This window comes from Zea mays, chromosome 8 (assembly GCF_902167145.1).
Source record: "Zea mays cultivar B73 chromosome 8, Zm-B73-REFERENCE-NAM-5.0, whole genome shotgun sequence".
Taxonomy (NCBI): Eukaryota; Viridiplantae; Streptophyta; class Magnoliopsida; order Poales; family Poaceae; genus Zea; species Zea mays.
Window position 1 is genome coordinate 139,710,162 of NC_050103.1, and position 72,089 is coordinate 139,782,250.

General features: G+C 45.2%; 2 protein-coding genes and 1 pseudogene across 4 annotated transcripts; 1 reads left to right on the top strand and 2 right to left on the bottom strand.

The window, feature by feature from the left end:
• Positions 1-19,616: 19,616 nt before the first annotated feature.
• Positions 19,617-21,324, bottom strand: LOC103635989 (methyltransferase N6AMT1-like; annotated as a pseudogene).
• A 3,585-nt stretch (positions 21,325-24,909) lies between these two features.
• LOC100285565 (calmodulin binding protein) lies at positions 24,910-29,473 on the bottom strand. 2 transcript variants are annotated; one of them, XM_008656870.3, is made up of 7 exons: positions 29,370-29,473; positions 28,770-28,906; positions 28,410-28,694; positions 27,879-28,082; positions 26,977-27,033; positions 25,802-26,867; positions 24,910-25,312 (listed from the first exon to the last, which is right to left on the bottom strand). In XM_008656870.3, exons 2-7 carry the CDS (start codon positions 28,860-28,862, stop codon positions 25,281-25,283), a joined length of 1,737 nt encoding a protein of 578 aa, XP_008655092.1. In that variant the 5' UTR covers positions 28,863-28,906; positions 29,370-29,473; the 3' UTR covers positions 24,910-25,280.
• Positions 29,474-31,218: 1,745 nt separating this feature from the next.
• LOC542636 (histone deacetylase102) lies at positions 31,219-33,745 on the top strand. 2 transcript variants are annotated; one of them, XM_008657220.4, is made up of 9 exons: positions 31,219-31,357; positions 31,954-32,024; positions 32,093-32,307; positions 32,421-32,482; positions 32,557-32,750; positions 32,823-32,885; positions 33,018-33,114; positions 33,210-33,339; positions 33,437-33,745. In XM_008657220.4, exons 1-9 carry the CDS (start codon positions 31,345-31,347, stop codon positions 33,495-33,497), a joined length of 906 nt encoding a protein of 301 aa, XP_008655442.1. In that variant the 5' UTR covers positions 31,219-31,344; the 3' UTR covers positions 33,498-33,745.
• The last annotated feature ends 38,344 nt before the right edge of the window (positions 33,746-72,089 follow it).

The following is a 72,089-nucleotide window of genomic DNA, read 5'->3' on the forward strand; positions in this document are numbered from 1 at the left end:
GGACGGGCGAGCACCGACCTCCGCGCGGAGGCGTCGTACCGGAGCAAGGGCAGGACAACCCAAGAACACGAACGCCGCCCTAGCAGCGCGCGACGTCTTGGGCGGTCCCCCGGTGCGCGCGACGCAACAGCCGCCCGTACGGCGGGCAGATAGCCACGCTCCTCCCAGCGGTGGGAGGTGGCACCGGAAGCTGTGCCAGAGCCAGCTGAGCCAGCGAACCAGGATGCTGGAGCTGACGACGCTTGTGGCTGATCGGCCCCGCGTTGTCGAAGTCCACCGCCTCCGCTAGGCCAGTGAGCGCCCTCTCCCCTGATTGCTGAAGGAGGAGGTGGCCCGCCGGCCCGTATGGGAGGTAGAGCTCTGGCTCAGCTTGCCCTTTGCCCCAGCAAGGATGATGAAGATCCTTGAAGCTGAGGGCGGGGCAGAGGTCACAGCCCGGCTTGCTTCTCCCCACCATCGAACTGGTGGTCACCATCTTGGGTGACCGTCGGTGAGGAGATGCAGTCGGGCTGCCTGATGAAAATCCTTGAAGCCGAGCGATGGCTGAAAGGTACCAGCTTCCACGAAGTTGCGCTCCTCCAACAACAGCAAGACGAAAGCAACGCGGGCACTCCCCATCCGGGGGCTCAGAAGGTGGAAGGGCGCAATGCATGAGGGGAGTGCGAAGGCATGGCTGCCACCCAAGGGGGTCGCCCCCTTTTTAAAGGCGACTCTCCCCACTTGCGTCCTCAGGCGTCGCGGACTAAGTCTTCACCAATACGCTCCAAGGTTCTCCCCCTACAACACGGGGGCTGGGTCCCACGCGTCATGCGAGCTGGCCCGGGACAGAAGAAGCCAAACCGCCGCGCGCGGAGCGTGTAACCGCCCAGCGGTTACTGAAAGGGAAATGTGCCCTTGGGCCATTTCTAAGTGTTTTGGTGATTTAGTGTCCAACACAAGTGCCTAAGTGACTCGCCCAGAGGGAGAAGAAGAAGGCATACAAAAAGGCTAAGGGCGAGGCACACCTTGGCAAGGAGTGGGACTCGGATTGTTCGTCATCCGACTCCGACAATGAAGGACTCGCCGCCACCGCCTTCAACAAGTCATCCCTTTTCCCCAACGAGCGTCACACATGCCTCATGGCGAAGGAGAAGAAGGTATGTACTCGAAACAATGCCACTTATGATTCTTCTAGTGATGATGAGTCCAGTGATGAAGAAATAGATTACTCTAGTTTGTTCAAGGGATTGGATAGAACTAAAATAGATAAGATTAATGAATTGATTGATGCCTTGAATGAAAAGGATAGACTTTTAGAGAAACAAGAGGACCTTTTATATGAAGAGCATGACAAATTTGTAGAGGCACAAAAATCTCATGCTTTAGAAGTTAAAAGAAATGAAATGCTTTCTTGTGAACTATCTTCTTGCCATGAGACAATTTCTAGCTTAAGGAGCATAAATGATGATTTGAATGCTAAGCTAGAAATAGCTAGTAAATCTAACTCTTGTGTAGAACATGTTATGATTTGCAATATGTGTAAAGATTTTGACATTGATGCCTGTAGTGAACACCTAGTTTCAATTTCCAAATTGAATGATGAATTGGCTAGTCTTAATGCCCAACTTAAGACTAGCAAGAATGAATTTGACAAGCTAAAATTTGCAAGGGATGCCTACACGATTGGTAGACACCCCTCAATTAAGGATGGACTTGGCTTCAAGAGGGAAGCCAAGGACTTAACAAGCCATAAGGCTCCCATCTCCGCCAAGGAGAAAGGGAAGGCCCCTATGGCTAGTAGTGCCAAAAAGAACCATGCTTTTATGTACCATGATAGAAGACAGTCTTATAGGAGTTGTAATGCTTATGATGCTTTTGACTCTCATGCCATGTTTGCTTCTAGTTCTACCTATATGCATGGTAGAGATATGTCTAGGAGATATGTTGTTCATATGCCTAGGAGAAATGTTGTTAATGTTCCTAGGAAAGTTGATGAACCTTCTACAATATATCATGCTTGCAATGCTTCATTTGCCATTTGTAGAAAGAATAAGAAGGTGATTGCTAGGAAGTTAGGGGCAAGATGCAAGGGAGATAAAACTTGCATTTGGGTCCCTAAGACAATTGTGACTAACCTTGTAGGACCCAACAAGAGTTGGGTACCTAAGACCCAAGCCTAAATTTGCCTTGCAGGTTTATGCATCCGGGGGTTCAAGCTGGATTATCGACAGCGGATGCACAAAACAATATGACGGGGGAGAAGAAGATGTTCACCTCCTACGTCAAAAACAAGGATTCCCAAGATTCAATAATATTCGGTGATGGGAATCAAGGCAAGGTAAAAGGGTTAGGTAAAATTGCTATTTCATCCGAGCACTCTATATCTAATGTGTTTTTAGTTGAGTCTCTTGGATATAATTTGTTATCTGTTAGTCAATTATGCAAAATGGGATATAATTGTCTATTCACAAATGTAGATGTGTCTGTCTTTAAAAGAAGTGATGGTTCATTAGCTTTTAAGGGTGTATTAGACGACAAACTTTATTTAGTTGATTTTGCAAAAGAGGAGGCCGGTCTAGATGCATGCTTAATTGCTAAGACTAGCATGGGCTGGCTGTGGCATCGCCGCTTAGCACATGTGGGGATGAAGAACCTTCACAAGCTTCTAAAGGGAGAACACGTGATAGGTCTAACCAATGTTACTTTCGAAAAAGATAGACCTTGTGCAGCTTGTCAAGCAGGTAAACAAGTGGGAGGAGCGCATCACAGCAAGAATGTGATGACCACATCAAGACCTCTGGAGCTGCTACATATGGACCTCTTCGGACCCGTCGCCTATCTAAGCATAGGAGGAAGTAAGTATGGTCTAGTTATTGTTGATGACTTTTCCCGCTTCACTTGGGTATTCCTTTTGCAGGATAAATCTGAAACCCAAGGGACCCTCAAGCGCTTCCTAAGGAGAGCTCAAAACGAGTTTGAGCTCAAGGTGAAGAAGATAAGGAGCGACAATGGGTCCGAGTTCAAGAACCTTCAAGTGGAAGAGTACCTTGAGGAGGAAGGGATCAAGCACGAGTTCTCCGCTCCCTACACACCACAGCAAAATGGTGTGGTAGAGAGGAAGAACATGACGCTTATAGACATGACGAGGACGATGCTTGGAGAGTTCAAGACCCCCGAGCGCTTTTGGTCGGAAGCCGTGAACACGGCTTGCCACGCCATCAACAGGGTCTACCTTCATCGCCTCCTCAAGAAGACGTCATACGAGCTACTAACAGGTAACAAACCCAATGTTTCGTACTTCCGAGTTTTTGAGAGTAAATGCTACATTCTAGTGAAGAAGGGTAGGAATTCTAAATTTGCTCCCAAAGCTGTAGAAGGGTTTTTGTTAGGTTATGATTCAAATACAAAGGCGTGTAGGTGAAAGTTCCCTTTGACCCGGGAACAGGATCTGGATGTCGCCTAGAGGGGGGGGTGAATAGGCGAATAAAACTTATTACTTTAAAACTTAAATTCTTACTCTACTCGAAGACTTAGTACGCAGTGGAATGAGAAGACTCTTCGAGTAGGTCGCAGCGGAATGGAAGATCCTGTCTCAATATGTCCTGCACTTCAAATCAAGCTTATAACACAGATAAGTATTGAAGTGCAGATATAAAAACGAGTAAGGCAGAGAGTCAGGATAGAACAGAGCACACAGACGCAAGGGTTTATCCCGAGGTTCGGCCAAGCCTGAAACGCTTGCCTAGTCCTCGTTGGAGTTAGCCACACCTGGGCTTGGAGTCTATTTCAACTCCTTCCTCCGTTTGCTCAGATCTGTCAATATGACAGATGGAGCCTTTCACTATTGAGTGGGGTTACAACAGAACCGCGGCTGCTTACAAACTTCTTGGCAGCACTCCGGCAGAGTAACGACACGCTCAAGACCTTGCTCTAGCTCTAAGCAGCACTTCTCCTTTCTCTTAAGGCTTATAGCTGTGCCTTCTACACAAACTATAGAGTTACACACACGAGGGAGAGTGAGAATTGATTCGAGTGATGTCTACACTTGTTGGCTGCACTTATGTTATGCTTGAGGCGCCTAGGGGTCCCTTTTATAGGCACAAGGGGCCTAGGAGCCGTTGGAAGCAAACCAGGAAGGCAAATCTTGCCTTCTGTCGGGTGGCGCACCGGACAGTCCGGTGCACACCGGACACTGTCCGGTGCCCAATTTCTTTCCTTCTATGGCGAAGCCGACCGTTGCAGATGCGGGAGCCGTTGGCGCACCGGACATGTCCGGTGCACACCGGACAGTCCGGTGCCTCCATCTAGCCGTTGGCTCGGCCACGTGTCCCGCGCAGATTGCGCGGCCGACCGTTGGCCCGGCCGACCATTGGCTCACCGGACAGTCCGGTGTACACCGGACAGTCCGGTGAATTATAGCCGATCGTCGCCAGACTTCTCCCGAGAGCGGCCTGTTCACTGGAGTTCAGCCTGGCGCACCGGACACTGTCCGGTGCACCACCGGACACTGTCCGGTGCACCACCGGACAGTCCGGTGTGCCAGACTGAGCTGCCTTGGCTGTACATAGCCAAGCCCTTTGCACCTCTCTTCTTTTCTTCTTCTTTCTGTTTCTAACACTTAGACAAGTATATTAGTCCACAAAACCAATGTACTAAGTATAGAAACATACCTTCTCTTAAACATTAAATCTATAGCATTCCACATGCTTGAGCTTTGATGTTGGACTCATAAATCATCAAGTTGGCTTGACTTGATCTAGATTGACATTTCTTAGCTCCAACATCCTGCAAAGGTCACATAGAACATCTCCAGACATAGGAACAACCCAAACTAAAGATCAAGATGAACTTAGCTCTTTTGGGCTGCTTCCAGTTCTGGTTTTGACACTTGTTCTCCTTCTAGTGACCTTGATCTCCTTCTTAGAGCTTGATCTTGAGCCTTATGACTTACACCACATGACTGTAGCTTTTACCTCATTGGTTGTAAGTCACGTCCTTATGTAGTGATCCTCGATGTGTCGTAGCTGTTCTCAACTCGATCACCCTTGACTTTGCAAGCCTTCTTCTTCACCCTTGGCTTTGGGTTCCTCAGTCTCCTTGACCTTCTCCCGTGCACTTGGTACCTCGAAGCTCTTCTTGCCTCAGTCCTTGGCTTGATCAGTTGTCTCCGAGCTACTTACCCGAGTATCACTTTTGCAATGTCCATCTTACTTGTGATGTCCATCATGTATCCATAATCCAGTTCTTGGACCATCACATTTGTTCACTTGTGTTGAATCCTGTCAGCTTTACACTAAGCACCTGTTCAACACTTAACACACTTGTTAGTCCTTTAATTGAGTTGTCATCCAAACACCAAAACCACAAGAGAGCTTTCAATCTCCCCCTTTTTGGTGATTGATGGCAACGCAATTAAAGCTTACATTAGAATATGATTTAAAGCACAAACTTTGAAATCTAAGTTTATAGAATTGCTCCCCCTAAATATGTGCTTACTTCAAAATCATAATTTTGGCCTAATATGCCAATTTGCACATACTTAGGCAATTCGAAGCATTTCTACACCTTAGCACTTTTTGAAATGCATTGTGTCAAAGATCAAACCATGATGCTATAACACACAATGCACGTAATCAGAGTTAAACACCATTCAATTTAGTGGATATCTCACAGGAATATCAACCTACCACTATTCACCATTAAGATACCAATTTAAACTCAGATACTAATTTAAAGCAATCTTAAGCACCATAAACCACATGCATCATTATCCACATGACTGTCTATTTCAGAATGAACACAATAGATGCCAATTAATTCATAGCAACGGAAGCACTAGTCCATATGATGCAACACATATAATACTGCAAGAAGCATATGAATAACACACTAGCAAAGCTCAAACTAACACATCACCCCTTAGGATAAGCTTTCCTCTCAGGTTGAGATAAGCTTTAATGCACATATTCTCCCCCTTTGACATCAAACACCAAAACCATATTCAAGCAAGAACATAGGATGATGTCAAGGGACAGCAGGGTGTTAAGGAGGAGAGACACATTATCAAAACTCCCCCTTACTTATTGAGCATATGCACTACCAACATTTAAGTAAGATACAAATACGCAAAAAGATTACTACTTCCTTTTGTACCTTTACCATGTTGTAGTGTACTTCCCATCTTGAGAGTATTTAATCTCTCGAGAGCTTTTCCCCACTTGTGCCTGATTCTTTATCCTAACCTTTTCTTGTTGCTAAGACACCAAACTTAGAACAAGTTATAGTATTGGGCACAAGAAGAAACTTCTATTCTAGTGATTACCAAAAGATACCAATTGAAGCACACTACCAAGGCTACCAATTGAAAAATCATCACTGTCATAGCTCCATGATATTTCAAGATAAGCATCTAGAATCACCAACTATTATAGAGCACGAGCAACCTTTAAATACGTAATTACTTACAACTTTAGATACCAATTACTAGACTTGTGGAGGTACCCAAGTCCTGATCGCTCCATTTCTTGCTCATCTTCCCTTTTCCACCTTGAGACTATATAGGATCACTTAAAAAACAGTTAGTCTCAAAAGACACAAGTTATGTGTGCTCCCCCTAAAGTTGTGCATCAAGTATTTGAATGACTTGCACCTTACACGTTCTAGCATCCTCAGAAGTAAAGGGGAAACATACCTTGGTCTAGGCATAATATATCAATTATATCACAAAAAGATACCAATTGAGTAGATGAGATAATACAACTTATGACTAGTGGAAACAATGCATGCCTCATGATATATAACATTTAAAAACACCAAAGCACGCTTCACACATGATGATCATTGCAACACATATACTAATTGAAAAACGACAAGATCATACATATAAAGCACAATGTCTAAGCACACCATGATTAAGAAGTATTTTCTTAGGTACACCAAAGGAAACAACATTTTAAAGCATAAAGCACCTAAGCCAAGATACTACCAATTGAAAGGCAAGAACATAGCTATGATCACAATCAACGGAACTTCAAGATATTCAATGAAATTGCATAGTTCCATTCTCCATACCTTTGCCTTTTACCTGAATGCCATGAGATTCATTCTTTTAGGTATTGTGTAGTGAGAGCACATGTTGTCACCAATTTAGGGCTCCTTTTGCTCATGCACCTCATAGCTCGAGAGGGTGCATTAGAGACACAACATGGATTTCTTGTTTTGGTATACACAGAGTACCAAGACAGAGTAATCATGTGAACATGGACTAAACAAAACTATCATGCTTGCACATAGGTTAGTCATTGAAAAAACACATAGCATGACTTACAAAAAGATACATGTTTATCCACATACACTAAGAGAGTTAATCATGGTGGATATATCAAATGAAAAGCTACCCATTGAATGATTCAAGATATATTCCCTATAAAGCACCAGTCATGATTAAACAAACATCATTATGATTCATTTAACACAGGCCATCATAAAGCATCACTACTCCAAAGATAGGTAGCACAACAAGCCAACTTAAGAGCAATACTAAATTGCAGTTATGTACTTAGAATTCACGGGTACCGTCCTTTGGAGAGCAAGTTGCAGATTCTCATCAAGGTCCTTTGTTTGATTCACCAATAATGATTAAGGACCTATTCACCTTATTTCACTTGAGATGAACATGGGATTAGTGTTGCACAATAATTCAACCTTGGATCAATAAATAGACATTAAAATTGATAGCTTAAGCATAGAGTTCGAATTAACCGTCTTAAGCTCTCCCAAGGGTCTCCAGTTCATCTCAAGGTACCTGCATGGTCTAGTTAGCACAGTTTGGTACCCACCTCGGTATGGGTCCATAATCATCTAAATGTGCCTTTGGTACCCAAATAGCCTTTATGCTAGTTCTCGGTGATCTTGTTATAGATCTAGCACAGGTGTATGATTTGGGTCTCCTAAGCGAATGAGATTGAGACAAATTTACTTGCTTAGAGACCTCACCGTTATTACATACCTTCGATAGATGACCCTGCTCACCACACAGTAGAGGACAAGCAATGATCGTGTGGTTCTTGTCATTGCATCCAAAGCATCTCCTTATCCCTTCACCCTTGTTGGTGTATGGACACGATGCGATGAGGTGTCCTGACTTGTTGCACTTAAAACACCTCCTTTTCCCTTTTCTCTTTTTGTTCTTAGATGACATAGAGAAAAGATCAGTGCAAACAACATGATTAATTGAATCTTTACCTTTTTCCAAGCTCATGTTGATTTCTTCATTTTTAGGAACATTCTTCTTATTGAGCTTGACACTTGCTGCAGTTTTTCCTTTCTCAAGCTTCTTCACCACGCGCCCGTGGATATCTTGAGAGAGTTGAGCAATGCGTCTTCTCCTTAGTTGTCTTTGTTTCTTGTTCCCACACAATTTCTTTTGTGACCCTGCATCTTGATGCTTATTCAAACATTGGCTTTCTTTTGAACAGCAGGGGTTAGCACATGGTGATATACAATTCAAATGCGCACTCGTGCGAGAGTGAGGTTCACATGAATTTAAGTTCGCAATTATAACCTCATGAGCAACATTAAGCATGATATGGTCATCAACTAATTCATTATGAGAATGAGATAGCATATCATATTTTTCACTTAGAGCAAGTTTTTCTAAATTTATCATTTCTACTTGACCCTTAAGCATAGAATTCTCAGTTTTAAGTTGAGCAACATCAGATAATACATCATGATTATTTCTTTGCTCAAATAAAATAGATTCATACCGTTGGACCAAATTATCATGAGAGCACTTTAGCTCCTCATGTTCTTTGGTCATCTTCTCCAGGCTGTCGTTGGTTTTGATGAGAGTCTCCTCTAGCCTGAGAAGCGTCTCGCCTTGTTCCTTGTTCCTACTCAACAACTTAACCAAGAGCACTTTGTCTTCTTTGTTGAGATTGGTGTAGAACCGGCGAATCTCCTCTTCTTCCACATCACCGGTCTCATTTTCCCTGTCATTATTATTAGTGGTAGCAGTACAGGAAAATGTACCTTGTGGTGATGAAGACTCATCCTCGCTATCATCCTCATATTCTTCCTCATCATCGCTTTCGTCTCCACTATCATGGTTAGCAATAAGACATTTATAACTAGTGGAAGACAAACCTGTCGGTGAGGTGGATTCATCGTTTGGTTGCCATCGTTTTTCTTCTCCCTTTGAAAGGTTAGTACCACAAGCAACATAGGGAGTAGAAGTAGTACAATTGGCCACAAAATATTTTTCTTTAATCCTATTCCATAAATCATGAGCATCAACAATTAAATTATTACCACTACTCATGATGGCAAAATAAGCACCTCTAGAAAGAGAATCAACTAAGATGCTGCAAGCACGGTGATTGAGAGAAAAACATCTTAGTTCATCATTAGAGGGATTTTTACTAATATCAGATGGAAAAATACTTCTCCTAAAGATCTGTCTCAAATCAGGATCAACACTCATGAAAGCATTATAAATAGAGACAGACCAAGATTTGTAATTAGAGCCATTGCCTAAAAGAAGTTCTACAGTTACCTCTTGTGACGACATCGTTATCTCCGGACGGCTAAGCCCACACTGGAGAGGCCTAGCTCTGATACCAATTGAAAGTTCCCTTTGACCCGGGAACAGGATCTGGATGTCGCCTAGAGGGGGGGGTGAATAGGCGAATAAAACTTATTACTTTAAAACTTAAATTCTTACTCTACTCGAAGACTTAGTACGCAGTGGAATGAGAAGACTCTTCGAGTAGGTCGCAGCGGAATGGAAGATCCTGTCTCAATATGTCCTGCACTTCAAATCAAGCTTATAACACAGATAAGTATTGAAGTGCAGATATAAAAACGAGTAAGGCAGAGAGTCAGGATAGAACAGAGCACACAGACGCAAGGGTTTATCCCGAGGTTCGGCCAAGCCTGAAATGCTTGCCTAGTCCTCGTTGGAGTTAGCCACACCTGGGCTTGGAGTCTATTTCAACTCCTTCCTCCGTTTGCTCAGATCTGTCAATATGACAGATGGAGCCTTTCACTATTGAGTGGGGTTACAACAGAACCGCGGATGCTTACAAACTTCTTGGCAGCACTCCGGCAGAGTAACGACACGCTCAAGACCTTGCTCTAGCTCTAAGCAGCACTTCTCCTTTCTCTTAAGGCTTATAGCTGTGCCTTCTACACAAACTATAGAGTTACACACACGAGGGAGAGTGAGAATTGATTCGAGTGATGTCTACACTTGTTGGCTGCACTTATGTTATGCTTGAGGCGCCTAGGGGTCCCTTTTATAGGCACAAGGGGCCTAGGAGCCGTTGGAAGCAAACCAGGAAGGCAAATCTTGCCTTCTGTCGGGTGGCGCACCGGACAGTCCGGTGCACACCGGACACTGTCCGGTGCCCGATTTCTTTCCTTCTATGGCGAAGCCGACCGTTGCAGATGCGGGAGCCGTTGGCGCACCGGACATGTCCGGTGCACACCGGACAGTCCGGTGCCTCCATCTAGCCGTTGGCTCGGCCACGTGTCCCACGCAGATTGCGCGGCCGACCGTTGGCCCGGCCGACCATTGGCTCACCGGACAGTCCGGTGTACACCGGACAGTCCGGTGAATTATAGCCGATCGTCGCTAGACTTCTCCCGAGAGCGGCCTGTTCACTGGAGTTCAGCCTGGCGCACCGGACACTGTCCGGTGCACCACCGGACAGTCCGGTGTGCCAGACTGAGCTGCCTTGGCTGTACATAGCCAAGCCCTTTGCACCTCTCTTCTTTTCTTCTTCTTTCTGTTTCTAACACTTAGACAAGTATATTAGTCCACAAAACCAATGTACTAAGTATAGAAACATACCTTCTCTTAAACATTAAATCTATAGCATTCCACATGCTTGAGCTTTGATGTTGGACTCATAAATCATCAAGTTGGCTTGACTTGATCTAGATTGACATTTCTTAGCTCCAACATCCTGCAAAGGTCACATAGAACATCTCCAGACATAGGAACAACCCAAACTAAAGATCAAGATGAACTTAGCTCTTTTGGGCTGCTTCCAGTTCTGGTTTTGACACTTGTTCTCCTTCTAGTGACCTTGATCTCCTTCTTAGAGCTTGATCTTGAGCCTTATGACTTACACCACATGACTGTAGCTTTTACCTCATTGGTTGTAAGTCACGTCCTTATGTAGTGATCCTCGATGTGTCGTAGCTGTTCTCAACTCGATCACCCTTGACTTTGCAAGCCTTCTTCTTCACCCTTGGCTTTGGGTTCCTCAGTCTCCTTGACCTTCTCCCGTGCACTTGGTACCTCGAAGCTCTTCTTGCCTCAGTCCTTGGCTTGATCAGTTGTCTCCGAGCTACTTACCCGAGTATCACTTTTGCAATGTCCATCTTACTTGTGATGTCCATCATGTATCCATAATCCAGTTCTTGGACCATCACATTTGTTCACTTGTGTTGAATCCTGTCAGCTTTACACTAAGCACCTGTTCAACACTTAACACACTTGTTAGTCCTTTAATTGAGTTGTCATCCAAACACCAAAACCACAAGAGAGCTTTCAGTAGGGTCTTCAACAAATCATCGGGTTTGGTTGAAGTCTCTAGCGATGTTGTATTTGATGAGACTAATGGCTCTCCAAGAGAGCAAGTTGTTGATCTTGATGATGTAGATGAAGAAGATGTTCCGACGGCCGCAATACGAACCATGGCGATTGGTGATGTACGACCTCAGGAACAAAAGGAGCAAGATCAACCTTCTTCCTCAACAATGGTGCATCCCCCATCTCAAGACGGTGAACAGGTTCATCAAGAAGAGGCGTGTGATCAAGGGGGAGCACAAGATGTTCATGTGATAGAGGAAGAAGCGCAACCGGCTCCTCCAACCCAAGTTCGAGCGACGATTCAAAGGGATCATCCCGTCGACCAAATTTTGGGTGACATTAGCAAGGGAGTAACTACTCGGTCTTGATTAGTTAATTTTTGTGAGCATTACTCCTTTGTCTCTTCTATTGAGCCTTTCAGCGTAGAAGAGGCCTTGCTAGATCCGGACTGGGTGTTGGCCATGCAAGAGGAGCTCAACAACTTCAAGAGGAATGAAGTTTGGACATTGGTGCCTCGTCCCAAGCAAAATGTTGTGGGAACCAAGTGGGTGTTCCGCAACAAACAAGACGAGCACGGGGTGGTGACAAGGAACAAGGCTCGACTTGTGGCAAAAGGTTATGCCCAAGTCGCAGGTTTGGACTTTGAGGAGACTTTTGCTCCTGTGGCTAGGCTAGAGTCCATTCGTATTTTGCTAGCATATGCCGCTCACCATTCTTTCAGGTTGTTCCAAATGGATGTAAAGAGCGCTTTCCTCAACGGGCCAATCAAGGAGGAGGTGTACGTGGAGCAACCCCCTGGCTTCGAGGATGAACGGTACCCCGACCACGTGTGTAAGCTCTCTAAGGCGCTCTATGGACTTAAGCAAGCCCCAAGAGCATGGTATGAATGCCTTAGAGACTTTTTAATTGCTAATGCTTTCAAGGTTGGGAAAGCCGATCCAACTCTTTTCACTAAGACCTGCGATGGTGATCTGTTTGTGTGCCAAATTTATGTCGATGACATAATATTTGGCTCCACTAACCAAAAGTCTTGTGAAGAGTTTAGCAGGGTGATGATGCAGAAATTCGAAATGTCGATGATGGGCGAGTTGAACTACTTCCTTGGGTTCCAAGTGAAGCAACTCAAGGACGGGACCTTCATCTCCCAAACGAAGTACACGCAAGACTTGATCAAGCGGTTTGGGATGAAGGACGCCAAGCCCGCAAAGACTCCAATGGGAACCGACGGACACACCGACCTCAATAAAGGAGGTAAGTCCGTTGATCAAAAGGCATACCGGTCAATGATAGGGTCTTTACTTTATTTATGTGCTAGTAGACCGGACATTATGCTTAGTGTATGCATGTGTGTTAGATTTCAATCCGATCCAAGGGAATGTCACTTAGTGGCGGTGAAGCGAATTCTTAGATATTTAGTCGCTACGCCTTGCTTCGGGATCTGGTATCCAAAGGGGTCTACCTTTGACTTAATTGGATATTCAGACTCCGATTATGCTGGATGTAAGGTCGATAGGAAGAGTACATCGGGGACGTGCCAATTCTTAGGAAGGTCTCTGGTGTCATGGAGTTTTAAGAAATAAACTTCCGTTGCCCTATCCACCGCTGAGGCCGAGTACGTTGCCGCAGGACAGTGTTGTGCGCAACTACTTTGGATGAGGCAAACCCTCAGGGACTTTGGCTACAATTTGAGCAAAGTCCCACTCCTATGTGATAATGGGAGTGCTATCCGCATGGCGGATAATCCTGTTGAACACAGCCGCACAAAGCACATAGACATCCGGCATCACTTTTTGAGAGACCACCAACAAAAGGGGGATATCGAAGTGTTTCATGTTAGCACCGAGAACCAGCTAGCCGATATCTTTACCAAGCCTCTAGATGAGCAGACCTTTTGCAAGTTACGTAGTGAGCTAAATGTCTTAGATTCGCGGAACTTGGATTGATTTCTAGCATACATGTGTTTTATGCCTTGATCATGTTCCTTAATGCATTTTGTTGTTTATTTATGGTGCTCAAGTTGTACAAGCACTCCCCAGACTTCACAAGTCCATTTGCAAGTGATGCACATATTTAGGGGGAGATGTGCTACAACTTGACCCTTTGAGACTAACTGTGTGCTTGAGTTTGCTTAATTTAGTCTCAAAGGAGGATTGAAAGGGAAAAGGTGGACTTGGACCATGCAAAACTTCCACTGCACTCCGATGAAAGAGTAACTTATTCCAAGTTCATCTTTGTACTCTTAGTGCCTTTTTACTCTTAGTTGAAGATTTTGGTGAGGCAATGGGGTTAGAGGGCCAAAGTTGATCCCGTTTTGGTGCTTGATGCCAAAGGGGGAGAAAATAAGGCCAAAGCAAGAAATTGATCAGCTACCACTTGTGAATTTGAAAGTAGTAGAGTTAGAGTTTTTGTTTGTCAAAATACTCTTGTTTGCCTCTTATTATCAAAAGTTGGTCTCTTGTGGGGAGAAGGATTAATTATGGGAAAAAGGGGAGTTTTTGAAATCTTTGATCAATTTCTCTTGGAACAACTCTTGTTATGTCTCAACAAGTGTTTTTGACCTAGAGATAGGAATTTGAGGTTGATTTGCAAAAACAAACCAAGTGGTAGCAAAGAATGATCCATATATGCCAAATTTGAGTTCTTATTGTACTTGTTCTACTTGCTTTATGTTGTGTTGGCATAAATCACCAAAAAGGGGGAGATTGAAAGGGAAATGTGCCCTTGGGCCATTTCTAAGTGTTTTGGTGATTTAGTGTCCAACACAAGTGCCTAAGTGATAAATGGTGGACAAAGTACAAATCAAGTATAAAGGTATGTTTCTCAGACTTAGTACATAGTTTTAGAGACTAATGTATTGTGTCTAAGTGCTGGAAACAGGAAAAATCAAAGTTGGAATTAAAGATGGCTTTGTTCAGCCAAAGTCAGCTCTGTCTGGGTGCACCGGACTGTCCGGTGGTGCACCAGACAGTGTCCGGTGCGCCAGGCAGACTCAGGTGAACTTGCTGCTCTCGGGAAGTAATTAACGGCGTACGGCTAAAATTCACCGGACTGTCCGGTGTGCACCGGACTGTCCGGTGAGCCAACGGTCGGCCGGGCCAACGGTCGGCCGCGCGGGACACGTGGCCGAGCCAACGGCTAGTAGGGGGCACCGGACTGTCTGGTGTGCACCGGACAGTGTCTGGTGCGCCAACGGCTCCAAGGCTGCCAACGGTCGGCTTCACAAAATAAGGAAGGAAATCCGCACCGGACTGTCCGGTGCGCCAGGCGACAGAAGGCAAGAATTGCCTTCCCAGATTGCTCTCAACGGCTCCTAGCTGCCTTGGGGCTATAAAAGGGACCCCTAGGCGCATGGAGGAGAGACACCAAGCATTCCTAAGCACTAAGACATCGATTCCGCGCTTTTGATTCCTTGCGATAACAACTAGAGCTCTAGTTGAGTTGTGAACTCATTGAGTCGTGTTGTGAGCTCTTGTTGCGACTTGTGTGCGTGGTGTTGCTGTGATTTCTTGTCTTGAGTGTGTTGCTCATCCCTCCCTTACTCCGTGCTTCTTTGTGAATTTCAAGTGTAAGGGCGAGAGGCTCCAAAGTGTGGAGATTCCTCGCAAACGGGATATAATAAAGCAAGCAAAACACCGTGGTATTCAAGTGGGTCTTTGGACCGCTTGAGAGGGGTTGATTGCAACCCTCGTCCGTTGGGACGCCACAACGTGGAGTAGGCAAGCGTTGGTCTTGGCCGAACCACGGGATAAACCATTGTGCCATCTCTGTGATTGATCTCTTATGGCTATTGTGTTTTGTTGAGACTCCTCTCTAGCCACTTGGCATTATTGTGCTAACGCCTAATCAAGTTTTTGTGGATTAAGTTTCAAGTTTCACAGGATCACCTATTCACCCCCCTCTAGGTGCTCTCAGTTACAAGCACTCCTCCGTCTTCGCCCAAACCAGCGGGTGAAAGGGCGGACCGCCATGCAGGCGGCATGCAACTGCGCCAAGGGGGCGCACCCTTTCGACTTCGACGCGTCCAGCATGGAGGCCCAGGCCCACACGTCATGTAACCGGCACGCCGGTTACTACGTGAGAAAAACTGCACCGCCACTTGCGCCAGTACCGCGCCTTCTTGACTGCGGAACCGGTGCCGCGACTCGAGGCAACCCGGCGCATGGCCCAACAGTGCAACCCGAGCACATCGGTCACGAGTCAGTCAGCCGCGGGAGAAGGCACGACGGACGATATGGCCAAAAGTGGGCCGGCAATAATGGCGGCGGCAGGCGGGCGGAAGCAGCAGTCAAATCGTCTGCAGGCTCACATCCCCTCCTGGGACAGCGAGAGAACCCTCTCCCACGGCGTGAAGACAACGCGCCCGTGTTCCGTTCCTCGAACGGCTCGCGCATGCACAACGGCTGCCCCGCGAACCACTCGTCCCGTCGCATTAACTCCGCGGCAGGGCATGCGACACCTTTGGCAGGCGAAGCGGGCGACGCTTCACCTCCGCCATAATGACCGCGTCAAAAAAGGTGCGCCACGTCGTTCAATTTCGTATCCTTTTCCTCTTCCCCTTTCTCTCTCTTGCTACAGGGACTGGGAAAGGGGATACTCCGAAAGGGATCCTTCTCCACGAAGGAAGCGGGCCTCGAGCCCTCCTACTGATCAGAGGTTCGAAGGCTGGCCCCTCGGAAGGGTTCGACAGCCGCCTCAGAGCACTCAGGCTCCACGCCCACTACTGGTCAGAGGTTCAAAGGCTGGCCCCTCGGAAGGGTTCGACAGCCGCCTCAGGCCACTCGGGCTCCGCGCCCACTACTGATCAGGGGTTCGAAGGCTGGCCCCTCGAAGGGTTCGACAGCCGCCTCAGAACACGCAGAGCGAGGGATGACTCTGGGTACGTCCGATACATGGTCGAGGCTCGGGCTACGCTCCCGAGTTACCCTAGGACATTTCCGAGACCAGCAGGAGCGATTCTGTAACGGAATCCCATCAGAGGGAGGCATCGAGCCCTCGGACCCTATCAAACGGGACCGGGTCCGGCAAATCACCTGCAGGTACTTTTGGAGCGCGCCTCTAGGCCACTAGCCGACCCTTATCGAACGGGGCACGGGCGTCCACTCGGATCACCCGTTAGCAACTCACTGGAGACACCACGTTCGGCGCCCCCCGAGGGCAACGTGGCGCTTTCCCCCCTCCTCCTTGCGGAAAGGCAACAAAGGGGCGTATGATAAAAGCCGAGTCAGTCCTTGACTGTCCTCTCGCTCTGTGCGGAGGCTCGGGGGCTGCTCTCGCAAACCCGGCTTCGGCCAAACCGTTGACAGCGTCAACATACCAGCCCGAGAACTCGGAACCTGACTATGCACCCGGTCTACGACCAGTTCGCATGAGGGAACTGCAAGACCGACCGAGGCATCACGAAAGGCATTAAGACCTCGAAGGAGTCAAACCACTCCTACGAGGCCTCGGGGGCTACACCCGGCGGGTGCGCTCACACACACCCACCGGAACGAAATGCAACCGAGAAAGGCCGGTCCCCTTGCAAAAAAGTGCGACAAAGCCTCCAAGCGAGTACCAACACTCTCTTTGAGGCTCGGGGGCTACTGTCGGGGACCATAATTAGGAGTACCCCCAAGACTCCTAAAACTCGGCTCGTAACCACCATCAGCACAAAGCCGCAAAGGCCTGATGGGCACAACACAGGTCAAAGCTCCTCCACTCAAGGGACACGATCTCGCCTCGCCCGAGCCCAGCCTCGGGCAAGAACAGCAGACCCAGGTGGATTCATGTCTCGCCCGAGGGTCTCCTCAAGCAACGGGCGCACCTTCGACTCGCCCGAGGCCCAGCTCGGGCAGGCTTCGCGGAGAAGCAACCTTGGCCAGATCGCCTCGCCAACCGACCGTATCGCAGGAGCATTCAATGCAAGGATCGTCTGACACCTTATCCTGATGCACGTTCCTCAGTCGATAGGGCCGAAGTGACCGCAGTCACTTCACCCCTCCACTGACCGACCTGCGCCGCCTGCACCGCTCCGACTGTTGTGCCACCCGCCAGGGTGAGGCTGACAGCAGCCAAGTCCAGCCTCGGGCGCCATAGGAAGCTCCGCCTCGCCCGACCCCAGGGCTCGGACTCAGCCTCGACCTCGGACGATGGACTCCACCTCGCCCGACCCCAGGGCTCGGACTCAGCCTCGACCTCGGAAGATGGTCTCCGCCTCGCCCGACCCCAGGGCTCAGACTCAGCCTCGACCTCGGAGGAATCACCGCCTCGCCCGACCTCGGGCTCGGACCGACCACGCCGTAGGGGGGTACATCATTACCCTACCCCTAGCTAGCTCAGGCTACGGGGAACATGACCGGCGTCCCATCTGGCTCGCCCCGGTAAACAATTAATGATGGCACCCCGCGTGCTCCATGACGACGGCGGTTCTCAGCCCCCTACGGAAGCAAGGAGACGTCAGCAAGGACCCGACAGTAGAGATGGCAATGGGTACCCGCTACGCGAAACCCGGTGGGTTTTTGCTCTATTAGGGTATGAGTTTGGGTCAATTTCTCTACTCATGGGTTTGTTAATGGGTTCAAATAGAAACCCAACGGGTACGTGGGCATGGGTTTATTCTTCCACTACCCATACCCGCAAACCCATGGGTTTTTAAAACCCGCCTTAAAATCAACATTTCTTATAAATATGTCTCATAATATTATTAATTGAATATGTTCTAATTGAAATAAACTTCATGTAACAAATTTTAGTCTAAAATTAGTTGTCACTTGTTCCTTTTATGCTAGCTTATTAATGTATTGATTGTCATTTATATGATGAATTATTTTTTATGTTGATGTTAGTGGGTATGGAAAACCCGTTGGGTACCCAAAACCCGCATGGGTATGGGTTTGGGCAAAATTTTATACCCGTCATGGGTATGGGTTTTTTAGCGGGCGTATTTTTTTCTTCGCGGGTACGGGTTTGGGCAAGTAATACCCAGCGGGTTTTTACCCATTGCCATCTCTACCCGACAGCTCCGACAGCTGTGCTCCTACAGGGTTTAAGCGCTCCTCCGACGGCCACGACATCACATGAACAGGGCGCCAAAACCTCTCCGACAGCCACATCGGCATGTACATAGGGCTCTGGCTCCCCTCTGCTAGACACTTTAGCACATTGCTACACCCCCATTGTACACCTGGGCCCTCTCCTTACATCTATAAAAGGAAGGTCCAGGGCCCTCGTACAGAAAGGTGGCCGCGCGGGAGGACGAGCCGACGGATCGGCTCTCGCTCTCTCTCTCTCTCCCTCGTGAACGCTTGTAACCCCCTACTGCAAGCGCATCCGCCCTGGGCACAGGACAACACGAGCCGCGGTTCCCTCTTTTGTTCCCCCTTGTGTTCCGTCTCGCGCCGACCCATCTAGGCTGGGACACGCAGCGACAATTTACTCGTCGGTCTAGGGACCCCCCAGGGTCGAAACACCGACAATAATGTAAGCATAATAAAGTAAAAAGAAAGCAATTTTCTCATATTATATGAGCAGAAAATAAAAACTACTGATCTAGTATACATATGAATAGCGAAAAGGATCAAGACTGGATTACGAGCTCAGACAACCAAGCTGATCTCGTTTAGCAGCTGAGGTAGTCCAACCAAGTTGATCCTATCACAATATCATGTGTGCCGTAGGAACTATTAGCATTCTGATCCTTCAAAATGGATAACATAGAAACACAAACGTGACAACGGCCGGTGAGAATCTCACTCTCGAAAGCTGATTTTAAAAGCAACAATGGAGCATACCTTGGATTTATTGAAGTGAGTTGTGCCTTTCTTGCGCACCCTTTTCTGGATCTATGAATTGTGTAGTACACAAGACATGGCATGAGTACTGTTTACCAGGGTAAGCAAATTCTCCCAGTAAAACAACGAAATAGAAAGAACAAAAGAATTGAACTCAACAACAGCACTTACCCGTGTCACGAGCTGCGGTAAACCAATCAAGCTAGGCTGATTCTTGATTCTTTCACTGTGCCTGAGATGGTCAGAAACCAACAATAACCATTTTATCCAAACACATCTAAACATACTGTCATCTCAGATTTACAGAAGATCTCTTGCTATGTTTTGGAGCTGATGAAGACGCCAAACTGGTGAGGACATGAACTGCTACGAGCCCTTGTGCCAAAGGGATTTGAAATGCAACTGAGAAAACCATGACTCAGAGCCTGAAGATTTCGGCGACGCACTTGTAACAGCGTGTGGATCTCGCCAGAACTTGAGAACATAAATGCTCTCCTCCTCAGTACACCTCTTCAAGATAACGCGGGATGCATACCCCATCTCGCTCATCAGATGACATATGTCTGAAGGATCATTATCTTCAAGGGCCACCATGTGCAGCCACCTTCTTTCTGATAGCATCTCACGCACAGCAGGAAGGATCCTGTCTATCACTTGGCGGCCATTCAAACCGCCTGCCCAAGACGCAGCAATGCCTCTACACATCTGACTTCTTCCATAGGAGTTGGCACATAAGGAGGGTTAACAATTGCCACATCAACCATACCAGCAAGGCGTTTATCAACACCACATGATGTCAGTAACAATCACATATGCATGCACCCCATGAGCTTCAAGGGTCACTTGAGTTGTCTCGGTAGCATGTTGGTTGATGTCAATTGCTAGGTACTGGGCTCCAGAGCCTAACTGCCTGAGCATGATTACAAGCGAGGTGATGACATAACCACTACCAGACCCTACCTCCATACATAACCTTGGTTGTAGTGTCAAGAGTTGTGCTTTATCTGAGAGTAGTGCATCAACAAGGGCAAAGGAATCATCACATGGCTCATACACATCTGGATGGCTCGCAACAAGAGGAATTTGTGTGGTGTTTAATGTCCTCCCAGAAGAAGCCTGCAAAAATAAGCTTTTGTCATAAAAATAGCATAGAGATTCCTTAAATAAATATAGCTTACACATATCTATTTTTCCTCTCTGTTTAAAGCAAGCACATTAGTTGGTCAGAATGAAACAAAATAGTACATGACAAAATGGATAACATGCTTTTAGCACTCCAACAGTGAACATCGAAGAGAGCACTTCAGTTGAATGTTACATGGTGGAATTGGATAGTATCTCACCATTTATTTCCTGTAAATACAACATTTTGGCAACCGCAATGTATCTCTTATATTAAGGATATCCAACAAGATAATTTAAAGGCATTAATGGTCACCAGAACACTTCAACATGGTGACTATATGCAGTACTTGTAACATGAGGACTTCTTTTTTTTAGTTGGCATGTTGAGGGTTTGTGAGATCTTCAACAAGACAATGCATGTCTCTTGCTGCCCAAGCCCAACCTAGATTGTCGTACTTCAATGACTTGAGTGCTTATTACTAAGAAGCTTGTAGAAAATATAGATTCAAGTCCAAACTCTCGAATTACTAAATCCTACTACATCAGTGAGGTGGGGATCAAACCCGCCCTTCCAGGCGACTACCTCGCCGGCACCGGTGCAGCCATAGCCACAGGGTATTCAAAAACGAGCTAGGATCCGACACCGCCACCACTTCCTCTAGGTTTTGAACCGGAGGAAACGAGGACTTCTATATTCCGCTCCCAATCCCTTGGCTTTTGTCCCAATCTGGAATCAGGCGTTGTTGGAGGACGAGGTGCTTACCTTGCCCTTCCTGGGGAGCCCCTTCTTGGCGCCGCTGGGAGCTCCACGAGCTTCCCCGTTGCTGCCACGCCGTCGCCGTTCACCATTCCCTCTGTTGCGAGCACCACCAGCGAATCAAATTGAAATCAGATGGGTTTTGTGGCTTATGCCCCTTTACAAACATGCAGGCGGAGGCGTTGGGTTCTTGTCTTCCTGCCATTGTGGTGCCTGTCGGAGGCGGAGTGGGGCACGAGGCCGTGACCTGGCTGGGCTCCAGCGACCGGAGGCGGAGGGGGGCACGAGGCTATGCGCGGGCTGGGCTCCCATCCTCCTTTATCTCCCTCCCCAAGCGATGATTGCGAGGAATGGTAGGGAAGGAGGGAAACGTGGGATGGGGGCGCGACCATCGCGCGGTGATGAGGGCGGCTCGCGTGGTGATGAGGGCGGTGGCATTTTTGGGAAGACTGGGCTCCCATCCTCCTTCCTCTCCCTCGCGCGGCATCACTGTGACCTCTCCCTCACGTGGAACTGGCGGCGGATCTCGCCTTCCGGTTTGGTGGGGGCGCAAAGGTGGCAGGTATCCCGACGGTGGCTCATGCGGCTGGTGGGGCGCGCGGAGCGCGAAGCTAGCGGGGGCGGGCTGCATTTGGGGGAGCCGGGGAAGGAAGGGCACCCGACGGCGAGATTGGTGGCGGGCGGGCTCGGGGTTGGTGGGGGCGCGAGCGAGATACCGTGACCTTGGCATCAATTCCTTTCGTGTCATGCGGGCGATGGCTGGCGCAGGCGGCGAGATTAGCGCACGGGGAGGAAGACGCGCGGGGCGGCGGGGGCACAGTGATGCTGTGGATGCCCTCGCTGTACCCTTAAGGTATAGTAGAGATATGTTTGTTTGCTTGTGCTTGTTTGTCTTCGCTTTGCGTCGCGAATAGACTGCGATCCGTTTCCAAGCTTCGAGGGATCGAGGATCAACCGTTGGCGACCCAGTGATCTGGTTCTCCGAGTTCTACGAGATTGAAGATCCTGAGCATCTGTTTGGTGAAGGCAAGTGTCCTCTGACCCATTATATCCCATTTACTTTATAATTCACTGTCTCGCAAACTATGAACAACATAAGGATGGACTAACTTTCTATTTACCTTGTCCTTGATTACCTTTTGGGTTACTATGGTTAGCTTCATGCTAGCGCTTTACTTTAATCAATGAACATGATGAGATACAATGATGATACTATGGTTTTATTCTGGATATGATGATATACTTGTTGCATTTAAGGGGACTTGAGTTGTTTCTCGAGTGCCTCTCCGTAAGGACTGGTTCGTTGGATGACCGCCCGGGAAAACAGTGCAACCATGAGGGTGGAATGGGATGCCCTTAGCTGAATAATTAGAGGAACTGGGGTGTAGTTCGCTTCGCCGTCGTGCCGTTAATGGGGCTCGGTGTATGCGGCTCGCTCTGCCAAGGTTGGTTCGCCCCTTGGGGAGGAGTGCGGTGCATTTAGGAAACCTAACGGGCGGCTACAACCTCAGGGAATCTTTGTAAAGGCTTTGTAGTGAATCCCTGGCCATTCACCTTGGGAGTGAATAAGGGTCTTGCAAGCCCGGGCTAGAGAGGGAATCGCGACTTGTGGGTAAACTGCGCAACCTCTGCAGAGTGTTATGAAACTGATATATTAGTCGTGCTCGCGGTTATGAGCGGCCAAGGGAGCTCCATTGATTAGAGACACATTGATCAGAGATACTTTGTTTACAGATGATGATGAGGATAATGATGGTTTCTATTGTGATTATGATTATGATTATGGTTTCTGGTATTCTTTCCGTTTGGAAAGGGTACTTTTGGGTTAATAACTTGGGTTAATGTTAAAACCTGGCTCTCTGCTAGTAATAATTACCTGACCAACTAAAAGCAACTGCTTGATCCTAACCCCACATAAAGCTAGTCCACTACAGCCAAATGGGACATTTGCTGAGTACGTTGATGTGTACTCACCCTTGCTTTCATAAAACACCAAGTTGCCTTTGGTGCAATCTATGCTCAGGTGAATAAGGTGTCGATGCGGATCTCCAGGAGTTCCAGGACTTCGACGAGTTCGAGGATTAGGCTAGCGACCTCCCCCAGTCAGCTGCCTGTGGTGGGTTGTTTACGTTGGCTACGTTTCGATTCTGTGTACTTTGATTTATATTATGTAAATGACTCTAGTCTGTAACATTATTACTTACTCTTTATTGTAATTCGAAGCATTGTGCTATGATGAGTCATTTATGTAATCGTTGTGTACGTGAATTACTGATCCTGGCACGTACATGGTTCGCATTCAGTTTACCTTCAAAACCGGGTGTGACATCGGATACGGGTATGGGTAAGATTTTATACCCGTGAGCATATATGGGTAACCCGATGGGTAGAATGTTTTTTGATGGGTACATGTATGGAATGGTACTACCCAACGGGTGTGTACCCGTTGCCATCCCTAATTTTGGGTGTATGCCTACACCTGCTTAATAGCGACGCAAGGGGTATGACAGAAGATGAAGTTGTACCGGACACGACCTTGAAGATTACCGTAAGCCCACTTTGCGGACCCGCTAGGTACCGCAACGTTGGCGTCAAGCAAGCTACAGGGACTGATTACCGAACGGACAAGATAAGACACCATACTAGGGGTGCGACAGCGCACGACCCTACGTACGACGTCAAGGGGGACTACGCCATCTAGAGGCAGCAAGCCGAGCTATCTCCCGCTAGAATACAAGTCCCCATTGTAAAGACCTCTTTTAGCTATAAAAGGGTGGGCCAACTTTCTTTCTATACACAAGCACTCCAGTTGTAACATGTTCCACTGTAATACTATGATCAACACTACACTGGACTATGGCTACAACATGAACCAGTATAACTTAGTGTCCCAGTCCTTTGCTCGGATCTCTATGATCCACCATCCGGAGCAAGTCCACACTTGCATCCCCATCGTACACAAATCTATTGTTTTTCAGTTTTCGAAACCACGACACGTACCTATTTAATGTTTTAAATCTTCATGATTCTGTTTATAATTTTAGTCAAACTTGAGATGTTTCGATTCTAAAAAATGCTAGAATGATTTATCAAGCTCCCGTGCCATTATGTTCATTCATTGAGCTTGTAGGCTCTATGAGTTTAGAGTGACAAACACTACAGAAACAGCGGGATCCAATTGGAAGCTAACGACTGATTGGTTGGGTGCCTCCCGCGCGTAGGCCTCCCGCGCGCTTGGCTCCTCAGCGATCGTTATTAGCGCCATCTCCACACGCGCAGGCTGGTAGTGAAAAAAAAGGCCTAGCCTGCACACCCGCATGCTGGTCAGCGTCCTCGTATCCAAGCAACCAATCAGAATCTCGTGCTGGGTCAAAGCACGCGGGGAGCCGGGTTATCTCTATGCAGGCAATCAATCATGTAGTAAGTGTCGTTTTAAGAACCATGCATATGAATAGGATGACATCATCTCGTGTTACAACTGGCACTGTCTTCCTTTTCATTGCAGTCCAAAATTGAAAGTGATGCCTCTCCATCGGTTGCCGTGCATTGAAGCAACCCTAGGCTTTGTAGAGTCACATCTACTTCGATTGATCGCATGATACATGGTTCCTTTTCGCAAGCCGGGACAAGTATACTGCGGCTTCAAGGACAATAACCATGAATGGCAAACAACCATCAGTCAAAACGCAGCCCACATTTCACCAAATGGGTAAGATTGTTCAATTCAATCCATGCATGTTCTCATTCTCTCTAACATCAGCAGCTCTCAACAAGGAGAAGGGAGGAAGTCTGGGGGGTCTGGAAACCAAAACAAACCGGGAAAATACTTCAGCTATACATCACAAAAGGCATGACGGAAAACCCTATAATAAATAAGTTGACTCCCAGCGGATTCATCACAACAAAGCCGGTTCATTCATCTCGCCGACGATAAGGACATCATTTTTTTACATCACAAACAAAACAAATCCGAGCAAACTGCAAGGGCGATCCATCCACCCAAACGGTCGCGCTAATCAAATGAAGGATTTGGATTTGATTCGCCGCCTCAACGTCTCCACTCAGCTTTCAGTGGTCTCTCTGCAGACATTTGGAAGAGAAGACAGAAATTAATTCAGGTCAGCTACACATGCAGAATTTCTACTTACATACAGAATATAGGCACGTATTTCAAGACAATAACAAGCAAAGAGGACAGGTGAGCTTTGAAATATAATGTTGAAGCTGCAATGCAAGGAACATGCAGTCTCATTCTTCCAGGCATTTTAGAAAGATAGTTTGGCATTTCGCAAGCCCAACTATTTGAAAAGGATATAAACAGTGGCTATGGTGTAATCTCATATTCTAAAGCACACCAATGTGACGGAATATAATGTTAGTACAAAGCAACAAAAATGACTTCTTCCATTAGCTTCCAAACAAGACCTGATGCTACAAGTTCAAGAAGTATTTGTTTAGGTTCAATACTTCAATTAGCTTAAAAACTAGAAGATCAAGTTCAAATTATGACAATGCATGCGGTAGACATACAAATGTAGTAACTTCTCAAAGTTTCTCTTTTCTACATACCGCTTGCATCTCTTGATGACAGCATAGCCTTGTCACCTTTCGCTCCATCCTTGCCACCAGCATTAGCTGGCCTTTGTGTACGTGGAGAATGTGAAACCATCTTACCGTTGTTAGAGGATGGAAGGGAGTGACGACGAGTGAAGCCGTTTTTCTCTGCTGAATCAGAGCTAAGTTTTGGTGAGCTATTTCCCCGCAGTTTCGCCTTTGCTGATTGTGTAGCAGCCATGTAGCTTGGCAGAGCTGGAGAATTTTTGGAGCCATTTTCTGGATATTCAGGCTTAGCTGAGAATGAAGACCTCCTCTTGCTGCCTTTCAGGCTCTCAGTAGAAGGATGTTCTTCTTTGGATCTCTCTTCCACATCATTCACCAAAGCATTTTCATCGTTGTTGATGTCTTGCAGAGGCATAATTTCGGCCACTGGAGCAACAACAGATGGTGGTTCATCAACATTTTCTTCATTAGTGATGGTGACTGGATCTGAAGCAACTTCCACATCAGGCTGGATATCAGGTACCAGAATATCCATCTTTGCATTGTCCGACAGATTAACATTATCAGGCTCTTGATTCTCAAGATGAATTGGAACTTGTTTTGCTCTTCTTAGTGGTCTCTCACATTGGACCTCTTGATGGTTAGGAATCTCAGTTTTTGGACTAGATGCCTTCGAGGTTTCAGCCACGGAATTAGTAACCTTCCTAAGGCTACGTTTAACCTTCTCAAGTTCTGTTAACTGGCCATCAGGAACTGACTCAGCAGGAGTGCTACTTAATTTCCTTGGATTCCGTCTTGTCTTCTCAATTTCAATGGCAGTGTTTGTTTGAGAAGGTTCAAATGGCCCTGCAGAGCTCCTCCGTGCATTACGCTTTAATTTCACTGACTCTGTTTCCATTGCATAGCTGGCCTTCCTTGTATGTGGCTTAGCATCAGCACTAACTCTCCTTGGTTGGGAAGCGGGCTTCCAGACATGACTTATCGTCCACCTCTCTAACCAATTGAAGGCTGAATTAGGGTCCATCTCATCATACTGGAAGTGAAGAGCCTCAACCACAATTGATGAAGATAGAAGCTACATCACAGAAAAAGCTAACTGAGTTAGCATAAAACGCCTCAAAGCAGTTAGTATTTCTGATTTGTACATTCATATCTAAAAGACTAAAACTGCATTTTGAGATTACCTTGCGAGCAAATGCATTTGACGACAACTTCTCCTTCCAGGAACCAGGTTTAGCACCCTACAAGAAATTACATATCATATAATCACCATTTATGGGGTCCCCACCTTAATAAGTATGAAAATGAGCATCACATGGGCAAATCATGCAATTTTGATCACCAAGGTTAAAAACAAAAAAGAGGAAAACAAAAGAGACCATAAAATATGGATGATCCTTGAGTTCAATAGAGGATAGAATACAACGATGCAGATACACAACCATTTCCATTTGCCATTTGCATTGCCACATTGGTAGATAGGAATAGGAATAACATTGATCAGATCCAAAGTGACCAGCACAAGAAAATTCCCAACGAAGCATGTACAGTTAGGAATTCGATAATACTAGGAGATAAACCTAGCATAGGTAATTTTATAATTTGCTAATGGTGCAAAATCTCTGATAATAGCTCCTCAGCATTTTGGCATCCAGAAGGGAACTAGCTAATTGAATGTTAATCCAAGGATTATTTATTGGTTCCACACTAATATGCACAACAATATAACCCATGTAATCATCAGCATTGGAAATGGGTCCAATCGAAGAACCTTTTTATAAGAAAATAAAGAATTTCGAGATGTTATTCATTTCACAGATGTTTATTTTGTATTTGGTATCCAGGAGAATAATGGAAAGTATGCATGTCACCTTAATTAGTTTGAGAGACCTCAACAGGAACCTATACAATGGGTCAGTGTATACTATTCAGGTTTTACCATGGCTTCACAGTTAACATTATCAGAACGAAGCACAATGAAACAGATGAGAGTATTCTCTATTCCATGAGATCATAAAATAAAAAAGGACATCATCATGACAAATATATTAGGCACGGTATGGAAAATGAGCTGTAAGTAAATTACCGCAAGGTTCTGTTGGGAAAGTTCCATGGTTGCTTGAATGGAAGCTTCAGAAAGTCTAAGATTCCTCCCACGGACCAGGGCTTGAAACTTCACAATCAACCATGTTGCACGAAGAGTTGAAACAGCTTGCCTCCTTACAAGATGACCCCGAATCAATGCCTGTAGTCTTATGATCCCTTTCAGGGCACGGAATGCTCGGCGTGCCTGGACCAGTACCATGACAGTCACAATTAGCACCATGATAAGCCAAGTATCTATGACAATTATATTTATGGATGTTTTATCACAGCAACGAAGAGGGGATATAGTTCTGCATTAGAAATGGACAAAAATAGCCAAAAGGCTCAAAGATATGAATAACACAGTAGTGCTGACAGCATTCTTTATTTGCCTTATCGTTTTATATGAATGGCTCTAAGAGACTTGGGGCGGTGCTAGATAACATTGGAACCTGGCACGGCCAGCCAGAGAGCACAAGTAGTTAAGGTGGATCGATGAAACAGATAATTTGAGGAAAAAAACAAAAATTACCAGATAACCACGGAAGGCAGCTTGTGCCTTCACGGCCGCTCGCTCTTCCTTCACCCTCTCAGCATCATTGGACGTATCAGACCCCACACTGCCCTGCTTCTCCAAGTCTTGACTGACATCGGTCACTGGCACTTCTTGCACGCTGGAATTCTCACCCTTCGCCACCTCCCGCACGGTCTCATTGTTGTGGGCGCTAACAAGCACAGGCTCCGAGATCACTGGGGAGCTCTCAGAGAACACGGGCTCCTTCCCCGCAGCAGCAGCTCCTTTGTTACTCGCACCTTTCTGCACATTGATTGAAATATAAGTGCCACAGTGGCATATCTCGAGCTATATTCGAAATCGTAACAGCATTCTTACCGATAAATCTTTGGCCTTGGTGGAGCCGGACCTGGACGACGACTTCTTCCCGAAGAGCACGGACTTGATCCACTTCGCCGGAGACTTCCCCATCGGAGTCTAATCTGCCGCGCACCGGACCGGAGGGGGTTCAGAGCCTGCAACATAACCTTACATCAGTGCACAGATCTACTCCACGGCCAAAATTCATCCGCAGGAAACGCTGGCCAGCTTCTTACTACAGCAACTCCCAACGAAAGCAACCCTCGCGGAGGTCCAAAAAAGAATCACAGGATAAAAAAAACACCGACGCGAGCGCGCGGCGAACTCCCGCAAATGCAGCATGAAGAAACCTGAATCCGAGCTGCAACGGACCCAAACCGTCACGGAGGCGCGCGAAACAGAGCGCCCTACGGCCCCAAACGGCACAGATCTAGGCAGCGGCGGCGACGCGAAGGATGCGCGCCGGATCTACGGGAGTGTCGCTCACCTGAGGATAACAGAAGGCGGCGGCGAAAAACCCTAGCTCCCCCTCTCGCCTCCCTCCCTCCTGCGCCCGCCTACACAACCATTCTCGAGAGAGAGAGGGAGGAGCGCGGAAGTGTGGGAAGAGGTTCCTGCCTGGTGCTGCTAGCTCGTAGTACTGCGCTGCGCCGAGAAGGCGAGAGCGAGAGAGACGAAAAGAAATCGGCTGCGCGGAAAAAAAAAATCAATAATAACAAAAAAAGAGCCCGGGCCACTGGAGAGTGTGACTGTGACGAGCTACTGTGTGCGGCCCCCACCGTGCAACGGAACCGTTTCGCTTCGCCCTAGTGGGACGGGACGGGTTCGGTGACATCGACGTCTGGGCCCCACATCGCACGCAGCCGATTTACGGAGGATGGCATGCGGACCCGACCCAGTCGCAGGCTCGCAGCCCGCAGTATAGATGTCCATCTGGGCCGGGCCCACCGGGCGGCCCACGACACGGCACGAAAGTGGCCCGGCCCAGCACCGGCACGGCCCGGCTTCAATCGTGCCTGGGCTAGCCCGGCCCGTTCGCCGTGTCGGGCTGGGCCACAGAAATCGGCCCGTCAGGTATAGCCCGACCCGGCCCGCCTGAGGGGGAGGCACGCGGCGGCCCGGTTAGGTTAACCGGCCGCGCGCGACGCGCCCCAGTGGCCCAGCCCAGCAGCCACACCCCGCCGCCGCATTTACGGACACAGCCTCAGTGTCGCCCTCGCCTCGCCAGTCGCATTTACGCTCTCGCCCTCGCCTCGCTCTCTCGCCCTCGCCTCGCTCTCTTGCTGGCATCTTACTTAGATAGTGATACTATTACTGAGTTTGATGAGGACTTCAATGTCCTATCTTGGTGGCATCAGCATAAGCTCACTTATCCTATTCTTGCTCTACTTGCTAAAGATGTATTGATAGTCCCAGCTTCTACTATATCTTCAGAGTCTACCTTTAGTCTTGCTGGCAGGGTGATTGAAGAGCGTCGACGTCGCCTGGCTCCAGATATGGTCGAGGTTTTGTCTTGCATAAAAGACTGGGAGCTTGCTGATGCTCACCTGCAGCATACTGTGGAGGAAGAGACAAGGGAACTTGAAGCTGAACATGAGAACTTGTACCTTGATGATCCAGAAGAACACAACCAGTAGTTGGTGGTGGACTGGTGGAGTGGTGGTTGGCTAGCTTAGTTGTTTGCCTGATGCCTGATGGCTTATTCTTGTAATGAACTCATGGACTGTACTGTATCTGTATGAACTTATGCCTTAGGGCTTAGGAGCTGTGGCTGTACTCTTTTTTCCTTCTTAGGCTTTTTTCTCACGAGGTGTGAGTTTTTGCCTAAGAAGGTTTTTAATGAGGCAGCCATTGCACACAGCTCCATAATTATTTGTTTCCATATTTTATGTGTGCTTGTGTTTTAGTATTTAGAATTTTAGAATTTTAGTGCTTGTGTTTCCAGATTTTTTGTATTTCTGTGATTTTTCGGGCCAGTGGAGGGCACGGCCCGGAATGGCCCAGAGGCTTTCGGGCCAACCCGGCACGTTTTTGGCCTCTCTGGGCCGTGCTTGGACACATGTCCTGGCCCGTGACCCGAACCGGCACGGCCCGAGTCAACAGCGTGCCGGGCCAGGCACGACCCTGTTCGTGCCGTGCCTAACCGGGCTCGGGCCGGGTCCGTGCCGGGCGGCCCGGATGGACATCTATAGCCCGCAGGTCATGGATAGATAGATAATTTCGCGTCCGTGATAAAGCCGGACTGCTACGTTTCCGACGGGAGTAATTATTTACACACTCTTCAGCACCAACGGCATCTCGTGGACGCTGGATCCCAATACCAAATTGCTACAAGCTCAATGATGTCTGGGTGGGCTTCTGGCCCATTTAGAATATCATCTCTATACGTCTTTATACAGAACGAAAAAAAAACGAGCGGCCAAGATGGTGTTGGAGTATAGATCGGACGGCAAAGCCGTGCTCTCCGCCTTTTAAAAGGCTGTCCGACTCGACCCTTCTCCTCTCCGTCGCATTTCCCGTCCGGTCTTTCCGTTACCCGGCGGCTTTAAACCCTAGTTCCCATTCCATCTTCGTTTCCGCTCCGCCGCCGTCGATGGAGTTCTGGGGTGACCTCCCTTACTTTCTCTCTCGCAAACTCAATTCTCCGTGATACCTGCGCTTTCTTCGTTTTGTTGCGGTTCCTCTGTTTGATTTTTGGGCGTTTTAGCCTTTTATTTAAGGCCCTGGGAATCATGGGCATGGTTTGATTGGCTACTGCTAGCACTTGTTTGCGAATGTTTTAGGGCCCTGTGAATCGTGGCTATTGTTTGGTTCGCTACTACTTACTACTAGGGCATCGTTGTTCTACAATCAGCAGTTATGTGGCATTGCCTATTTGCACAGTATGGAAAAAAGTAGATTAAAATGGTTGAAATCATACGTGGCCGTGTCCTGTTTCAATAGGGTCTTATTATAGGACGTGACGGTGATGCCACTGAATTAGGATGTTTGTTCTTTTGTACCATTGTTAAACAGCACCAGATCATTCTTAATGTAACCTACATCAGATTGTTTGTTTTGTTCTACTACAAGTATGTTCAGCATGGCAGGAGGAAGTGTGCTCCTAAATCTGTTGTTTAGGCGCATTGCGAAATGTTTGTTCTAACAGCATCAGGTTTGCATTCTTAATTTAACCTATCTTGTATTGCTCTGTCTTTTGCAGGTCTCGAGGTCAAACCTGGATCCACTGTCAAGTGTGAGCCTGGACATGGCTTTATCCTGCACGTTTCCCAGGTAAATCTCATTGTTATATGTACTCTCCTGGATTTGCTCTGTATACTTACTTGGATTTAATTCGACAGGCTGCCCTTGGGGAATCAAAGAAAAGTGACAGTGCCTTAATGTATGTCAAAGTTGATGACAAGAAGCTTGCCATTGGAACGCTCTCTATCGACAAATACCCACAGATACAATTCGATTTGGTTTTCAATAAAGAGTTTGAGCTGTCACACACATCGAAAACTACCAGTGTATTTTTCTCTGGTTACAAGGTTGAGCAGCCAATTGAGGGAGATGAATATCCTTTTTAACGCTGAAATACTTATATTAGTTATATTTTCAGCCAGAGTGATTAAAGCAGTTTTTGTGTTGAGTATTTTGTTTCCTTGACTTTCTTTTTGCCTCTTCCACAATGGATCTTGATTCTGAGGATGAAGAGGAGGAGCTAAACATTCCAGTAATCAAGGAAAATGGTATATATATCTTTGTTTTTTTTTCTGGAGGGGTTGTTTGAATTATGAACATATCTAATTGTTTCAAGGCAAAGCTGATGGGAAGGAGGAGCAGAAAAATCAAGAGAAGGCAGTAGCTGCTACAGCTTCAAAATCAAGTCTTGGCCTTGAAAAGAAAAGCAAGGATGACTCTGATGATTCTGATGAGGATGAGTCTGATGATTCTGATGAGGATGATTCTGATGATTCTGATGAAGGCGAGGGATTATCTCCTGACGAAGGCGATGATGTGAGTTGAAGGATGAAGAAATGTTTTGTCTGCATGTCAGGATGATTCCTAATTATAGCTTTCTTGTTGTAGGATTCAAGTGATGAGGATGATACCAGTGATGATGACGAGGAAGAAACCCCAACTCCTAAAAAGGTATGAGCTTCATGGATTTACTCCTGTGTTAACTTCAACAATGTGTTGTTATTAGATGATACCATGGATTTACTCCTGTGTCAACTTCAGTAATGTGTTGGTATTAGATGATATCAATGTGATGTTTTTCAGCCAGAGGCAGGCAAGAAGAGAGGTGCTGAAAATGCTCTGAAAACGCCTCTTTCTGATAAGAAAGCAAAGGTTGCCACACCGCCAGCCCAGAAAACAGGTTTGTTTGTAGTAAAGTATCTTCAAAGTTGGGGCTATTTGCTATGGAATTGTTGCTATGAATTTGTAACATGTATTCTATATTTCTTTTTGCAGGTGGCAAGAAGGGTGCCACCCATGTGGCAACTCCACACCCAGCAAAAGGCAAGACCCCTGCAAACAATGACAAATCAACGGAGAAGTCTCCAAAATCTGGTGGGTCAGTCCCTTGCAAATCATGCAGCAAGTAAGTAGGCACTGATTTATTTGGTGAGCCTATTTGGTTATCTGGTGAAAAATCGATCAATGTATTGATCCTTGGTCTCTGTTTGCTGTCTGTCCAGGACATTCAATAGTGAGATGGCTCTGCAGGCTCACTCCAAGGCGAAGCATGGGGCCAAATGAGTTGCAGGTCCAACTGAGTCCATGAAGGAGAAGCATGGTGGCCAAGTGAGTCGAAGGTCCATTCGAGTCCATGAAGGTGAAGCATGGGAGATCCAAGCGAGTCTGGAAAGATTGTCGATGTTAGTAGGCTGTCCTTATTTTGTTTAGAGACTTGTGGCTATGTGATTGATGTAGCGAAACAAGGCTGTGATGTGTTAACTCTGCCTTATAATATTTTGGTTGAACGTGCTCGATTGTTGTGCTTTGAATTGGTGCTTTTTTTTTGCTATATGGTGAGGTCTCGTATGGATTCTTATGCGGTAGTGGCACTGTAGTTTGTCGCACTGGTTTTGTTTGAACCTGTGGTCGGTGGTTTGGTTAGGGTTGTGTCTGTCCAACTGGTGATGCTTAACCTAGCCAGGACTAGGACTAAGAGCACAAGGACAGTCGAATCCTTATTATCATATTTTTTTGACATCGTAGCTTTTTTTTACGTAGCTACGCACGAATATTGTACTGGTAACAAGGATGTCCTTAATTACTACAATATAAAGTGTTAAAAATAAACCTTTTTAAACCACATTATTTTATATATAAACAGGAGAGACCACTGGGACTAGGGGTGGATATCGAGCCGGCTCGACCGAGCTCGAGCTGGCTCGGCTCGACTCGTTAAGCAACCGAGCCAGAGAACCAGCTCGGCTCGTTTGCGAGCTCGAGCTGGCTCGTTTAGCTCGCGAGACACTGAGAGCACCTAGAGGGGGGGAGGTGAATAGGTGATCCTGTAAAAACTTCAAACTTAAGCCACAAAAACTTGTTAAGTGTTAGCACGATTATTGCCAAGTGGCTAAGGTGAAGTCTCAACAATCTCAACAAAACACAGTACCACAAGAGAATCAAGCACAGAGTGACACAGTGGTTTTATCCCGTGGTTCGGCCAAGACCAACGCTTGCCTACTCCACGTTGTGGCGTCCCAACGGACGAGGGTTGCAATCAACCCCTCTCAAGCGGTCCAAAGACCCACTTGAATACCACGGTGTTTTGTTTTCCTTTCACTATCCCGTTTGCAAGGAATCTCCACAAATTGGAGTCTCTTGCCCTTACAAGTATATGATCACAAATGAAACACAGAGTAAGGGAGGGAAGCAATACACACAAATCCACAGCAAAAGCGCACACACACGGCCAAGAATCGAGCTCACAAGACTATCTCAGAGTTCTCACTTAGAACAGAGCTCGAATCACTTAGAAACACAAACGAATGCGCAGAGACTTAGTGTGGATGATCAAGAATGCTCAAAGGTTGCTTGTGTTTCTCCTCCATGCGCCTAGGGGCTCCTTTTATAGCCCCAAGGCAGCTAGGAGCCGTTGAGAGCAAATCCGGAAGGCCATCTTTGCCTTCTGTCGTCGGGGGCACCGGACAGTCCGGTGCACACCGGACACTGTCCGGTGCCCGATTTGTTTCCTTAAACGGCGAAGACGACCGTTGCAGACCGTTGGCAGATCTGGCTCTGTTGGCGCACCGGACATGTCCGGTGCACACCGGACAGTCCGGTGCCGTCTTCCGACCGTTGGCTCGGCCACGTGTCCCGCGCGGATTGCGCGGCCGACCGTTGGCCCTGGCCGACCGTTGGCTCACCGGACAGTCCGGTGCACACCGGACAGTCCGGTGAATTTTAGCCGTACGCCGCCGGCCAATTTCCCGAGAGCGGCCAGTTCGAGTCGCGCCAGCCTGGCGCACCGGACACTGTCCGGTGCACACCGGACAGTCCGGTGCTCCAGACCGAGCTGGGTCTTGGCAGCACACAGCCAAGTCCCTTCTCCTTTTCTCTATTCTTCTTCTTTCTGTTTCTAACACTTAGACAAATATATTAGTACTTAAAACCAATGTACTAAGGCTTAGAAACATACCTTTACTTCATGATTTTCACCTTGTTCATCCATGTTCATAAATTCCCAATTAAGCACATGTGTTGGCACTCAATCACCAAAATACATAGAAATGGCCCAAGGGCACATTTCCCTTTCAATCTCCCCCTTTTTGGTGATTTATGCCAACACAACATAAAGCAACTAGAACAAGTGCAAACTCACTTCAAATAAAATAAATTTAAGTTTTATTCAATTTTGGCATATATGGATCATCCTTTGCCACCACTTGGTTTGTTTTTGCAAATCAAACTCAAATCTCTATCTCTAAGTCAAACACACATGTTGAAGTATAAAGAGAGTCATTCCAAAAGAGATTGATCAAAGATTTCAAAAACTCCCCCTTTTTCCCATAATCAACACTTCTCCCCACAAGAAGTCAACTTTTGAAAATAGAGACAATAAGAGACAATAAAAGCTTTTGACAAAACAAAAACTCTATTCTACTATTTTCAAAATCTCTCAAGTGGTAGCTGATCCATTTATCACTTTGGCCTTTATTTTCTCCCCCTTTGGCATCAAGCACCAAAACAGGATCAATCTTGGCCCTTTAACCCCATTGCCTCACCAAAGTCTTCAATTAAGAGCAAATGGCAATAAGATTTCATGAGATGAACTTGGAATTAGTTACCCTCTCATCGGAGTGCAGTGGAAGTCTTTCATGGTCCAAGTCCACCTTTTCCCTTTCAATCCTCCTTCGAGACTAAATCAAGCAAACTCAAGCAAATGGTTAGTCTCAAAGGGTCAAGTTGTAACATATCTCCCCCTAAACATGTGCATCACTTTGCAACGGACTTGTGAGGTCCAGGGAGTGTTGGTACAACTTGAGCACCACAATAAGCAACAAAATGCAGAATGAACCTGATCAAATGCATAAACACATGTATGCTACAATTCAATCCAAGTTCCGCGAATCTAAGACATTTAGCTCACTACGCAGCCTGCAAAAGGTCTTCTCATCTAGAGGCTTGGTAAAGATATCGGCTAGCTGGTTCTCGGTGCTAACATGAAACACTTCGATATCTCCCTTTTGCTGGTGGTCTCTCAAAAAGTGATGCCGGATGTCTATGTGCTTTGTGCGGCTGTGTTCAACAGGATTTTCCGCCATGCGGATAGCACTCTCATTATCACATAGGAGTGGGACTTTGCTCAGATTGTAGCCAAAGTCCCTGAGGGTTTGCCTCATCCAAAGTAGTTGCGCGCAACACTGTCCTGCGGCAACATACTCGGCCTCAGCGGTGGATAGGGCAACGGAAGTTTGTTTCTTAGAGTTCCATGACACCAGGGACCTTCCTAAGAATTGGCACGTCCCCGATGTACTCTTCCTATCGACCTTACATCCAGCATAGTCGGAGTCTGAGTATCCAACTAAGTCAAAGGTAGACCCCTTTGGATACCAGAGCCCGAAGCAAGGCGTAGCAACCAAATATCTAAGAATTCGCTTCACCGCCACTAAGTGACACTCCTTAGGATCGGATTGAAATCTAGCACACATGCATACGCTAAGCATAATATCCGGTCTACTAGCACATAAGTAAAGCAAAGAACCTATCATTGACCGGTATGCTTTTTGATCAACGGACTTACCTCCTTTGTTGAGGTCGGTGTGTCCGTCGGTCCCCATCGGAGTCTTTGCGGGCTTGGCGTCCTTCATCCCAAACCGCTTTAGCAGATCTTGCGTGTACTTCGTTTGGGAGATGAAGGTGCCGTCCTTGAGTTGCTTCACTTGGAACCCAAGGAAGTAGTTCAACTCGCCCATCATCGACATCTCGAATTTCTGCGTCATCACCCTGCTAAACTCTTCACAAGACTTTTGGTTAGTAGAACCAAATATTATGTCATCGACATAAATTTGGCACACAAACAAATCACCATTACAAGTCTTAGTAAAAAGAGTTGGATCGGCTTTCCCAACCTTGAAAGCATTAGCAATTAAGAAATCTCTAAGGCATTCATACCATGCTCTTGGGGCTTGCTTAAGTCCATAGAGCGCCTTAGAGAGCTTACACACATGGTCGGGGTACCGTTCATCCTCGAAGCCAGGGGGTTGCTCCACGTACACCTCCTCCTTGATTGGCCCGTTGAGGAAGGCGCTCTTCACATCCATTTGAAACAACCTGAAAGAATGGTGAGTGGCATATGCTAGCAAGATACGAATTGATTCTAGCCTAGCCACAGGAGCAAAAGTCTCCTCGAAATCCAAACCTGCGACTTGGGCATAACCTTTTGCCACAAGTCGAGCCTTGTTCCTCGTCACCACCCCGTGCTCGTCCTGTTTGTTGCGGAACACCCACTTGGTTCCCACAACATTTTGCTTCGGACGAGGCACTAGTGTCCAAACTTCATTGCGCTTGAAGTTGTTTAACTCCTCTTGCATGGCCAACACCCAGTCCGGATCTAGCAAAGCCTCTTCTACCCTGAAAGGCTCAATAGAAGAGACAAAGGAGTAATGCTCACAAAAATTAACTAATCGAGATCGAGTAGTTACTCCCTTGCTGATGTCACCCAGAATTTGGTCGATGGGATGATCCCTTTGAATCATCGCTCGAACTTGAGTTGGAGGTGCCGGTTGCGCTTCTTCCTCTATCACTTGATCATCTTGTGCTCCCCCTTGATCACACGCCTCCTTATGATGAACCTGTTCATCGTCTTGAGTCGGGGGATGCACCATAATTGAGGAAGAGGGTTGATCTTGCTCATCTTGTTCCTGTGGCCGCACTTCTCCAATCGCCATGGTCCGTATAGCGGCCGTCGGAACATCTTCTTCATCTACATCATCACAATCAACAACTTGCTCTCTTGGAGAGCCATTAGTCTCATCAAATACAACGTCGCTAGAGACTTCAACCAAACCCGATGATTTGTTGAAGACTCTATACGCCTTTGTATTTGAGTCATAACCTAATAAAAACCCTTCTACAGCTTTGGGAGCAAACTTAGAATTTCTACCCTTCTTTACTAGAATGTAGCATTTACTCCCAAATACACGAAAGTACGATACATTGGGTTTGTTACCGGTTAGCAGCTCATACGACGTCTTCTTGAGGAGGCGATGAAGGTAGACCCTGTTGATGGCGTGGCACGCCGTGTTCACGGCTTCCGTCCAAAAGCACTCGGGGGTCTTGAACTCTCCTAGCATCGTCCTCGCCATGTCGATGAGCGTCCTGTTCTTCCTCTCTACCACACCATTTTGCTGTGGTGTGTAGGGAGCGGAGAACTCGTGTTTGATCCCTTCCTCTTCAAGGAACTCCTCAACTTGAAGGTTCTTGAACTCGGACCCGTTGTCGCTTCTTATCTTTTTCACTTTGAGCTCAAACTCATTTTGAGCTCTCCTGAGGAAGCGTTTGAGGGTCCCTTGGGTTTCAGACTTATCCTGCAAAAAGAACACCCAAGTGAAGCGGGAAAAATCATCAACAATAACTAAGCCATACTTACTTCCCCCTATGCTTAGATAGGCGACGGGTCCGAAGAGGTCCATATGCAGTAGCTCCAGGGGTCTTGACGTGGTCATCACATTCTTGCTGTGATGCGCTCCTCCCACCTGTTTACCTGCCTGACAAGCTGCACAAGGTCTATCTTTTTCGAAATGTACATTTGTTAGACCTATCACATGTTCTCCCTTTAGAAGCTTGTGGAGGTTCTTCATCCCCACATGTGCTAAGCGGCGATGCCATAGCCAGCCCATGCAAGTCTTAGCCATTAAGCATGCATCTAGACCGGCCTCTTCTTTTGCAAAATCAACTAAATAAAGTTTGCCGTCTAGTACACCCTTAAAAGCTAGTGAACCATCACATCTTCTAAAGACAGACACATCTACATTTGTAAATAAACAATTATATCCCATTTGACATAATTGACTGACAGATAGCAAATTATATCCAAGACTCTCCACTAAGAATACATTTGATATAGAATGCTCATTTGAAATTGCAATTTTACCTAGCCCTTTTACCTTGCCTTGATTCCCATCACCGAATATAATTGAATCTTGGGAATCCTTATTTTTGACGTAGGAGGTGAACATCTTCCTCTCTCCCGTCATATGGTTTGTGCATCCGCTGTCAATAATCCAGCTTGAACCCCCGGATGCATAAACCTGCAAGGCAAATTTAGGCTTGGGTCTTAGGTACCCAACTCATGTTGGGTCCTGCAAGGTTAGCACAAATGTCCTTAGGGACCCAAATGCAAGTCCTGTCTCCCTTGCATTTTGCCCCTAACTTCCTAGCAACTATTTTCCTATCCTTTCTACAAATAGCAAAGGAAGTGTTTAAAGCACAATAAATTATAGAAGGTTCATTCACTACTTTCCTAGGAGCATGAATAACATTCTTTCTAGGCACATGAGCAATATTTCTCCTAGGCATATCCCTATCATGCTTATAAGAAGAACTAGAGGCAAACATGGCATGAGAATCATAAACATGTGAATCAAAATCATTATAAGCATTTCTAGCATTTCTCCTATCATAATACATAAAAGCATGGTTCTTTTTAGCATTACTAGCCATAGGGGCCTTCCCTTTCTCCTTGACGAAGATGGGAGCCTTATGGCTTGTTAAGTTCTTGGCCTCTCTCTTGAAGCCAAGACCATCCTTAATTGAGGGGTGTCTACCAACCGTATAGGCATCCCTTGCAAATTTTATTTTATCAACTTCATTCTTGCTAGTCTTAAGTTGGGCATTAAGACTAGCCACTTCCTTATTTAATTTGGAAATTAAAACTAGATGTTCACTACAGGCATCAACATCGAAATCCTTACACCTAGTGCAAATCTTAACATGTTCTACACAAGAATTAGATTTATTTGCTACTTCTAACTTAGCATTTAAATCATTGTTAAAACCTTGTAAAGTAGAAATGGTTTCATGACAAGTAGATAGTTCATAAGAAAGCATTTCATTTCTTTTTACTTCTAAAGCATATGATTTTTGTGCCTCTACAAATTTATCATGTTCATCATACAATAAATCCTCCTGCTTTTCTAAAAGCCTATCCTTTTCATTCAATGCATCAATCAATTCATTGATTTTATCTATCTTAGATCTATCTAAGCCCTTGAACAAGCATGAATAATCTATGTCATCATCACTAGACTCACTATCACTAGAAGAAGCATAAGTGGAGTCTTGAGTACTCACCTTCTTCTCCCTTGCCATAAGACATGTGAGACGCTCGTTGGGGAAGAGAGCCGATTTGTTGAAGGCAGTGGCGGCGAGTCCTTCGTTGTCGGAGTCGGAGGAGGAGCAATCCGAGTCCCACTCCTTTCCTAGATGCGCCTCGCCCTTTGCCTTCTTGTATTGCTTCTTCTTTTCTCTTTTGTTCCCCTTTTCCTGGTCACTTTCATTATCGGGACAGTTAGCGATAAAATGACCAAGCTTACCGCATTTGAAGCATGAGCGCTTCCCCTTGGTCTTGGTCTTGCTTGGCTGCCCCTTGCGACCATTTAGCGCCGTCTTGAATCTCTTGATGATGAGAGCCATCTCTTCATCGTTGAGTCCGGCCGCCTCAATTTGTGCCACCTTGCTAGGTAGCGCCTCCTTGCTTCGTGTTGCCTTGAGAGCGAGAGGTTGCGGCTCGTTGATCGGACCATTCAAGGCGTCGTCCACATATCTCGCCTCCTTGATCATCATTCGCCCGCTAACAAATTTCCCAAGAACTTCTTCGGGCGACATCTTGGTGTACCTGGGATTTTCACGTATATTGTTCACCAAGTGAGGATCAAGAACGGTAAATGACCTTAGCATTAGGCGGACGACGTCGTGGTCCGTCCATCGCGTGCTCCCGTAGCTTCTTATCTTGTTGATAAGGGTCTTGAGCCGATTGTATGTTTGCGTTGGCTCCTCGCCCCTTATCATTGCGAACCGTCCAAGCTCGCCCTCCACCAACTCCATCTTGGTGAGTAAGGTGACGTCGTTCCCCTCATGAGAAATCTTGAGGGTGTCCCAGATTTGCTTGGCGTTATCCAAGCCGCTCACCTTATGGTATTCATTCCTGCACAAGGAAGCTAGAAGAACAGTAGTAGCTTGTGCATTCTTATGAATTTGTTCATTAATGAACATGGGACTATCCGAACTATCAAAATGCATTCCACTCTCTACAATCTCCCATATACTAGGATGGAGAGAGAATAGGTGACTACGCATTTTGTGGCTCCAAAATCCGTAGTCCTCTCCATCAAAGTGTGGGGGCTTGCCGAGTGGAATGGAAAGCAAATGTGAATTTGAACTATGCGGAATACGAGAGTAGTCAAAAGAAAAGTTAGAATTAACCGGTTTCCTTTGTTTGTCGTAGTCGTCGTCCTTTTGGGAAGAAGAGGACTCATCGCTGTCGTAGTAGACGATCTCCTTGATGCGTCTTGTCTTCTTCTTCTTCCCATCTCTTCGCTTGTGGCCCGAGCCCGAGTCATTGGACTTGTCATCCCTTGGCTCGTTGACGAAGGACTCCTTCTCCTTGTCGTTGATCACAATTCCCTTCCCCTTAGGATCCATCTCTTCGGGCGGTTAGTCCCTTTCTTGAAGAGAACGGCTCCGATACCAATTGAGAGCACCTAGAGGGGGGGGGGTGAATAGGTGATCCTGTAAAAACTTCAAACTTAAGCCACAAAAACTTGTTAAGTGTTAGCACGATTATTGCCAAGTGGCTAAGGTGAAGTCTCAACAATCTCAACAAAACACAGTACCACAAGAGAATCAAGCACAGAGTGACACAGTGGTTTTATCCCGTGGTTCGGCCAAGACCAACGCTTGCCTACTCCACGTTGTGGCGTCCCAACGGACGAGGGTTGCAATCAACCCCTCTCAAGCGGTCCAAAGACCCACTTGAATACCACGGTGTTTTGTTTTCCTTTCACTATCCCGTTTGCAAGGAATCTCCACAAATTGGAGTCTCTTGCCCTTACAAGTATATGATCACAAATGAAACACAGAGTAAGGGAGGGAAGCAATACACACAAATCCACAGCAAAAGCGCACACACACGGCCAAGAATCGAGCTCACAAGACTATCTCAGAGTTCTCACTTAGAACAGAGCTCGAATCACTTAGAAACACAAACGAATGCGCAGAGACTTAGTGTGGATGATCAAGAATGCTCAAAGGTTGCTTGTGTTTCTCCTCCATGCGCCTAGGGGCTCCTTTTATAGCCCCAAGGCAGCTAGGAGCCGTTGAGAGCAAATCCGGAAGGCCATCTTTGCCTTCTGTCGTCGGGGGCACCGGACAGTCCGGTGCACACCGGACACTGTCCGGTGCCCGATTTGTTTCCTTAAACGGCGAAGACGACCGTTGCAGACCGTTGGCAGATCTGGCTCTGTTGGCGCACCGGACATGTCCGGTGCACACCGGACAGTCCGGTGCCGTCTTCCGACCGTTGGCTCGGCCACGTGTCCCGCGCGGATTGCGCGGCCGACCGTTGGCCCTGGCCGACCGTTGGCTCACCGGACAGTCCGGTGCACACCGGACAGTCCGGTGAATTTTAGCCGTACGCCGCCGGCCAATTTCCCGAGAGCGGCCAGTTCGAGTCGCGCCAGCCTGGCGCACCGGACACTGTCCGGTGCACACCGGACAGTCCGGTGCTCCAGACCGAGCTGGGTCTTGGCAGCACACAGCCAAGTCCCTTCTCCTTTTCTCTATTCTTCTTCTTTCTGTTTCTAACACTTAGACAAATATATTAGTACTTAAAACCAATGTACTAAGGCTTAGAAACATACCTTTACTTCATGATTTTCACCTTGTTCATCCATGTTCATAAATTCCCAATTAAGCACATGTGTTGGCACTCAATCACCAAAATACATAGAAATGGCCCAAGGGCACATTTCCCTTTCAGACACAACAATAAATAGTATACATGTGTATATACAACGATATAATCAATTGCTAGTTAATTTTATACTAATTTAACACTTGAAAAGACTAACAATACTCATAATTTTATACATCACATCATTTAAACCCTAAATTAACATAGTTTATCACTTATTAATTCATCCAATACATACATATGCTTTGTTTTGCAGATAAATGCTAGCTCATTCGAGCTAACGAGCTGGCTCGAGCTCGTGTCGAGCTGGCTCGTTAATGAACCGAGTTGAGATGTTAGCTCAGCTCGTGACAAAATTGAAACGAGCCGAGTCAAGCCGAGCCGAGCCGACCACGAGTCGAGCGAGCTCACGAGCCACGAGTATTTTGTCCGGCCCTAACTGGGACAGACGACTGGTCGATCTGTTTCTTCACTGGAACAGGGCAGCCAAGTCCCAAGTGAGTGACCATCACGTTTCACTCTCAGAGACGTGCTCTGTGGCTCTGGGTAGGGGAGCTGCTGCAGTCGCGCGTATGGCGTCCTCTTCCTCCCTGCCGCGGCACGAGGCAAAATAATCTTGTCCCGGTTCACCGAGCGCACCACGAGGCAGCCATGTTCGATGCTCGAAGCTTCTTCGCTCTAGTTCTTCAAGCTGCTGTTTCTAGGATCAAATTCTGATCTTTTCTGCTGTTCTGGTATCTGGTTTGCGCGGGACAAATGATCTTGTGATGTTGAGGTGGGCTGAGATGGTGGTGTTGCGGCGCGGATTGGGGTTAGGATGGTGGGAATTCCCCGTCGGGTTTTAACTCTCCATCTCCGTCCACTCCGTCCCCGCAACGAAAAAATTTCCCCGCAGGGATCTCTACAAACACTTGCAGGGTATTTCTTACTCATTCCCGTTCCCCGCGGGTAAATCTTCGTCGAAGGTCACCGTCCTCGCTTAAATTATAATCAGAACACGCTTCATATGTTATTAATACAAAAGGTTGTCGTCAGATGTAAAAAAATCATTATGTGTACATCAAACTAAACGCATTTGTACAATGAGTGATCTCTTAACAATTTAATTATTTATTTTTATAATTAGTTATTGAATGAAAACATTATCACATGTAAGTTTAACGGGTCTCCGCGAGGAACGGGCCCATCCCCGTCCTCGTTTACCCGTCAGAGAAGAATTTTTCCCCGTTTACATCCTCGCGGGGGAAGAAACTGCTCCATCCTCATCCGTTAATGGAGGAATTCCCCGCGGGAAATCGGGGATCGGGTCCCCATTGCCATCTCTAATTGGGATTGTGTGTCGCAGTTGTGGAACAGGGTAGTGCGGCGCAAGTGGCTCAACATTAGTGTGGGGTCCGGTGACTCTGACTTCAGCGCCGACGAGCACGCCATGTCGGAGGGTGAGACCGACCCCGAAGGTTACTTACATTGTTTTCACCCATTCTGCTTTATCTCGGTGGGAGTACTTAACTTCATCTGATAAATCACATACTTAGGCTAATACGAAAATGCTTACGAGAGAATCATTCGTTTCTTCCAATGATGTTATGGCTTCAAATAAACTGGAGTTACCTTTATTACCTGATGATTGTACTAGTAATTCTTGTGACAAACTTGATATTGTTTCTTCCAATCCTGTTAATTGTGCTGAAATTATAACTTTAAATTGTTATCATTTTTAAATACTTTGGGCTATATTCAATTTGATGTTCTATGTAATCTAAATAATTTAGAGTAGAAACTTTCTTTTAGTGCTGATTTTCCATGGTTATCTAAACATACATATCATGTTATTGGAAGTTATAATTAGAAAGGAGAATATATGGTACATCGAGTATATATTTGTTTAAATATAATATCTTCTTTTGTCATGAAACGACATGATCATTAGAGGGTTGTGTTAAAGCTAACCATATTATGTCCAGTTCCACTTGTCCTTCTTTGTATGTTTTACGACAACTGGATCAACTTTAAGAAGGGGAGTAAGGTTGGATGACATCAATCACTATATCAACACCTTTTTGCAGGCACCAACGACTTTGAGTCGAGGACGATTCAAAACCAATAAGGATATAATGATGAGTACATGGATATCAACTAGATGGTCAAGGCCCAATCAATCATAGAGTCTCAAGCTCAAGGGGAGTTGAAGTCTAGTTTATTCGCGAATCCGGTTCGGACTGCAGGAGTGGGTGTTGCGAAAACGGACGCCCAAGCTACATATGGACTCCATTTTCGACGTTCTAGATACCGTTGGAAAGCTAAGGCGATAAGCTTTCTAACCCAACTGGTCCCACATCAATATACGGTTGGAGCATATAAAAATCGTTATAGAAAAATGATGTCCAGAATCTGCTAAAATTAGCGATGCCTATTTTTGGGCCTAAAGGCCTTGTACATCCTAGGGTTGCTCGGCCACCCTTTGCCACGCCTGAGTCGAGGACGACTCCAATTAAATTGGGGGAGAATGATGATGACATCACTCTCATACAAATAATGCATGGACAAGCTGAATCTTTAGGTTTGTTCTAAGCTAGTTAATTATGTTTTAAAGCTTACGCTTGGTGCCATGGATGTTTTAATGTTTAGGAACTTTGGAGAGGACAAGCAAGGACTTGGGAAAGGCTAAAGTGTCAAGGAGGAGAAATGGCGTCCACAACAGGAAGGAGATCAAGTCCGACTCGGTTGCGATTCCATCTCGGGTTCCAAGACCAATCTGTACTAAAATGGACGCCTAGAACGCATCTGGACTCTTATTGCGACAGAACTTATATGGTTGGAAAGATAAGAAGATTATATAACCAACCCAATTGTTCCTACCTTAAAATTCATCTAGAGTCAATGCGAATTGTCAAAACAAGTTAGCGCTCAGATTCTGTTTTTGTGCTGCGACACCGTCTGTTGGGCCATGTATCATGTTGGAGCCCATTAGGGGTACCTCTAGGGGTTATTGACGCCCTAAACCTCTATTTTAATAGCAGCCGCTGCCACATTAGGGTTTGAGTTTTCTTAGATCATATTTGTCATCAAACAGTGTCGTCGTTCATCGGTTTGTGAGACCCCACCTCGTGATCAATGCAGTTTTGATTACGTTCTTCCTATTCTTGCTTGTGTTCTTGATTGCGCTTGCAGAGGTAAGCCTTCATGGTGAGGTCAATCGTGTGTCACGAGTGACAACCAATGGAGCGATGGTGTAGTGATTGCGAGGATCTGTTCACTCAGATCCTTGGATCATCAACATCGAGATCTCCACCCAATGAAGTTATCGTACCTAATGGAAGATCAGACCTCCCCCTCTATCAGCTGAGTATCTTCATGCAGAAACAAGCTGAATGCAAGACTGCTTCGAAGACATTGAGAGTTCTGCTTTCGATGATAGCGTTGTATGGAAATTCCATATCAACAACATTGAACATTGCATCTCATGTTCTTGTGTTATTGATGTAGCCGAAGGTGACGGGCATGATTAACTTCCCTAGTGCAACTTAATTTGCGAATAAAGATGAAGATCACGAGTTGGGGTCTCACAAACCAAGAACAACAAAACTACAAGAGTACATGTTAATCTAAGCAAAATCCAATCTCATAGAGGCGGCGAATACTACTGACAAAGCAAGCTCCTTCTGCTTGTTAATGGTGTGATGGCATGTCCTTGTAGTCTGGCCTTTGTCCTCACCACAAAACAAACAGAATGGCTTCCTTGGAGGCACACCAAATCTGCCACTAAAGCTTCGTCCTCCCCTTCCTCTCGGAGTAGGTGGTCGGGAAGTGCTTTGCGGAAACTACTACTGAGAGCTTGCTTGTTGTCCTGATTAACCTTGTGACTGGGTCATTCTTTCATCACCCTGTGGTGGGTTATGGATGCTGCAAACATGCCTTGGATGGAATCTTCCTCCGAAGCCCCTGGCGACTTCGGTGTACCTATGGAACTCTTCCCTCCTTTGACGAAAATCATTATCAGCACTTATGTACTCGTCTATCTTTTGCAATAACTTTTCAGGGAATGAGGAGGCTTCCTTGCAAAATACTGGGCCGTTGGTCCTGGCCTGAGCCCCTTGATCATTGCTTTGATGATGATGTCATCCTGAACAGCTGGAGCTTGACATCGAAGCCTGTGGAACCTTCAGACAAATGAATGAAGATATTCATCTGGCTCCTGTGTACACTGAAAAAGAGCTTGCACAGTGAAAGGCTTGGATTGAAAGCCCTGGAAACTTGTAAGGAGCATCTCTTTAAGCTTCGGCCATGAGTTAACTGTCCTTGGTCGAAGCAATGAGTACCAATTTTGAGCGACACTTCAGACCACCATGACGAAGGACTTCACCATTACTGTCGAGTTTCCACCATAGGATGATATGGTGGCTTCATAGCTCATGAGGAACTGCTTCGGGTCTGTTAGGCCATCATAGATAGGTAGTGTAGGAGGCCTATACAGTGGTGGCCATGGTGTAGCTTGCAGCTCTAGTGTCAATGGGGAGGCTTCATCATAGAGGAAATCTTGGCTATTGTACACCTCATGATGAAGATCATGATGATCTCGCCCATCGTAACCTTGATCCCTGAAGTTGTTGAGATTTTCATGCGCAGTTGCTTCGTCGATCTTCCTTTGTAGTTCTGAAAGGCAAAGCATCTTCTCCCTGCACTTCTCCACTTGCTGGTGAATGGCTTCAAGGTTGCTGATTTCCTCATCAAGCTCTTCCTCACGAGGGGGCGAGATGATGGCCTCCTTTTTCTGATTCCTTGCCTCTCTGATGAGAGCTTTGTTCGCCTGATTGGGATCGAGTGGTGCAAGGATGGAGCTAGTTGCCACTGCTTTCTTTGGTGGCATGGTGTATGTTGTTCTGGTCATGAAATCACAGAAATGTTAAAAACAAGGTTGGTCACTTGTTTTTAATTGCTGTATGGAATCAAAAACAAGGAAACACAATGTTAAAAAGTAGAAACCTTCGTCCTTGAAGTGTTATCTCTTCGGGATAACAACTCAAGGATGAGGGTAGAGTGTAATCGAACGGAATACACAAAGCATGACGAAGATATGACAACTCATCTTATGTGACTTAGCATTTTATTTCTCTTCTCATACAAGACAAGTTTACAATCATACCTTCGACTTCTTGATGCAAGATAACATGAAGGTGTTCAAAGGCTGAGCTATACGAAGATGTAGCACCTGGCTAAAGGTACTTTATGCAGGGTATTGTTCATCTATTTATAGGGGAGATGAACCGACTTAGTATAAGATTACAATTGTGTCCTTCATTGTTACAAATGCCATTAAGTCAGTAACATATTTTATCCATCCTCGGTCGCACAGGTTTGGGCCTTCATCGCCTTCTCCTTTGGCTTACACCTGAAGTTCCTCTGTTGTCGTAGAAATTGTCGACTTCAGCTAGGACCTTTTTCTCCAGCATGCATGTGTGAAGTTTCTTTGCACACTTTCCCAGCCAAAGGTTCCCTTCGTCCATTAGTTTGAAGTACTCCTGACATACACTTGATTGTGCCGAAGTAAAAGGTTAAACGAGTGATCTTCGGCATAGCTTTTCCTTACACCCTTGAGGCAATCATGTGACATAATTAGTCAAAGGACCTTCGGCAACATTGGCCCCCCAACACTTAGTATATTCAAATGTTAAGGTACGAACTTACTTGCACAATGTATTTTTATGAGGTATCGAAGACAAATTATGTAAAATATCATTATTCTTCGGCATTGCTGTAGAGTTTTTTGGTGAGTAAGGCTTTGAAGCATAAGCAAGAAGTAGAAGATCGCAAAAATGAATTTATCATTTCTGAGTTAGAAAATTAAAGTTGAAAATCTTGAAGGGGCACTCAAGGAAAAAGATGTTATAGTGTAATCACTTGAGGCATGGCAAATTTAGCCAAAGCTTAGAAATCAAATGAAGATATAGAGTCAGAGAGAAAGATGAAGGATGAAAAAATTGCAGAGCAAGACAAACACATCCAACAGTTGAGGAGTGAAATGGAGATGGTGAAAGCGAGTCATGACAACAATATCTCTCGGCTTGATCTTGAAATTGAGAACTTATAGACAAGTTAAAACAAAAGATGAGGAAAACTCGAAGTTAACAGAAGCATTAAATAACCTTCGTGATACCTGCTTCAACTTTGTCGCCTGGTGCTCTACGCGTTTGCATGAGATCTTTCACTCCATCGGGGCAGCTTTAGAAGAAGCCAGTTATGCTCCCAATGATCTGCCTAGTGCGCTAAGATGGATAGAAGGTGAAGTAGATGCATTTGATGAAGTGATGAAGGGATAAGGTGACTTATGCGCACTTGTTGCCTCCCGAGGTACAACTTCCATTTGAAAAGGTAGGATGCATTCAGTTGAAGGCCATGAACAAACCAAACTTTGACATTTAGGTAGACGACCAAGCTGTAATATCCACTAAGGCTTTTAGTGTTGGAAATAGATTTATTAAGTGGATCTAGGCAAAGGGTGGTAGGGAGATCACTGGAGATGAAGCAAGAGCACTTTTGGATGAAGTATGTCTAAAACACTCCTTTCAATGATGTTTAGTGGTCATTTCCCCTGTTCGTACTGACGTACTTACACCTTTTTGTAGGATGATGATGCGATGAAGACGGAGCCGAAGCTTAAGATGTTGCCCTGAAGAGCCTAGAATACTTGCACCTGTATTTTGCTATTACAGGAATTGTAATGTTAGAAACTTTGTAAATGTATGGGAACAACTTACTCTTGTTACCTTTATTTTGTCCACAAGCTTCGTTGTGGATGAAACCGACGCACAACAATATTTTTGAGCCAAAAGGCAAAAACACCTTCCCTTCTTTTCATACATAACAAAGCGTCAATTTTTTTCTCCTTGCTTCTTTCTTCTTTTTCTTTCTTTTTTTATATATACAAGATGCCATGATGTTATGATGTTATAATGTCTAAGTGGATGCTTATGAGGATGTATGTCATGATGTAACAATTTGTGTTTTTGCCGAAGGTATAATGTTGAAGATAAAAAATAAAATGTGAGACTTTGTATCCCCTTAGGAACGACTATAGAGTCTTTTCACCTTTACTAGGTGATTTCTCTAACTTTGCATTCCCTTAGGAATGACTTTGAGTCTTTTTCACCTTTACTAGGTGATTTCTCTGACTCTGCATTCCCTTAGGAACGACTTTTGAGCTTTCGACACCTTTACTAAGTGCACTGATCCTGCCTTCTTATCGAAGGACTTCGGGATTCTATTCTTCTTTATTTTCTCTTTTATACACTTGATGGTGTAGTCTTAGGTTTACATTTTATATCATGGGCGGAATTTGCCCTTATATATGCTGGGCTGAAGCATGTGAGTTACAAGAATGGCCCCATTAAAAACCTTCCCCTTCTGAAAGGAAAAAGGAACCATCAAAGAAATAAAAAAATTACATGATTGTTTACACATAGTATCGACGAATCTCATCCGCGTTCCATGACCTTGGAACGTTATTTCCATCCATGTCCTTTAGCCTATAAGACCCTGGTCTGCCTAAAGATACAACCAAGAAGGGCCCTTATCACTTTACTTGTAGCTTCCCTACTGTTTCTGGATTGGCTATCCTTCGGAGCACAAGACGACCTGGCTCAATATTCTTTAACTTAACCTTCATGTCTCGCCATTTAACTGTTTCTGCTTGCTACTTGTTGATGTGATCAATTGCTTGCAGCCTGATCCCTTCTATGGTATCTTTTGAAATTTTCTGGCTATCTTCATTATCGATCGAAGCTATAATTTGCGTTGATCCTATTTTTGCTTCTTCTGGGGTTATAACTTTGTCTCCATATAGCAGTTTGAAAGGATTGAATCCTATGGACCTTAAAGCTGAGGTATTATGATTCCATACTACTTTGGCTAAATCATCTGGCCATTTGCCCTTCGGCAAATTGAAGATTAACCTCATGATCCCTACCAAAATGATGTTGTTTGCTCTTTCAAATATACCGTTGGACTCTAGGTGCCTCACTGATGCAAAATGTATGTTGGTGCCAACATGATTGTAGAAAGTTTTAATTGAATTCCATTGTCAATTGTTAGAACCTTTGGTGCTCCGAAGCAGCAGATGATGTTTTACCAATAAAATTCCTGGATTGTGATAGAAGTTATTGTGGCTAAAGGCTTAGCTTCGATGCACTTGGAGAAGTATTCGACTGCTACCACAACGTATATTAGATTCCCTCGAGGTGGTGGCAACGGGCCAAGCAAATCCATGCCCCACCTTTGTAATGGCCATGTTGGTTGGATCAGCTGAGTTAACGATGAAGGTTCTTTTTGGTCTCTAGCACATCTATGGCAATTGTCACACTTCTGGACTAGCTCTATGTAGGATTACGGGAAGGCTACGCTAGCGCAAAACAAAAATTTTCATCCCCATAATACCAAGAACTACTGCGGTTATAGGTCATGGAATTACCACTAGACGCGCAGAGCAGCGGAAGACGTCTCGATGTAGACGAACGCGTCGAGCAGTGCCGTGCAGTCGCCGACGTCCTTCACGTCCTCGCACGGTTCGTCCAAGTGCTCCAGATGTAGCACCTCCGAGGTATCCACACGTACAGGGAGGAAGCGCCGCGTACCGAACTGCTAGGTTCGCGACGGCGGCTTGGCGAGGGCGAGAGGTGGGCGGCGGCTGTTAGTTCGCTGGTGGCGAATTAGGTTATCCTTAACCGCGCCCCCGCCCCTCATTATATAGGCGTTATGGTGGGCTTCTGACGCCGAGGCCCATCATTAACCCTAAAGCCCAGTCTAATTTCGGATCTAATCCGAATTAGGCTTCCTTCCCCTTAAGTGTGTGACCCTATAGGTTCACGTACAAATAGACATAGCCCGAGTACTTTTACTTGGCCCAATAATTGACAGCGGCCTCTAGCAAGACATGTCAACTCCTATGTGTACGTAAAGATCATATCGGACGAACCATTGCGACATTACGTACATGCTGTTCCCTTTGTCTCACGATATTTGGTCTGGCTCTAAGCTGACCTCTCTTTCTCGATACTGTGAATTGGAATCCTTTCAATGGTTAACTCTTAACCCTAGCACGGCCATGCATTTCTTGATCCAATCACTCGAGGGGCCCAGAGATATCTCTCTCACAAAGAGAGGGACAAATTCCATCTTGACTGACCATGCCTCATAGCATGCTTCCTGACAAACCCAAAACTACCTTTATAACTACCCAGTTACGAGATAGCGTTTGATAGTCCCTAAGTAAGTCAATTCACATCTTGAGAACATGCGACAATCTCAGGTCTAAGGATACAGTATTCATGTTGCAAGAAGAGAACTATATTACAATATCTCACGTTGGGTCGGTCCAGCCTCATGTCATACATGCGCCCACATTATTAGTTTAACATCTCCATGTTCATGACTTGTGAAATGTAGTCATCAACTAATACATGTGCTAGTCATCGACTCTGACTAGGGACATCATTTAGAATAACCATATAAGTAAAGAATCTCACAAACAATTCACATAATTGCTAATCAATACAAGGTGCCTTCCATGGATATTCAATTAAGCAATATATATATCATGGATACAAAGAAATATGCTCATCTCTATGATTATCTCTAGGGCATATTTCTAACAGTCTCCCACTTGCACTAGAGTTAATCTAGAAGATATCTAATACCCATAGATCTCACGTGTGCCTCATGCTTAGGTTGTGGAAGAGGTTTTGTCAAAGGATCAGCAACATTCAAATCCGTATGTATTTTGCATATCTTTATCTCACCCCGCCTAATGAATTCCCGTATGAGGTGAAACTTCCGCAGTACGTGTTTGTTTTTCTGGTGGTTCCTAGGCTCCTTAGCTTGCGCAATAGCCCCATTGTTGTCACAGTAGAGGTTCAATGGGCTAGATGCATTAGGAAACACACCAAGCTCGATGAGGAACTTTCTTATCCAAACACCTTCCTTCGCAGATTCAGAAGCTGCAATGTACTCGGCTTCTGTTGTAGAATCAGTCACAGTCTCCTGTTTGGAACTCTTCCAACTAACAGCACCACCATTTATTGTGAACACAAAACCTGATTGCGATTTTAACTCGTCTGGGTCAGTTTGGAAACTAGCATCGGTGTAACCAGTTACAACGAGCTCCTCCTTACCCCCATATACCAGGAACATATCTTTAGTCCTTCTTAAGTACTTAAGAATGCCTTTTACCGCTGTCCAGTGATCCTCACCTGGATCAGGCTGGTATCTACTCGTAGCACTTATAGCGTATGAAACATCTGGGCGTGTACTTATCATGGCATACATGATTGATCCAATCGCTGAGGCGTATGGTACCTTACTCATGCGCTCTCGCTCATTAGCCGTCGCAGGACATTGCATCTGGCTAAGGTGTTTACCATGTGACATAGGTATGAAACCTTTCTTGGACTGTTCCATGTTGAACCGTTTCAAAACCTTGTCAATGTACGTATCTTGACTTAATCCTATAAGCCTCTTCGACCTATCTCTATAGATCCTTATGCCCAAAATATATGCTGCTTCCCCTAAGTCCTTCATAGAAAAACTCTTTTTCAGTGAAGCCTTGACGGACTCCAGCATAGGAATGTCATTCCCAATCAATAATATGTCATCCACATACAAGATCAGAAATACAACAGCGCTCCCACTTTCCTTCTTGTAAACACAAGCTTCTTCTTCATTCTGATGAAAACCAAGCCCTTTGATCACTTCATCAAAACGAATGTTCCAACTCCGAGATGCTTGCTTCAACCCATAAATGGATTTCTGAAGTTTGCATATCTTTCCAGCATTGATTGGATCGACAAAACCCTCGGGCTGTATCATATACACGTCCTCATCTAGGTTTCCATTAAGGAAAGCTGTTTTGACATCCATCTGCCAAATCTCATAATCGAAATATGCGGCAATAGCTAGAATGATCCGAATAGATTTAAGCATCGCTACTGGCGAGAATGTCTCGTCATAGTCAACTCCTTGAACTTGTCGAAAACCCTTTGCAACAAGTCGAGCCTTATAGATGTGAACATTTCCATCCATGTCTTTCTTCTTCTTATAGATCCATTTGCATTCTATAGGTCTAACACCATCAGGCGGGTCAACCAAGTTCCAAACTTGATTTTCTCCCATGGAATCTATCTCGGATCTCATGGCGACATGCCATTTCTCGGAATCTGGGTCCATCATCGCTTCTGAATATGTTGCAGGTTCGTCGTTGTCTAACAACAACACTTCCCCATTGCCCAACAATAGCACTTCTCCTCGTGCCTCGCGAAGCCTTGCTGACCTTCGTGGTTGTGGTGGTGATTCTCTTGCCATAGACGTCTCAACTTGTTCTGCTACATTAGCATCACTTGTTGAATCTTGTCCCACTGGCTCATCCTGAACTTCTTCAAGATACACCTTTTGTTTACTTTTCTCTCTTTTGAGAAACTCTTTCTCTAAGAACACACCGTTCCGGGCGACAAACACTTTGCCCTCTGAGCGGTGGTAAAAGTAATATCCTAAAGTTTCCTTTGGATATCCCACGAACATGCACTTGTCCGATTTTGGAGTGAGTTTATCCGACTGTAGTCGCTTGACGTAAACCTCACAACCCTAAATCTTCAGAAAAGACAAACTGGGAGTCTTCCCAGTCCACATCTCATATGGTGTCTTAACTACGGACTTAGACGGTACCCTATTTAGTGTGAAAGCTGCTGTTTCTAGAGCGTATCCCCAAAACGACAAAGGTAGGTCCGACTGGCTCATCATTGATCGAACCATATCCAATAAAGTCCGATTACGTCGCTCAGACACGCCATTCCTCTGAGGCGTTCCAGGCGGCGTAAGCTGTGGAACAATTCCACAACTCTTTAGATGATTGCTAAACTCATGACTCAAATATTCACCACCACGATCTGATCGCAGTGCTTTAATTTTCTTGTCACGCTGATTTTCTACTTCATTCTGAAACTCTTTGAACTTTTCTAAGGATTCAGACTTGTGTTTCATTAAGTAGACATACCCATATCTACTAAAATCATCAGTGAAGGTTATGAAGTATTGGAATCCTCCCCTAGCTGTCGTACTCATTGGTCCGCACACATCAGTATGTATGAGTTCCAATAAATCTAATGTCCTCTCCGGTAAACCCGTGAAAGGCGCCTTGGTCATCTTACCAAGTAAGCAAGCTTCACATGTCTCGTATGATTCAAAATCAAACGAAGTTAAAAGCCCATCAGAATGAAGCTTCTTCATGCGATTCTCACTTATATGACCCAAACGACAGTGCCACATGTAGGTAGGACTTAAATCATTAGGCCGAGGCCTTTTAGCACTAATATTACAGATAGGTGCATCATCAAGATTTAAAATGAATAACCCATTCATAATGGATGCAAAAGCCACAAACATGCCATTCTTAGAGATCACACAACCATTGTTTTCACTCGCAAATGAATAACCATCCTTCATCAAACATGAAGGAGACATAATGTTTCGACTCATACTAGGAACTAGATAACAATTATTTAACTCCAAAATAAATCCTGATGGGAGGTGGAGTTGCATCGTCCCGACGGTCAACGCAGCAACTCTTGCATTATTGCCTACCCGGAAATCAACTTCTCCTCTTTTCACGCTTCTACTTCTTATCATTCCCTGCATCGAATTGCAAATATGGGCAACCGATCCGGTATCAAATACCCAAGAATTAATATAAGAATCAGCAAGAAAAATTTCTGTAATGTGAATAGCAAGTGTACCTGCTGCGGCTGTACCCTTACCGCCGCGATCCTTAATAGAGGCCAAGTACTGCTTGCAATTCCTTTTCCAGTGACCAAGTTCTTTGCAATAAAAGCACTCTGCATCTGCAGCTGGTCCAGCCTTGGGCTTTTGATTGGGCTTGGATACTGTATCCTTTCCCTTGCCCTTCTTCTTTTGAGACTTACCCTTCTTCTTAAAGTTGGGTTTGTTTTGGACCGCCATCACATGGCCGCTGCTGCCAGCACTTTTCTTTATGTCCCCCTCTGCAGTTTTCAGCATGCCACATAGTTCATTGAGGCCCCTCTCCGCCCCATGCATATGGTAGTTCGTGATGAAGTTTCCATAGCTGGGCGGAAGAGATGCCAAAATGAAGTCAGTGGCCAACTCTTGGCTTATTGGGAAGCCTAGCTTCTCCAACCTCTGACTGTAACCAACCATTTTGATTACGTGTGGCCCAACTGCTGCGCCTTCTGCTAGCTTGCATTCCAGAAAGGCTTTGGACACATTGAACCTTTCAGTCCTAGCCTGAGTCTGGAACATATCCTTGAGCGCCACGATCATATCGTACACCTCATGGTTTGTCTCAAACTGCATCTGGAGCTCAGGCTCCATGCAAGCAAGCATTAGGCAACTTACTTCAAGATTAGCATCCATTGCTTTCTTGTAAGCGGTTTTAGCTGCGGCAGTTGCATTTTCACCAGGATCCTCTGGCAGTGGGGTGTCTAGAACGTCTTCCTTTTTTTTTCAGCCCTGAGAACAATTCTCAGGTTACGGATCCAATCCGTATAGTTTGTTCCATTTAACTTATCCTTTTCAAGAATCGATCGCAAAGTAAATGTTGGTGTGCTAGGTGCCATTTATCTACAACAAAATAATGCAAAATACTAAGACAAAAATATCCATGACAGAGTAAATCATATTAAACATTTAATAGTCTACTCCCACTAAAATCAATATCCCTCTATTGATACTTAGTGATTCAGAATCCACAACTAACAAGTCTACTAGTGAGCTTTAGCATCACCGCTAGAAGACAAGGTAGATCGGTAAGCAACTCCTTGCTAATCATATCATATATATGACTCCTGTTGTTGGGTGACATCTCTATGTCTCGGCTCCCAACCTTATGCCTCAAAGTCCTTAACCATTAAGCTGACTTTGTTTAAGTTAACCAACCCTTTTTGCAGTTCGTATCCGATACAAACCTATCTAGTCAAGGAAAACTGGTGGCACCCTAATTTCATAGACCCACCACCAATTGTACAAGACTTATGATAGTGCAAGGTTTGGAGAGGCATTAAAGCTTAAACATTTATGAGGGATCGTCCTACTTATAACATCGCACGCAAGGACATATATGCAATATAAACAAGTAGAACAATAAGAATGGCATTCACACAACAGTTGTGATTCGGTATGGCTTGCTGTCACATGGTGATCCCCATCTCCAATAATCTGTCCATCACGATGATCTCCATCTCCATGATATAGGTATGCCATCCTCCAGGTGATGAGTCCTTCAAGACCTATCTAACGTATGCTGGTAAACAAATTACATGTACGCTTTGGATCATCACATGTTGACACGCAGGTCATTACATTAAATTTGGACAATACATGTGGCTCCAGCCGTATTGCCCTGGTCACGACACGCAGGTCATGAATAATTTATTAACATGCATCACATACACATAATAGCCATACCGATCACATGTCCTGCAAAAACAGGTTAGACAAACACGTTTCTATACGTTCGCCACTACAGCAGATAGCCACGGCGGTCCCGCTGGCCGGTCTCAGGGCAGCGCCCTGAAAACCTCACAGGATTCCATGCATCGTATGTATGGAAATTCCACTGGAAATCTCATGCGGTTGATCAAATCAACCCAAATCTGAGACTTTCGACCCGAAGAAGATTACACTCATGACGTCGATCTGTTACGTCAATCTGCTGGTTGTGTACGCAGTTAGCCCCGATGGTGATTCCAGCCGGTAGGGGCAAGTCGCGCATACAACAGAGAAGGACGAACTGATCTCTCCAGTCATATCCGATGTAATCTACTTCAACCCTTTATTACCAATTGATCTAATCAAACCGTGCATCAAGTAGATCCATCACATGAACCTAGATCCAGACCTAAAACTTACGCAGAACTTGCCTCTGATACCACTGTAGGATTACGGGAAGGCTACGCTAGCGCAAAACAAAAATTTTCATCCCCATAATACCAAGAACTACTGCGGTTATAGGTCATGGAATTACCACTAGACGCGCAGAGCAGCGGAAGACGTCTCGATGTAGACGAACGCGTCGAGCAGTGCCGTGCAGTCGCCGGCGTCCTTCACGTCCTCGCACGGTTCGTCCAAGTGCTCCAGATGTAGCACCTCCGAGGTATCCACACGTACAGGGAGGAAGCGCCGCGTACCGAACTGCTAGGTTCGCGACGGCGGCTTGGCGAGGGCGAGAGGTGGGCGGCGGCTGTTAGTTCGCTGGTGGCGAATTAGGTTATCCTTAACCGCGCCCCCGCCCCTCATTATATAGGCGTTATGGTGGGCTTCTGACGCCGAGGCCCATCATTAACCCTAAAGCCCAGTCTAATTTCGGATCTAATCCGAATTAGGCTTCCTTCCCCTTAAGTGCGTGACCCTATAGGTTCACGTACAAATAGACATAGCCCGAGTACTTTTACTTGGCCCAATAATTGACAGCGGCCTCTAGCAAGACATGTCAACTCCTATGTGTACGTAAAGATCATATCGGACGAACCATTGCGACATTACGTACATGCTGTTCCCTTTGTCTCACGATATTTGGTCTGGCTCTAAGCTGACCTCTCTTTCTCGATACTGTGAATTGGAATCCTTTCAATGGTTAACTCTTAACCCTAGCACGGCCATGCATTTCTTGATCCAATCACTCGAGGGGCCCAGAGATATCTCTCTCACAAAGAGAGGGACAAATTCCATCTTGACTGACCATGCCTCATAGCATGCTTCCTGACAAACCCAAAACTACCTTTATAACTACCCAGTTACGGGATAGCGTTTGATAGTCCCTAAGTAAGTCAATTCACATCTTGAGAACATGCGACAATCTCAGGTCTAAGGATACAGTATTCATGTTGCAAGAAGAGAACTATATTACAATATCTCACGTTGGGTCGGTCCAGCCTCATGTCATACATGCGCCCACATTATTAGTTTAACATCTCCATGTTCATGACTTGTGAAATGTAGTCATCAACTAATACGTGTGCTAGTCATCGACTCTGACTAGGGACATCATTTAGAATAACCATATAAGTAAAGAATCTCACAAACAATTCACATAATTGCTAATCAATACAAGGTGCCTTCCATGGATATTCAATTAAGCAATATATATATCATGGATACAAAGAAATATGCTCATCTCTATGATTATCTCTAGGGCATATTTCTAACACTCTACACGGTCTAAAGCAGTGTTTGGCCAATAAAATCCTTGCTAAAAGTCTTTTCCCAAAAGTGGTCTAGATCCAATGTGAGAACCACATATGCCAGAGTGAATTTCCTTCATCAACTCTTGACCTTCGGCTCTTGATAGGCATTTGAGAAGAGGTAAACAAAATTCTTGTTTAAAAAGTTCTCCTTCTATTATCTTATATGGTCTTGTTGTGGCATGCATTTTTTGATATAAACTTTGTCATCTGAAGGGTGTGGCCAAGAGGATTGATATGATTTATGTTCTCTAGTCCTCACTATGTGTTGGTGATATTGTCAACACAACCCTCTATATGAGGTCTACCAAATGTGCTTTGAGGACTTCAAAGAACACTTTGGGAGGAAGGGGCATCCCTGGGCCACTGATTTAGCTAACAATCAGTTTGTGCATTGAAATTCTACCTAGGTGCGTAAGAAGTCTTCATCTTTGAAGGTGATATGAGAATTGCAGCGGCCCCTATGCCGAAGGTACCCCAAGATCCATCGTAGAAGACTGTCCATATTCCTTTGTCTCGTATAAGTGCTTAGTCCTAAGCCCCTGATGTCCAATCGACGATGAAGTCTACCAACGCCTGAGACTAAACTGATGATCGATGCATGAAATCAATGACAAACTCGTTGAGTTCTGCTGTCCATTTTCAAATTATTCACATTGATTATTTATTCCTTATGATGTCTTTCAATGGTTGAGATGAAGGTATAATTATATTGTATGACTGGAAGTAATGCCGAATCTTTTCGGAAGCCATGGGTACTGGATATAACACCTTCTCTATTTCTGTGTAATGGATGGACCCAATATTTTTGAGATGAAATATATTGGCACCTTCTTCTTGATTTCCCCTTCTACCTTCTCTTGAACCACGATTGCACTAACAATAGAATGAGAGGTAGATATGTATAGAAGAAGTAGATCCCCTGGTGAAGGTGGGTGAAAGTCGCCTAGAGGGGGGTGAATAGGCGAAACCTAAAATTTATAAACTTTGACCATGCACTAAGGACGGGGTTAGAGTTAGAATTAAATCGGAGTATGAAATATAGTTCTCCTTGCTTAGGGTTGTTCAATCAATGTCGATAACTTTAGGAGCAAACTCAAAACAATATGAGCAAGAGAACTTTAGAGAGAGGAAAGAGGGGAAACAAATCAAGAAAAGATCAACAAGTGAACACGGTGATTTGTTTACCGAGGTTCGGTTCCAAAGAACCTAGTCCCCGTTGAGGAGGCCATAAAGGCCGGGTCTATTCCAACCCTTTGCCTCTCTCAATCGGTCACACAGACCAATCGAGGCTTCTCCTTAATCACTTGGGTCACTAAGACCCCACAAGGATCACCACACACTTAGGTGTCTCTTGCTAGCTTTATAAAGCACTTAGAGAAATAAGAATGAGAAGGATAAAGCAATCCAAGCGACAAGAGCAACAAAAGAACACAAAATACCCTCTCTCAAGTCACTAAGCAATTGAGTTGATTTGGAGGCTTGGAGAGGATTTGATATATTGATTGTGTCTTGTAGTGTAGTATTTTGCTCTTGTAATGAATGTGAAGTTCAGAAAACTTGGATGACTTGAATGGAGGTGGTTGGGGGGTATTTATAGCCCCAACCACTATTCTAGCCGTTGTTGTCGATGGCGCACCGGATAGTCCGGTGGTGCACCGGGCAGGACACTGTTCAGTGTCCGGTGCGTGCCACGTCAGCGGCCCTTTGGGGTTTGGAGCGATTGACCGTTGAAGTCCTTTGTCCTGTAGCTGCACCCGACAGTCCGGTGCGTCCTGACATCGCTGTTCTGACTTTTGACCGCGCATTGTTCAATTTTGCAGTCGACCGTTGCGCGTAGGTGACCATTGCTCCGTTGGCTCACCGAACAGTCCGATGAAGTATAGCGGAGCGACTCCAGGGAAAACCCGAGAGCGGCTAGTTGATGGGGTGCTCGGCCTGGGCACCAGACACTGTCCGATGTGCCACTGCCAGCACCATTTCTAGTCTTTGCTCCAAACTTGGTTGAGTCCCCAACTTAATTTCTTTATTGGTTTATGTTGAACCTTATGCACCTGAGATAAATGACATCTAAGCAAACTAGTTAGTCCACGTGGTTTGTGATGGACGTCAAACACCAAAATTGATTATAGGAAATGTTTTAAGCTCATTTCCCTTTCAATCTCCCCCTTTTTGGTGATTGATGCCAACACAAACCAAAGCAAATATGAAGTGTAAAAATGCAACTAGTTTGCAATTATGATAGATGTGCATAGGTTACTTAGATTTAAACCAATTGAAAGACTTTCTACATAAGTCTAATAATAGATGTGATTGCTTTCTTCTATTAACATTTTGGACCACATTTGCACCACTTGCTTGTTTTTGCAAATCCTTTGGAAAAGTTTTTTCAAAATCTTTTGCAAATAGCCAAAGGTATAAGAATATGATTTCAAGCAGCATTTTCAAGATTTGAAATTCCTCCCCATGTTTCAAATGTCTTTTCCTTTGACTAAATAAAGGCTCCCCCTTAAGAAGTTCTCCCCTTAGCTATCAAGAGGGTTTTTGTAACAGATACCAGTTGAAATAATTTCTTCCCTTAGTTTTTGAAAATTTTAAAATGAGTGGTGGTGCGGTCCTTTTGCTTTGGGCTAATAAATTCTCCCCCTTTGGCAATAATCGCCAAAAACGAAGAATCTTGAGAGCCCTTAGAATTCTCCCCCTTTGGGGCCTACTTTATCCCCTTTGATAATTAATGGATACGAGTGGAAGTTCATACCAATTGAGATTTTTATGAGTAAGGCAAAGGATAAATGATACCGTCAGAGTTAGAGTGGAAGCCTTGCCTTTGCCGAATACTCCATTTCCCTTTCAATTTAAGACCAAATACAGAAGTACTCTTGAAAGCACATTAGACTTAGCCTTGGCATAAGAAGAATAAAAAATATGCATGTTGGGGACTTGTTCTCAAATGCTATGAGTTAAGAACAAGGCAACACAAAAAATATTAAATGTTAATGTCCTTCGTCCTTTGAGGCATTATTTCCCTTAGGATATAATGATCTTCGGACGAAGGTCATGAAGGTCATACCTTCATCATCGCAGCATACGATAATGAAAAGAGAATCATACGAAATGTAAAAAATAACACGAATAATTATGTATCATTATTAGCTTATTTCTATTTTATTATCATGGAAAAATAGAAATGATATCAAGTTACAAATGTACCTTCGGCTTGAAAGAAGGCAAAAGTACGAGCGTGACGCAAAAGCAAATGCCAAGTCGGCGTGAACAGTACGGGAGCCCTGTTCATCTATTTATAGGCACGGGACGCAGCCCATGTAAAATTACACTCATGCCCTTTACATTTGCTAATGACTCTATAGTAATCCATCGAGGTCTAAATAGTATTTTCCCTTTTAAGTCGGTTTCCCTTTCTGTATCATGCCGAAGCTCCCCTGCGCATAGCTTCGGCTCTACGCCAACCTTCGCATTCTTTGTACTTCTTCACATTGTGGTTCTGATCCGAGTCCGAAGGTACCTGTTCATGTATTATACTCTGGAAACATTGTTAAATCATGTTTTTGAGGACCTTCGGAAGACGAAGGCCCCCAACAGTAGCCCCTCGCAAGGTTAATTTGTTAGAATAACGAATTCAGATTGCGATATGGACGAAGGCCCTAAGCCGAAGGTCCGAAAAAACACCTTCCCTTTGCTAGAATAGCAACAGTCAATGACAGACGGGGCCCTCCAACTTGGAGCGCGCTGGGCATATAAATAAGAACTCACCCCGAGCACATTTGGTACGCTACTTGCCGCCTGTTTTGTTTGCTCAATTTTTTAGCTCTTGCCTACCAACGCTTTCGTGGTTTTTTAGATTTTCTAAGCTTCAGCTTTAACAACACATTTTCACCATTTCCGAAGAGAAGATGTCTCAAGATAAAAAAAAGTTGTTGCTGAGACGAAGCTGAGCGAGGAGGAGAAGCTCCTTGAGGAGAAGACTGCTGGCTTTATTGAATCAATAACAAAGACAAATACAAAAAAGATTACTAAGGAGATTCTAGAAGGCTTATCTGAAGATACCGATGATAGCGACAGTTATGATGTGGAAAGTGGGGGCGAAGACTCCGAAGATCGGCCCTGACGACCAAGTCATGCAGTTTTTGGGAAATCGACTATCAGACAGAGCCATCTTGATAATATGAGAAGAAGGTATTTTCGAGTTATGTCTATTGTGAGGGCTGACAACGGAGACAGAACTGTTCCTGTTCCCGAAGAAATTGAAGTCGTGATCTACCGAAGCTTCTTCAAGGCTGGGCTTCGGTTCCCCTTAAGCAGATTTGTGGTTGAAGTTTTAAAGATATATGAGATTTGCCTTCACCAGATTACTCCCGAAGCAATTATCAGAATGGGGATCTTTGTCTGGGCCGTGAGGAGTCAAGGTTTGGAGCCAAGTGCAAAATGTTTCTGCAGCATGCACGAACTTTCATATGAGATGAAGCCTTGGGGTAAGAAACAGTATCATAACAATTTTGGTTGCTATAGCTTCGTTGCTCGCTCAGGCTCAAGCTGCCCAGTGCCAACTTTTCGGAAGAGATGGCCCGGACACTGGATGAAAGAATGGTTCTATGTGAAGAATGATTTAAAGGCGAGGGAAGACATTACAGAGATCATCATGCGCCCCATTTGGTCCCGCTTCGGCCTTCAGAAACCGAAGGTAGAAATTGATGAAGCAGCCGAAGGATGCCAAAGGGCCTTCGACATAGTTTGCTCTTTCATTGGGACAAGGGATTTAGTCCAAGAACATGTGGCCTACAGGATATGGCCATTGATAGACAACTGGGAGATGCCAAAAGAGACCATCAGCAACCCTAGCGAAGGTGGTTTGGTTCGATTGAAATATACCTTCAGGTTTAGAGACCAATTTATCGAACCAGACGATGACTGGCTGAAATGTGTTGAAAATACTAGTGATGAACTACTTGGAGCATACTCCAAGTCTGAAGATAATGCATTATCCACGGCCTTCGGGAGCCAAAAAAAGAAAAGACTGAATAGGGTTTTTGACGCTATTGGATTTGTGTACCCTGACTATCGGTACCCGCCGCGGGGCAGAAAAGAAAGGGTGCAACTTCTGGGAAGGATGTTGCTTCATCTGCTCCAAGCGAGCCCGCGCCGAAGAGGAAAAAGGTGAAGGTTCTTACTCACCGACCGCGCTACATTGAACCGGCCACAGTGCCTGAATTTGGCGGTGAGACCTCTTCGACTACTGAAGCCAAAGGACCTGCCCTTATGCAGAGGATTGAAGAGCCGGCTGCAATGCCGAAGGCTGACAAAATTGAAGAACCGAGAATCGAAGATACAAAATCATCAGAAATTCTAAGCCCTTCGGTAGGAGTGGAGGCGCCGAAGATACAAAAATATCTGGCAGCAACCCCAAAGAGAAAAAGGATGGCTAGTGTGTTAGATGTGCTGGAGACGATAAAAACTTCAAGCTCTACTCCAAGAAAAATTGCCAAGGCTTCGAAAACACAGGTTGAAACCGAGACAAAGCTGACCGAAGCTGAAGCTACAATGAGCCGGGCCGACGCTAAAAATGGGCCTTCAGAGCCCACCAAAGAGAAATCCTTGGAAATTGGAGAAAAGGCAGCGGAGGAAGAAGCTATAGAATAAATTTTGCCTGAAAAATCTGCCGCTCTTACTCCCGAAGCTTTAAAAGAGAATATTGAATATATTATCCATCATGCTTCGGGAAAAAATCTCTCTAAAGAAGAAAAACGAGAAGCTCAACACTATGCCCAGAAGCTGAAATATCCAAAGGGGGCATTGGTATTCAACGACAGCGGAGAAGAGGATTTCTTGTATTGTCTCCCAGACAGCAAGGAGATTTCTGTCTGCCGAGAGATGAGCAGAAGCTTCGGATTCCCGACACTAGAAGACGGGCTTTCGGTGCTGTCGAAAGATGAATTGGCCGACAGTTTAGCATATAATAGTATAAAGGTGTGAGAATGAATTTTTTGTACTTAAAACAGATTTTTTTATTTTCTTATACTCAATACCGCACTTCTTTTGCAGGGTCTGATTCTTAGCAATGCCCTCAAGGCGCAGAAAAATTCCGAAGACGAAGGATGCACTATAGCTCTGAACAACCTTCGTTCCGAAGTAATTGAACTAAGGAACGAAGGTCTTGAAAAAGATAAAATATTAAATTCATTGGTGAGCAAAATAAAAGAAGACGAAGCTACTTCCAAAGCCCAAGCTGAAGCCCAGAAATGTGAAATTGAAGACCTTCGGAAACAGCTGGCTGAAGCAAAATTAAAGTGCGCTGTTGCCGAAGCTGAACGAGATGCCAGTGATTACTGGAAAAATTTCTGGGAAAAAACAGTTGCAGAACTTCGCGCATCAAAAGAAAAATGTTTTGAAAAATCTATAGAATGTGTGAAAAAGATAAAAACTAGCTTCACCAATGTTGGCGCATATTCAAGTGAAGATAACTTCGTATGGGGCGACCCCGAAGGCCCAATTGAGTGGATCAGCAACGAAGCCGAAGCTTTTGAAGAAATTTTGAGTGACCGCGGGGACGTATGTGCCTTCTCTGGTGCAAGAGGAGTTGTAGCTATTTTGGAGAAAGCAGGGTGCGAACATGTGAAAATTCTGGCCCAAGCCGAAGCTGCTTTCTCCGTTGACGATACGAAAGACCCCTCGGCCGAAGCAAGCTTAATTGGTGGAAAATTCTTCACTGACATCTGGGAAAATGGCAGCCGAGTGATGGCCCACGAAATAATAAAGAAGAGCGAAAAAGATACTCATGATGCTAGGGAAGCAACGAAAGCAGCTGAAAAAGCCGCGGAACTCGAAAGGCGGATAGGTATTGCTCAATAGCTTTTAACTCTATTGTTTATTTTTATGACTTTGAACTGATTTACGTTTTCTACGGCAGATGAACTATCTCCTCTCCTAGAGCCCTTCGAATCACTGGCCGACCCAGAGGCAAAGGAATCAACAGAAATTATTAGCATGGCCGAAACCATTATGGACGAAGTCGTTACCCAACTGCTGACCGAAGTTGCAGATAGAGTTTTGAAAGAAGAAGAATAGCTATTGTATAAACATTTCTAGAATATGAATGTAACATTTGTTGGACTATGCTTGTAATATTTGGTGCTCATGGGTTTTGAATGTAATATATAAATGGCTTTGTAATTTATTTCTTTGCGATGCATGAAACTTTTATGTACATACCGTTTTTGAGCCTTCGGCGAAAAAACACCTTCCCATCTTTTCATGCTTCGTAAAGAAGGGCTTTTATGCTTCGTAAAAAATCCTCCAATCGTGGCAAAAACATTAATGCTTTGTCAACAATAGATTTTTACCTCCACATCAGAATGCTTCGTAAAGAATCCTCCAATTGTCGCCAAAACATTAATGCTTCGTCAACAATAGATTTTTTCCTTCGTATCAGAGCTGATGAAGCTGTATTTCTTCAAAACTTATTTTGTGCCTTAGCACAATTTCACTTTTTTGAAGCATTCTCCGAAGGTCAACATTGTATCCCCTTCTTGTGCCATTGATGCAATATGATGTATGATGTTATGTTATGCGAAATGATGTGATGATGTTATGCTATGCAAAATGATATTTGTGTCGAAGACACACATCCCCATAGTGGAATACACAATCTCTTTGCCGTTTATTTTTCGGCTTCACCGCTTATTTTTCGGTGTATCAGCGCTGACTTTTCGCTGTAAGTTCTGCATTCCCTTAGGAACGTCTTTTGAACTTCTTCGCCTTCTATTTCGGCGGTATTCGCGTCGACTTTTCGCGCTTCGCCTTATATTTCGGCGGTATTTGGCTCTGCATTCCCTTTGGAACGACTTTTGAGCAGAAAACTTACACTGCGCTCCCTTAGGAACGACTTTTTGTAGCTTCGGCAAACTTACGTTGCGTTCCTTAGAACAACTTTTTGTAGCTTCGGTGAAACTTACGTTGCGTTCCTTAGAACGACTTTTTGTAGCTTCGGTGCAACTTGTAATGTGATTTTTAGCCCCGCGTTCCCTTAGGAACGACTTTTGTGCTTCAGCGACTTTTTTGAACTTCGTGAGTTTGTGGAGAAGATATATTATACTATGGCAAGAACGAAGCTATTACAGAAAATTGAAAACGACAAAAGGAACTAGGTTTTCAATGATTGTTCCTTATTAAAAAAAAGAAAATGATAATGAATGTAAAAACTGTTTCAGGGGTAGGATATCTCTTAGTAGATATGCTTCGATTCTGACACAGTACTGTTGACTGTGCGAGCTTCGGACTCCTCCCTGAAATCTCGCTGCTGATGGGTCTTTTGGCTCCCTTCTGGCTGCTGGCCTCGTGAATATGCAGGTTGTAGTGGTGGCGGAGGTGGAGGCTGTGGCCAGGATGCCTGCGGCTGACTAGCCAAAGCAACAGACGCTGCAGGATGGTTACCCACATACTCTGGTATGTAGGGTGAGTGATACGAAGCAGTATGCATGACCTGCTTCGGCTGGTTCTGCTGAGCTGCAGCTTCTGCTATTTCTTTTTGTTTCTGAATGGTGACATGGCACATCCTTGTAGTATGGCCCTTGTCCTCACCACAGAATAAGCAATAAATTTTCCTAGGTTGATCCCCAAACCTTCCTCCAAAGCCCCTGGCGCCTCTGCCCCTTGGAGCTGGCGGCCGAAGATAGCTTTGTTGCTGCCTCGAAGCTTGCGAGGAATATTGTGGCCTCTGTTGTTGACTTCCTCTGTCGTCACTCTAGGTGGAGTGGATTGACCTGACATGTCTTGGGTGGATTCTCCCTCCGAAGCCCCTGGTCATCTCAGAGAACCTATAGGCTTCCTCCCTTCTTTGGCGAAAATCATTGTCAGCGCGGATGTCTTCATCCATCTTTTGAAGCAGCTTCTCCAAAGTCTGTGGAGGCTTTCTAGCAAAATACTGGGCAGTAGGTCCTGGATGAAGCCCCTTGATCATGGACTCAATGACAATTTCATTGGGCACAGTAGGCGCTTGTGCTCTCAGACGCAAGAATCTTCGGACGTATGCCTGGAGATACTCCTCATGATCCTGCGTGCATTGAAACAGAGCCTGAGCTGTGACTGGCTTCGTCTGAAAGCCCTGGAAACTTGTCACCAGCATGTCCTTGAGCTTCTGCCATGAAGTGATAGTCCCTGGCCGAAGAGAAGAATACCACATTTGAGCCACATTCTTAACTGCCATAATGAAGGACTTGGCCATGACAGCTGCATTGCCTCCGTATGAAGATATAGTTGCTTCATAACTCATCAAAAACTGCTTCGGGTCTGAATGCCCATCATACATCGGAAGTTGAGGTGGCTTATACAATGGGGGCCATGGGATAGCCTGCAGTTCTGCTGCCAGGGGAGAAGCATCGTCAAAAGTAAAGGTATCATGATTAAAATCATCATACCATCCATCATCATCGAACAAGCCTTCTTGATGAAGCTCCCTGTGTTGGGGCCTTCGTTCTTGTTCATCTTGAGCAAGATGGCGTACTTCTTCAGTGGCTTCGTCAATCTGCCTTTGAAGGTCGGCTAGTCGAGCCATCTTCTCCTTCTTCCTTTGTACTTGTTGATGAAGCATCTCCATGTTTCTGATTTCTTGGTCCAACTCGTCCTCCTGGGGTGTTGGACTAGTGGCCTTCCTCTTCTAGCTTCGGGCCTCTCGAAGAGAAAGGGTCTCCTGGTTCGGGTCCAGCGGCTGCAGAGCGGCAGCCCCTGTCGCTGAAGCTTTCTTCGGTGGCATGACGAAGGTCAGTGCTTGCCGAAGGTGGTCAAAAAGGATTCACCAGAGGTGGGCGCCAATGTTGGGGACTTGTTCTCAAATGCTATGAGTTAAGAACAAAGCAACACAAAAAATATTAAATGTTAATGCCCTTCATCCTTTGAGGCATTATTTCCCTTAGGATATAATGATCTTCGGACGAAGGTCATGAAGGTCATACCTTCATCATCGCAGCATACGATAATGAAAAGAGAATCATACGAAATGTAAAAAATAACACGAATAATTATGTATCATTATTAGCTTATTTCTATTTTATTATCATGGAAAAATAGAAATGATATCAAGTTACAAATGTACCTTCGGCTTGAAAGAAGGCAAAAGTACGAGCGTGACGCAAAAGCAAATGCCAAGTCAGCGTGAACAGTACGGGAGCACTGTTCATCTATTTATAGGCACGGGATGCAGCCCATGTAAAATTACACTCATGCCCTTTACATTTGCTAATGACTCTATAGTAATCCATCGAGGTCTAAATAGCCTTTTCCCTTTTAAGTCGGTTCCCCTTTCTGCTATCATGCCAAAGCTCCCCTGCGCATAGCTTTGGCTCTACGCCAACCTTCGCATTCTTTGCACTTCTTCACATTGTGGTTCTGATCCGAGTCCGAAGGTACCTGTTCATGTATTATACTCCAGAAACATTGATAAATCATGTTTTTGAGGACCTTCGGAAGACGAAGGCCCCCAACAATGCATTTGTACCAAATGACAGAGACATGATCAAAGGTATATAAATAAGCTATGTGTGCAATGTTTCAATCAAAGCTCTGAGAATCAAGTATATTTAGCTCATTCCTAAGTTTTCTAAAGGTCTTCTCATCTAGTGGCTTGGTAAAGATATCGGCTAATTGGTTGTGAGTGCTAACATAAGCAATTTCAATATCCCCCTTTTTTGGTGATCTCTCAAAAAGTGATACATGATCTTTATGTGCTTAGTGCGGCTGTGTTCAACGAGATTATCCACCATGCGGATTGCACTCTCATTATCACATAGGAGAGGGACTTTGCTCAACTTCTAGCCATAGTCCCTAAGAGTTTGCCTCATCCAGAGTAATTGTGCACAACAATGGCCTACAGCAATATACTCTGCTTTGGTGGTAGATAGAGCTACTGAGTTTCGTTTCTTTGAAGCCCAAGACACCAGGGATCTTCCCAGAAACTGACAAGTCCCTGAAGTGCTCTTCCTATCAATTTTACATCCAGCATAATCGGCATCGGAATACCCTATTAAATCAAAGGTAGATCCCTTGGGGTACCAAAGCCCAAACTTAGGAGTGTAAACAAAATATCTCATGATCCTTTTCACGGCCCTAAGGTGAACTTCCTTAGGATTTGCCTGGAACCTTGCACACATGCATACTGAAAGCATAATGTCCGGTTGTGAGGCACATAAATAGAGTAAAGATTCTACGAATTTACCTCCCGTGTCGAGGTCGAGATGCCCATTTGTTCCCATGGGTGTCTTGATGGGTTTAGCATTCTTCATTCCAAACTTCTTGAGTATATGTTGAATGTACTTAGTTTGGCTAATGAAGGTGCCCTCTTGGAGTTGCTTGACTTGAAATCCAAGGAAATACTTCAACTCCCCATCATAGACATCTCAAATTTCTGTATCATTATCCTACTAAACTCTTCACACGTTGACTTGTTAGTAGACCTAAATATAATATCATCAACATAAATTTGGCATATAAACAAGTCTTTTGCAATAGTTTTAGTGAAGAGAGTAGGATCAGCTTTTCCGACTTTGAAGCCATTAGTGATAAGAAAGTCTCGCAGGCATTCATACCATGCTCTTGGGGCTTGCTTGAGCCCATAAAGCGTCTTTGAGAGTTTATACACATGGTTAGGATACTCACTATGTTCAAAGCCGGGAGGTTGCTCAACATATACAGGGCCATTAAGGAAGGCACTTTTCATGTCCATTTGATATAGCTTAAATCCATGGTAAGTAGCATAGACAAGTAATATATGAATTGACTCAAGCCTAGCTACGGGTGCATAGGTTTCATCAAATTCCAAACCTTCGACTTGCGAATAACCTTTTGCAACAAGTCGGGCTTTGTTCCTAGTCACCGCACCATGTTCACCTTGTTTGTTGTAGAATACCCACTTGGTACCTACAACATTTTGGTTAGGACGTGGAACCAAATGCCATACCTCATTCCTCGTGAAGTTGTTGAGCTCCTCTTGCATTGCCACCACCCAATCCGGATCTCTTAGTGCATCCTCTACCCTGTATGGCTCAATAGAAGACAAAAAAGAGTAATGATCGCAAAAATGAGCAACTCGAGATCTAGTAGTTACCCTCTTGTGAATGTCACCAAGTATAGAATTGTCAGGGTGATCTCTTTGAATTGCTTGGTGGACTCTTGGGTGTGGCGGTCTTTGATCCTGAATCTCTTGATCATCTTCCTTGTCTTCATTATCATCATCTCTCCCTTGATCAATGTCCTCCTCTTGAGGTGGCTCATCGTCTTGATCTTCATCCTCTTCTTCTTGAGCCTCATCCTCATCTTGAGTTGGTGGAGATGCTTGTTTGGAAGATGATGGTTGATCTTGTGCTTGTGGGGGCTCTTCGGATTCCTTTGGACACACATCCCCAATGGACATGTTCCTTAGTGCGACGCACGGAGCCTCTTCATCATCTAGTTCATCAAGGTCAAATTGCTCCACTTGGGAGCCATTAGTCTCATCAAACACAATGTCACAAGAAACGTCAACTAATCCAGTGGACTTATTGAAGACTCTATATGCCCTTGTGTTTGAGTCATAACCAAGTAAAAAGCCTTCTACTTCTTTAGGAGCAAAATTTGAATTTCTACCTCTTTTAATAAGAATAAAGCATTTTCTCCCAAAAACTCTAA

Bases quoted from the DNA above. Each gene is read 5' to 3' on its own strand.
- LOC100285565 (XM_008656870.3), bottom strand. From the start codon at position 28,862: ATGGGGAAGTCTCCGGCGAAGTGGATCAAGTCCGTGCTCTTCGGGAAG. The intron at 28,083-28,409 runs GTAATTTTTGTT...GTACTGGTCCAG, and splicing joins CTGCCTTCCGTGGTTATCTG to GCACGCCGAGCATTCCGTGC. The intron at 27,034-27,878 runs GTAATTTACTTA...AATTTCTTGTAG, and splicing joins TTTCCCAACAGAACCTTGCG to GGTGCTAAACCTGGTTCCTG.
- LOC542636 (XM_008657220.4), top strand. The intron at 32,751-32,822 runs GTGAGTTGAAGG...TTCTTGTTGTAG, and splicing joins CTCCTGACGAAGGCGATGAT to GATTCAAGTGATGAGGATGA. The intron at 33,115-33,209 runs GTTTGTTTGTAG...TTCTTTTTGCAG, and splicing joins ACCGCCAGCCCAGAAAACAG to GTGGCAAGAAGGGTGCCACC.